Source organism: Oncorhynchus nerka, linkage group LG1 (genome assembly GCF_034236695.1).
Source record: "Oncorhynchus nerka isolate Pitt River linkage group LG1, Oner_Uvic_2.0, whole genome shotgun sequence".
In the NCBI taxonomy this organism is placed as follows: Eukaryota; Metazoa; Chordata; class Actinopteri; order Salmoniformes; family Salmonidae; genus Oncorhynchus; species Oncorhynchus nerka.
Window position 1 is genome coordinate 10,532,074 of NC_088396.1, and position 72,089 is coordinate 10,604,162.

The window sequence follows — 72,089 nt, forward strand, 5'->3', positions numbered from 1 at the left end:
CATACTTCAAGTTATCCGTCTGAAACTTTATGTCACGCCCTGGCCATAGAGAGGCTTTTATTCTCTATTTTGGTTAGGACAGGGTGTGACTAGGGTGGGCATTCTAGTTTCTTTATTTCTATGTTTTCTGTTTCTATGTTTTGGCCAGGTATGGTTCTCAATCAGAGACAGCTGTCTATCGTTGTCTCTGATTGGGAATCATACTTAGGCAGCCTGTTTTTCCACCTTAGTGGTGGGTAGTTGACTTTGTTAGTGGCCTGTATAGCCCTAGTAAACTTCACGTTCGTTTTGTTGTTTGTTGTTTTTGTTGGCGACATTCAAAATAAATAAAAAATGTACGCTCACCACGCTGCACCATGGTCCGGTCATTTCCCTGACAACGTTCGTGACACTTTGTGCATACACTGCTGCCATCTTGTGGACACCATCGGAATTACAACCAGAGTGATGGCTAGAACTGGGACTTTTCTCTTGCATTTCAAAGATGGTGGTAGAAAAAAAACGGTTGTTTTTTTCTTTGTATTTTCTTCATCCACTTCAAGCAGTGTATATATATAAACATTTTGCTTAAAGTAGAATTTGTAGAGAATACTAAGGTTACTGTCCCCATTACAACAAATACATACTTAATTAAATACATCTAATTTTGTCTTTGAAACAATTTATTGAAATACTGTAGAATTCCATGAATTCCTATAGAGGACTGCTCCTTCCGAGGAGTACCAATATGGCTTTAAAGCCTCTCATTGGCCAATACATAGCATCAGTAATCCAGAGTGTATGCATCATCATATAGGAAACAGCATAAACCAAAACATGCCCAAATCCCAAGTATTTCTTCTTCTTCCAGGAACATCTCCTAATAGGCCAACCACATAAATCACAATTATTGAGTTTTTTAAATATTTTTTTTTACATTGATCACTTTCTGAAATGTATATACAGTACAACTTTATTAAGGCCCTGGCTGGGAAATACACTTGGCCTGTTGCTGGCTCCTACACACATACAAAGAAGCTCAAAGGCAAAATAATCGATCAAGTAAGAGATCATGATTAGAAAAGTTAAATGGCAAGATTATGGTACAATACAGACAGTCAATCAAGTACAACGTGCTGGAATGTTCCAATTTGGAGGACTTGTTTTTTTTGTACGGTGCATAGGTACGTGCATAACCACCTGTGCCACAAATTATGTGGGTAGAGGCAGTATAACATTCACAGTCCATTATTACTGCATGGGGGGGGGAATCCCAAATGCATTTCTAGTGTTTAATCAGTAATACTGTACCTTTGCACCAGAAAAAAATAATATTCCAAGGAGGTGACCTTTATTCAAGGAGAGAAAATCTGATGACTTTTATTGCTTTGTCCAGTGCAGTATTTTAAACATCCACTGTGAGTGTTGACCATGGACCATTACTATCATGTAGAGTTGAATATGTTCCCGGTACTTTAGAAATGTTCCATCCCGAGAATAAAATCACTTTTCTCCTGGGTAATACGGTATTTCCCGTATCATTCAAAACCATTATAAAGCATATAAAAGTCTGAATTTGATTAGAGCTTTGATCCGCATGAAAATCCAAACCTGATGCTACCTGAGCCTGATAAGAAATAGTCTACATTTTATGAGCCCCACATGAACGACATTTAATGAGCCCAAGCCCAAAAAATATCAAATTATTGTGCCGTTATCCAACACATATACGATATAGGCTAAAGCACATTACGCACAACAGAAAAAAAGCCCATAGATGTAGCCAGCTATATGCTCTCTTGGGTAAATAAATGAAACTAGCTCCTGTAGGTAAAATCTTTTTGAGTGTGAACTGTAGTACTGTACTGTATTGTATTATACTGTATTATATGGGCTGGAATTACGCACATCATTCAAGCCATGATAAAGCAGAAGAGAACATGCAATTCTGATGAACCACATACGGGCTACAAAGTTACAAGTATAGGCTAGTGAATTTGATTTTAATTTTGAAATATGATTGGGCCTATTTGTATAATTAGTTGGCTGATGCATATACAGTATATACCTTTGATAATATTTTCCCTAATGCTATTAGCCTACCTCCTCTTCCTCTCTCTAATGTTGCTTCCTTCCTTCCTTCCTCGCTTTCAACAGTTAAATGAAATATGTTTAGTTGTCCTTATCTTATCATTCTAATGTCATCCTTGAATAATATAGGACTAGCATTAGATACAGAAGGCCTTCACTTGTCTTCACAAAGATTGAATGGTTATGGGTCTGAATAAATAACTCCTATAGCCTACTGCCATCGTGCGTTCACTCTTCTTTAAAACTACCCGTGAGTTCTATTGGCTGCTGTATTTAACATTCAGAAAAAAAAGCTTGCTAGCCTTTTAGAATAGTCTATTGGTATAAGAAATGCTAAAAATAAAATATGGTCCAGCAAGCTATTCTAGCTTTCCTGCATGGGACTCCAAGAGCAAAGGAGAGTTTTTTAAGGAGAGGCCAGCTGAGCGCACAGGTACTCACGTATTGCGCAAGAGACAGAGGCCATAAGTTAGAAGCTTATTATGCATAACCATCATTAATTAGCTAAATATAAGGCTAATACTGCATTGAATTCATTACCTAAAAGAGGTAGGCTAGGACATCTATATATAGGGCTATATATCAATATTGAACAGGATTGTCTGTTTTGGATGCAATTTGAATGGAGTTGATGGAGAGAAAGTAAGATAGAGAGCTTCTGGGGCATGCACTGATTTAAAGCAAGATATTTGAGTGACAGGCTGCTTTAAAACTCTGCAGCTGCAATTAAACACATAATAATCTTTACAATTAAAAAACAAGGTGACCCCTGAAAGCCAGATGGAGATGGGTAAATTTGAGGCAAATTCGGCCTTTATATTACTGTGTCATAGACTACGCTGCGGCAAATGTAGGCCTACCTTTGACAAGAAAAAAAGTGAAGGTGATGAGATGATTAGGTCTACATGCATTGTGAACTGTGCTCCATACTGAGATGTACTTTCTGCCATCACATATCATTCAACAGTTCCATTTCACACCATGCTGTTCATATAAAACTGTATAAAAATGTACTGGTTTCTTGCAGTTATTTATCCCGGGAAAGGGAGTGGATTTGGGAGATAAATCTCGGTAACCGGGTTCCTACTATTCAACCCTACTATCATGTAATGAATAGCACTTTAAACGTTTCATGAATTATTATTTATTATTATTACCTACAGTATTACTATTACTCAGTGGTAAAGACAGTTGAAAGGGGGAAATCATATTTTGTTTAACCTTTTTGCTGGTGGAAAGGCGTGTCAATGAAAATGGGACCATTACACCTTGGGCTCTAAGTGCAAAAATATCCAATTGGTAAACTAATGAAAACACAAAAAGTGATTAAAGCGATAATAAACATGTATTATTTGTACAAAACTTGGTTCTTGATAGCGGGGCATAAGACACTATGTATATATATATATAATAACATACTAACATTACTTGTGCACACAGACACAAACAGAAAGCAATAGTGTGCTTGCACAGAAGTAATAAAGATGTCAATTTATGAGAAGAGACATAACAAGCTGGATGTATTCTGGACACATTCAATACCGCCTTGCATGTAATATCTACTTTATGCTCAAAACATAATATTATATCTTTGTTTTCATGACAAAGGGCTCAAAGACAATACTAACAGTTGGGTAGAAGAGCAATGTATTGTGATCAGATGTAAGAGAAAATTACACTTGTGCAGGAATTCAGTAGAGACTGTGTACTTGGCATACTCTGCAGGTCATCTTGTGTTACTCGGAGTACGGAGAACTCATCTGTAAAAGTCAAACAATATACATAATAGCAGACGCCAATGCAACTAGAATATAAAGATTGTTTCAGCAGGTTCAGTCCAATCACCACAGAGGATTACTACAAGGAGTCTTCATGATGACTCGTTTATTTTACAAAGGAACATCATCTTAAAAGTCGTATCTAACATCAAAGCCAGAGCAGAGATAAAGTCACCCGAGGCTTCTGAACCTAGTTCATCTCCAGAGTGTTTTAATACCTTGCTGCGGTGTAGCCTAGTCCCAACCTTCTAAATGATGTGTTTCTATAGCCAACTCTTCTATCATTACTATACACCATACACCAAGTCAGTTGTGGTCAGTGCTGTTTAAGTTTTCTTATGCGCATGGCCTTATTTCTATTACAGCATATTGGATGACTGTCATTCATATTCCATTCACCCAGCTCAATGTAACATCAATAGGCTTAGGCTACTACATGATGCTCAAATTTCCCTATACCCATCATGAGGTTGCTGCAACCTAGCCTATTAATTAAAGTTTAAAACGTCGGTGCACAGGTCGAAAGACAAAATTGGAGTATTCAAGGTGGTAGACAGTGACACAATAAATACCGCCTTGCACACTCTAGCTGATCTAGGGTGTAAACACTAGTCCAAAACAGTTGCAGACAAGAGTTTGTATTGGGCAAACTCAGGTAGGTTTTAGCCCCGTTTTGTTCGGGCCTTCCTCCTCTGAGGAGCCTCCACTCATACAAGTGTAACAGAGTTGAAAATGCATTTCTTGTATTATCACCAAAATTGAGACGAAGGTTATTGTATACCAGCACCTACTGGCTTAGAGAGGCAACTGTGTATCTGCAATGATGGAAGAGTTGGCTACATTAGATGGGCCTACAGTTTGGGACAAGGCTAGCTGCAGTGTGTCTGTTTACGATAGGGTGGTTACTGTACTCACGGCAGTCTCAATCTCCAAGGGGCTGAGGTGCTGGGTGAGCATGTCAAACATCCCAGGGGACATGGGGGTTCTGGGGAGGAGCAGGGGGGAGGTGTGGTTCTAAGGGCGGGGGCGGCAGCAGTGGAGAGAAAGAGAGAGAAATATAAGTCAAGGGAATGGTTTAGACTATAGAAACAAAGGATATCTAACTTAGCCTAATATTTCGGATACACATCTTCGGCGCAGGTCTGCATTCAACTCCTGGCATGCACAGATTATAAGATCTTAACAAACTTAAACTTAAGTACTCACTGCAAAGTTGAGATGGGGATCAGCATAGATGGTATGTACGGAAAGACTGCAAGAAGATTAAAAAAATAATAGGAGATTATGGGCATGTTAGTAAACAACCATTCAAATTGTTGGCAATATCAATCCTGCTTCCCAGTTCCAGAACATTTGATTGTCCAGTTGTGCTGATGATTATACAATGTTTGTATAAAACATTCACACCTGGACTCCATTACCTCACGTATTACCTCCCCTATATCTGGCACTCCCTTAGGTTCTTTCCCCAGTCAGTATTGTTTATGTGTTTCATGTCTATACATTACTCATAATTGTTATATTGTTCAATGTTCCGATTATTATTAAAGTCACCACCTGCACTTGCTTTCTGACTCCCGGCATATACGTTACACCATGGAGGTTTCTTTCATGTGTTCGTGTTATCTTACTGTTGAGGAAATTAGTGGTACAACTCATGTGGAAGCACATATGGAAATTATTCGGAATCACATGACAATCCATCAACATTAACTGAATATTCCAGGAATGTTTCTTTGAACAACTTCTATTGCGGCAACATTTTATTTGCCGAAGTATGTTCAGGGAAAGTTAGTAGAACCAACATGTCATAATGTCACACTATAACTTTATGAGACCATTGTAGGAATATTCCCTGCTTGTTGGTGTTTTGAATAACATATCCATCAACATTAGCAGAACGTTCCTGTAATGTTTCTTCAGAACCAATTTACTGCTCCCACATTTTGTTGCGGTAGTATATTCTATGAATATGACCGGAACATTGGGTTATATTCCCTGGCAACCTAATGAGAATCTTAGGGGAATGTTCTGTGGTAGTTTCTACAGATATTGTAAAGAACATTTTAGAGAATGTTAGGAGAACATTTCAAGGATTTCAAAACGTTTTTAGAAAAAAATATTTGGTGATCAAAAACATTCTTTCAATGTTTGTGGGACATTATCATCCTAATGTTAGCTCAAACCCTAACTATAATTTAATGGGAATGTTAGCTGATGTTGTGGGAATGTTCCCAGTTTGCTGGGCTGCTGGTTGTTATCAATACACATAATTGGTTGTTAGGCCTATACAGGATCTTAATTTGACCACCCAGTTGCTGGATAAATGTCCCTGTGCCACAGGAAATGAAAACTTGAAATGTATTTGAGGTTTAAAAATGCTTCCAAAGTTTGTAATTTCAACTTTAAAATGCCAGACTTGATTTGCCAAAACGAAAAAATGTATCAATCCATACTAAAATGTATTAATTATAATCCACAAAGTAATTCACATTTCGTTTTGCTGCAGGATTATTTTCCTGCTGTGAGAAACTGGTCAATTTAAGATCCTATACCTGGGAAGGTGTCTCGGATGACATCTCCATTAATATTAGCGAAACATTCCAGTAATGTTGTTTTTTCAGAAGCAATTTCATTGAATCCAGACACGTTTGCAGAAGAGCGTTTAGGGAACATTATTGGAACAATCATGCCATAACGTGAAACTATAACTATGAGAGCATTGTGGGAATATTCCCTGCTTGTTGTTATGGGTGTTCATAATAACATCTCCAACATTAGCAGAACGTTTCCATAATGTTTTTTGAGAACCAATTCTATTGTTCTCACATTTTGCTGCGACAGTATGTTCTAAAAACATTACTGGTACATTGTGTTATTACATTACCTGGAAACCGAATGATAACATTTGGGGAATGTTCTGATGTGGTTGTTAAAGATGTTGTGCGCAACATTTTATTGAACGTTAGGAGAACATTCCAAGGATAGTTCAATTAAAAAATAAGAAAAAATACATTTTCTCATCAAAAACAATCTTAGAATACTTTTGGGTTGTTATTATCCTAATGTTAGATAACACCTGAATTAGAACTTAATGTGAATCTTAGCTAATGTTCTGGGAATGTTCCTGGTTTGCTGGGTTGGTTATGAGCGATAATTGCATGTTGCGCACCAACTCCCAACTCCCAGTACAGGTAAAAACACATCACCAACAAACAAACAATGAGTAGAAAATGATGCAATCCCATAACATACTTACTCTCACTCACAGAGAAGTTGCTGGAACCTAGGTGGTCAGAATTATTTTATATACAGTACAAACCAAAACCCTCTCCATCATAAACATGTCTTGGCAGACATCTTGCCTTTGCTCTGCTGGCTGTTGTAAAGTCGTCCGAAGGCCTCGTCTTTGGGGATGTCTGGGTAGAGGAACTTTAGTGGGTTCTCAGGGACCTCTCCGTCTGCGATGACCTTGTAGTCCCGGATAATGTCGGCAAACGGGAGAGCGCTGAGGCGGTATTTGGTGTACGGCTCCACCGAGATGAACTTGGCCTCTCCTGTTGACACAGACACAACCAAAGCGCCAATCAGAGTTAAATGTTTACAGAATCAATGTTAAAGACACTGTGGAAGTTTAGATGCTAATTGTTTTGTGGATTTCAATGTTGACCTCATGGTTTAGATAAAATATGAATTTATTATCTTATGAAACCAAACAAATCACTAGTTTTGGGCAAACAATATGATTTTAATGGGTGTGGGGAGGTGTGACCCTTTATGTCTAATCAGGTCATTTCTGGATAATTTTTCTCTCCATGTAGGGGTCCCCCTTTGCCTCAAGAGCAGATGCAAAAATTCCAAATAGTGAAGATAATTATTTTTATTTTACCTTTATTTAACTAGGCAAGTCAGTTAAGAACAAATTCTTATTTTCAATGACAGCCTAGGAACAGTGGGTTAACTGCTTGTTCAGGGGCAGAACGACAGATTTGTACCTTGTCAGCTCGGGGGTTTGAACTTGCAACCTTCCGGTTGCTAGTCCAACGCTCTAACCACTAGGCTACGCTGCCGCCCCTCTTTCATGACACCACGACACCACAGTAATCGACAGCCGATCAGGCCTCACCACTATCGGACTGCTCCACCCAGGTGAAGGTGATCCCGCCCAGGTGGCTCTCGCTGAAGCGCAGCAGGAAAGTCCCAGGCTCCTTGTCCTTCAGACGGGCCCTCTCAGTCTCCTTACTGACAAAACCCATGATGCAGCTGAAGGAAGCACACCCAAAACACACCATCAGTTACAGCACCGTTACATTACTTATTTTACACCCACTGATTTAACAGTACACTGTGGTCTAAAGCCCTGAGCAGTGAATAGATCAATCCAGTCCATTAAATCCATTCAAAATGGAACTGAACCTAATGATTCACAAATTACATTAAATTGTACTGAACCCAACACTGTAGTTTAGCAAAAGGTAGCTTAGGGATCAGCAGTGGGGTACACAAAGCAGAGGAGTGTCCAAGACAACTTGTAGCCCCTAGCATCTATCGCCTAAGCATTTATGTAGATCTGAGAATATTGTAGATGCAACATGGCAATAATTCCATCTGTCCCCCTAATAATTGTCCACACATGGCATAGTGCCTAGGGGAAAGGGGATAGGGGTTGTTTCTGACCGGCCCTAAATCTCACTTGTCATTCCAGATGGGAAGTAGGTGCTTCTTGATGAGCTCCAGGATGGAATCCAGCCACATCCAGAAACTGAAATTCTTCCCATTAATATTCTCCTGGAAAAAGCAGACAGAATGGGAAAGAGATGAGAATTACCCTTCAAAGTTTTTATGGCATCTTTCAATAAAAAGACAGCCTCAAGTTATTCATTTAATATGACCACTGGAAAAATTCCTCAGGGGAACTGGTGCAATTATGAATTGTTGATGAAGAATGACTCCACTAGGAGCTGAAGAGAATAAGTCAAGTCAAGATGGAGAATGACAGTACAGTAGGTCTGTGAAAGATTCTACATGAAGTGGGAAGGGAGAGTATTTGTTACTAAGATATGACATCCTTCATTTTGTGTTTAAGACTTGTAGTCGTAGGACTATAAAGAAGCAATAGCACCGACCTTGCAGAATTTGGACCAGGATACCTGACATTCGTTTTGGGAGGCTTGCTGACCTACAGTGAAGATGATTCATAGATTTACGATTATCAACAACAACAAAAACATTACAATTTCATACACTAAGAATGAATATTCAATTATTCTTGAACAGAAATAACACCACCTTAGATAATATAGGGGGAGTCCATACTATTGTGGTGGTTGGAAGCCAAAGACCGATGTTGAACAATCTCATGACAATTCACATTCCTGTTCTCTCATAATTGAAAATACTTGTAAAGGGACAGGAGTGCTTTTCCTCATGACCTGTGCAAATAAATGGTGTATGTATGCTGTTCCAACACTGTTATGCCCCCATGAAAAGTGTTCCACTAGGCCACCGTACCCAAGAGTTTCTCTCCTAGCATGCACAGCTGTTCCCTGTTGAGGCCCCGTCCAGCGAAGGTGGAGAACTGCCAACTCAGTACCTCAGAGAGCTGGCCCCAACTGGCCCGCTGAGGACTGGCAAAGAAGCCCAGGTTCTAAAAAAGGGAGCGGCACAGAGGAAAGAGAGTGAGATAAAATATAAAACACCTAAAAGAATGGTAGAGTATGTGTGTGTGTGTGTGTGTTCAGCTCACCCTGGGTTCGTCAGTCAGCAGGTTGTACCACATGACAGATGCCCAACCTCCAGGCAGTTGGCTAACATTGGAGATGACCACCAGAGGAAAGGAGCAGGTCTGCAGAGAGAGAGACATATATGCACGCACACATACCACGCACGCACGCACGCACGCACGCACGCACACACACACACACACACACACACACACACACACACACACACACACACACACACACACACACACACACACACACACACACACACACACACACACACACAGTATTTGCTTACACAAAGACTGCAGTGGCTTGCAAAAGTATTCACCCCCTTTGGCATTTTTCCTATTTTGTTCCCTTACAACCTGGAATTAAAATTGATTTACAGGTTGTAATGCAACAAAATAGGAAAAACACCAAGGGGGATGAATACTTCTACAAGGCACTGTAATAATGACTGACAATGTATGCTAGGAAGACTGTGTGGAGGTTATTTGAGGTGTGGGATGGTGTGGATTATTGTCAGAATGTGTGTGTGGGAGAGTGTGTGTCTTATATAGGAGATATGAAGGAGTGTGTAGAAATTGACTGACCTCCAGGTCGATGTTAATGCCCTGTATGTTGAACTGGGCCTCAAAGCTGAGGGAGTGGAGCTCCTCCGTCACAGAGACAGGACCCTGGAACCAGCAGAATACAAATACACACACACACAAATACACACACACACACACACACACACACACACACACACACACACACACACACACACACACACACACACACACACACACACACACACTTTACTAAACGCCTTCCTCTTCCTCTTACAAACATTCTACTACACCACATTTCACAAACCCTTTTTCTCAGAACACATTAAATACAGTAGCAGAGGGAAAAAAAACATTTTTTGTGCAGTGAGGGACACACCAAAAAGTTGAACACATCTCAATGAAAAACACGGGGAAGTTTGATAGCAGTATTCATCAGTCATTTTCTGTAATAAGATAAGGATCCTGTATCCTAGTGTTTAAATTATGTGAATGAAGCTTTGTCTTGACTTTTGTTGAGCCACATGAATAAAAAGGCTAAATAAAATTCAAAAGTCAATCTATGATAAAACTTTCTCAGAAAGAGCACATGTTTTTTCAATTAAGAGTTTACTAGGGAGTTAACAAGGTTTTCCATCTGTGATAAGTTATGGAGCCATCTGAAAACGTACGCAAGCAAAAGCACCATTGTCCTGAAAAGGAGTTAAAACTTCAAATTAAGGGGAACATTTTGCAAATCCTTGGCAATGTTGCCTTCTACTGTTTTAAGAAAGCAACTACCTCTTTCTTAACGGAAGTGTTTTTGAGTTATTATAGATATTATATATTTAACTAGGCAAGTCAGTTAAGAACAAATTCTTATTTACAATGACGGCCTACTGGGGAACCATGGGTTGTTCAGGGGGAGAACGACAGATTTTTACCTTGTCAGCCTAGGGATTTGAGCCAGCAACTGTTCAGTTACTGACCCACTACTCTAACCACTAGGCTACCTGCCGCCCCAACCTCAGACAAAGTAAAACAAAAGATTTACCTCTAAATAAATCATAAGTTTTAAACTCTTAATTCACTTCTGTGTCCAATGACTTCTAATCAAATGATCTCTGGTTGACCAGAATATATCTCTTGAAGTTGTTACAAAGATACAGAAGAAGAAGTGAGACATCCTACTCCCTAATCTTTTCTGCTTACATTACAGTCAATAAACTAAGCAGATCAGACCCAGCTGCTAAAGCATTGGGAGAGCCACCCCGTTAAGCAGACCGGAACTGACCATTTTTTTCAATGGTAAAAGGCCTGAGTGGGACATCTTCATTTATCTACCATCTTTGGCTCGACAAAGCAGTTCTACCATAGCAAACAAATCTGAAGGCCATGTTCCAAAGGTCAAGCTTTTCTAAAGGTCACTTTACTAGAGTGTAATCTTAGATAGGCCTGCGTCACTGACCCTTAACCATCATTCATGGAAAAACTAAAAGTCTTGTTCAACTTCCATATCACTCCTCTCACCTCGTTCACCTTGGTTCCATTAACGTATTTCTTCTCTTTCAGCTGCTGAAGAAGATACAAATATGATATCAATGCATAATAAATGTACTTACATTAATATCAAATGAACTGTTCACACAATGTCATGTACAGCTAGGCCAGGGCGATCTTAATAAAACATGTTTACTATATAACAGGGTCTTTGCAAACAGTTGTCTGTTATTTCCAGTATGACCGTTGCCAGCCAGCCCCATTGAACCAAATTAGTTGGAGTCCACTAAAATGTTTCACTAAACCGGTGAATGAACAGATTGAGGTTGAATTATTATTAAAATGTCAGTGTGTTAGTGGGGACAGTGAAAGTCAGAGGTTACCAAGTGTCGAAACTCTACAGACAGGCAGCCATTGGATGATTCCTCCACGTCCATTACTTTGGTGGTGGTAGTCAGGATGAAGAACTGACGATTTCTGAATGGAGAGGGACGGGGCAAAGCCGTAGTTACTAGTCTGAACTAAGCATACACACGCGCAAACATATACAAACACAGAACAGCAACAACAACAAAATGAGCTAAGATACTGTACATGGCAAACACATGCAGTGGTTAGAAACAACTCAAATTCAAGTTGGATTTCAGGCAGCTAAAAAGGGGATTACTCTGCTTACTTAAACTGTGTCAACTGATAAGTAATCAAACACATCTCATATTTCTCTCTTTGTCACTGTTCTCACTACGCACTAAAAACAAAGTATAGTACGCACTATACAAAGTACGCACTATACAAAGTATAGTTCTATATAGCGCCAAATAAAGGTTATTTGGCTTGTAAGCATAGAGGAACCCTTTTTGGTGCTATATGGAACCCTTTTTTTGAAGGTTCTATGAAAATAACCATACTCATAAGGTTCTAAATGGAACATGTAATGTGCTATAAAGAACGATTTCCGAAGATTCTATAAAGAACCATTAATAAAGATTTGATATAGCACCAAAAAAGGGTTCCGCTATGGTTACAACCCTTTTTGGGGCTATATAGAACCCTTTTTCATGGTTCTTTATATAACCTTTATGGAGAATGGTTCTATAAAAAAACTTTCTCAATCTCAAAGGTTCTTTGTAGAACCAACATTTTTTTTAAATTCTGGTTTAATTAGCCACATTATATTGTTAAAATTCCATAGTTTTATTATTGTGTTTATTAGCAAGTTTAATCAGGTGTGCTAGCTCTGGAACAGCTGGGGGTCCCTGAGAAGAGAATTGAGAACTACTGTCTTAGTCGACAATTCTCAATTGACGCACGGCCATATGTGAGCCTTTCACAAGACACCGTCACTGGCCATAGTCATATACAGTGCTGTGAAAAAGTAATTGCCCCCTTACACTCAATAACTGGTTGTCCCACCTTTAGCTACAATGACTACAACCAAACGCTTCCTGTAGTTTTTTATCAGTCTCTCACGGCGCCGTGGAGGAATCTTGGCCCACTCTTCTATGCAGAATTGCTTTAAACTCACTCTTCCAAAAAGTTATACATTCTTCCAAAATCCTTGATGATCATCCAGGTGCTTCCAGTTGCTTTTTGGCAAACTTGAGTAAACGTTTTTGGATGAGATGGTGAAAACCAAACACTGCATTCCACAGTAAGAACCTTATGCCAACAGTCAAGCGTGGCGCTGATAATAAGATTGCTTGGGGATGCTTTGCTGCCTCAGGACCTGGATGACTTGCCTTAATAGAAGGAACCATGAATTCTGCTCTGTATCAGAGAATTTTACTGGAGAATGTCAGGCCATCCGTCTGTGAGCTGAAGCTGAAGCACAGCTGGGTTATGCAGCAAGAAAATGATCCAAAACACACAAACAAGTACAGTTGAAGTCGGAAGTTTACATACACCTTAGCCAAATACATCTTAGCCAAATTCCCTGTCTTAGGTCAGTTAGGATCACCACTTTATTTTAAGAATGTGAAATGTCAGAATAACAGTAGAGAGAATGACTTATTTCAGCTTTTATTTATTTCATCACATTCCCAGTGGGTCAGAAGTTGGTAGCATTGCCTTTAAATTGTTTAACTTGAGTCAAACGTTTCAGGTAGCCTTCCACAAGCTTCCCACAAAAAGTTGGTTGAATTTTGGCCCATTCCTCCTGACAGAGCTGGTGTAACTGAGTCAGATTTGTAGGCCTCCTTGCTCGCACATGCTGTTTCATTTCTGCCCACAAACTTTCTATGGGATTGAGGTCAGGGCTGTGATGGCCACTCCAATACCTTGTCTTTGCTGTCCTTAAGCCATTTTGCCACAACTTTGGAAGTATGCTTGGGGTCATTGTCCATTTGGAAGACCCATTTGTGTCTTGAGATGTTGCTTCAATATATCCACAACATTTTCTTTCCTCATGATGCCATCTAGTTTGTGAAGTGCACCAGTCCCTCCTACAGCAAAGCACCCCCACAACATGATGCTGCCACCCCCGTGCTTCACGGTTGGGATGGTGTTCTTCGGCTTGCAAGCCACCCCCTTTTTCCTCCAAACATAACGATGGTCATTACGGCCAAACAGCTCTATTTTTGTTTCATCAGACCATAGGACATTTCTCCAAAAAGTACGATCTTTGTCCCCATGTGCAGTTGCAAACCGTAGTCTGTCTTTTTTATGGCGGTTTTGGAGCAGTGGCTTCTTCCTTGCTGAGCGGCCTTTCAGGTTATGTCGGTATAGGACTCGTTTAACTGTGGATATACTTTTGTACCTGTTTCCTCCAGCATCTTCACAAGGTCCTTTGCTGTTGTTCTGGGATTGATTAGCACTTTTCGCACAAAAGTACATTTATCTCTAGGAGACAGAACGCATCTCCTTCCTAAGCGGTATGACGGCTGCGTGGTCACATGGTGTTTATACTTGCGTACTATTGTTTGTACAGATCAACGTGGTACCTTCAGGCATTTGGAAATTGCTCCCAAGGAGGAACCAGACTTGTGGAGATCTACAATTTGTTTTCTGAGGTATTGGCTGATTTATTTAGATTTTCCCATGATGTCAAGGAAAGAGGCACTGAGTTTGAAGGTAGGCCTTGAAATACATCCACAGGTACACCTCCAATTGACTCAAATGATGTCAATTAGTCTATCAGAAGCTTCTAAACCATGACATCATTTTCTGGAATTTTCCAAGCTGTTTAAAGGCACAGTCAACTTAGTGTATGTAAACTTCTAACCCACTGGAATTGTGATACAGTGAAATATTGTGATAAATAATCTGTCTGTAAACAATTGTTGGAAAAATTACTTGTGTCATTCACAATGTAGATGTCCTAACCGACTTGCCAAAACTAAAGTTTGTTAACAAGAAATTTGTGGAGTGGTGGAAAAACGAGTTATAATGACTCCAACCTAAGTGTATGTAAACTTCTGACTTCAACTGTATACATCAAAATTGTTAAAAAGCAACACATTTGACGTTTTGAAATGACCTACTCCAAGTCCAGACCTAATCCCAATTGAGATGTTGTGTCAGGACTTGAAACAATCAGTTCATGTTTGAAAACCCACAAAAAATTCCCCCACAGCGACGTGAGACTGATCAACAACTACAGGAAGCATTTGGTTGCAATTATTGCAGCGAAAGGTGAACCAATCAGTTATTGAGTGTAATTGTTAATTAAATCAATAAAATAAGCATGCATTTTTTTGTTATTTGTAACCTCAGATTCCCTTTATCTAATATTAGATTTTGGTTGAAGATCTGATAACATTCAGTATAAAAAATATCAGAAATACTTTTTTACACCACTGTATAACATGTAACAGCATAACATAACATATTAGATCAACTAGAATGACACTCTCACTCATTGTTGCGCAAAAAAAGCTGTGCAAAAACCACGCCCCAAAATATTATATTGAGCCATGACCCTACATTTTAATTATCACTAAAAGAGGAAAGAAACCTTATTTGAACTACAAAGAACTACTGAAGGGCTCAAAAGGTTATTGGGGTCAGTATGGTTCCACATAGAACAATCACCCTTCCCAAAGAACAATGTTCACACATGCCACATGAGAAGGTTCAATATTGGCCTAAATAACAAGAACAGGAAATCCCCACAGAACATCCCACATGGAGGTTGCATGGATATACTCACACTCTGCCAGGGGGGAGGTCCCTACACACAGGGAAGATAATACAGTACATAAATTACTCAGTAATGTAGTGCTAGCTTGCTTATAAACGTCAATGAAGAATATCTTGATGTCTATGAAACATTCCGTTTCTGAAATATATTCATGTTCACACAGTGTTGTTAGTTTGTTTAACAGAGCTTGCAAAGCGAGATCACTTTGAAGAAAATGCGCCACATATTGCTGTGTTACATTACACTAATACTCACTTGTCAAATATTGTCTTCACTTTTAGTTGGTAATCCACCTCTGGAAGTTTGACCAGCAATCTAGACAGAAAAGTGTCAAAACATAAATATTTAGCGAAAACATACACTCACCTGACAGTGTATTAGGTACCGACAGTGAGTTACTTGGCCGTGGCTAGCTATATGAAGCAGGCAGACAGGCATTGAGGCATTCAGTTACTGTTCTATTTAACGTTAGAATGGGGAAATCGAGTGACCTAAGGGACCTCGAGCGTGGTATGATCATCGGTGCCAGAAACCAACAAATTGTTGGATTACCAACAAATAGAAGATGGGGCAGACGGAGAGGACAGCATCGCCACTAGCTCTTAGAAAACTTTGCAGTATTTTGTTTTATTATGTAATATTTTTTACATCATTAGCTCAGGAAATGTTATACAGGAAGGTTGGAGCGAGCGGTCGCACCCGCGCTTCGGTCTGCTTCGGTCTGCAGGTTGTATAACTTTTCATTACATTTCATTATAGTACAACGGTTTGATTTGTCTAATCTTAGCAATTTCTTCTTAGCTAGCTACATAGCCGTCTTTGTATCAAAGATAATTGCGTAATTATCGTATTTCGTCGTCCTCCTATCTGCCCAGCAGCTAGCCAGCTAGCAAACGTTCACCGTCTACCGTAGCACTGTAGTAACTATCACACTCAACTGAACGACTTGATTAGTGTAGTGTTAGCTAGCTACATAGTTGTCTTTGCTGTCTTCGTATCCAAGATAATTGTGTAGTTTAGAGTGTGTAGTCTTAGAGTGATTATCTTAATTTACCGAGGTTAGCTAGCCAGCTATTTGTCGTCCTTAACGTAGGAGTCACTCCTAGCTAGCCAACAGCTAGCCAACGTCTACTGAATAGAATTTTCGCATTCCGGTCGCATTCCGCTTCGCTCCACAGGTAGTATCACATTTTCATTTCATTTCATTACAGTCCCAACGGTGTGATTTGTTTGATCGTAGCTAGCTACATAGCTAGCTACATAGCCGTCTTTGTTTCAAAGATAATTGTGTAGTCTAGAGCGATTTCCTAGGTTAGCTAGCCAGCTATTGTCGTTCTTTTAACGCAACGTAACGTAATCAACACTGCTAGCTAGCCCCCGAATAGCAGCATTGTAGAAACTTTACACTCAACGGAACGACTTGATTAGTGTAGTGTCAACAACGCAGCCACTGCCAGCTAGCCTACAAAGTCAACAACGCAGCCACTGCCAGCTAGCCTACCTCAGCAGTACTGTATCATTTTAATCATTTTAGTCAATTAGATTCTTGCTACGTAAGCTTAACTTTCTGAACATTCGAGACGTGTAGTCCACTTGTCATTCCAATCTCCTTTGCATTAGCGTAGCCTCTTCTCTAGCCTGTCAACTATGTGTCTGTCTATCCCTGTTCTCTCCTCTCTGCACAGACCATACAAACGCTCCACACCGCGTGGCCGCGGCCACCCTAATCTGGTGGTCCCAGCGCGCACGACCCACGTGGAGTTCCAGGTCTCCGGTAGCCTCTTGTAGAGTTCATCTCAGCCTATGCCTCCCTCCAGTCCCTCGACTTCTTGGCACTGACGGAAACATGGATCACCACAGACAACACCGCTACTCCTACTGCTCTCTCTTCGTCCGCCCACGTGTTCTCACACACCCCGAGAGCTTCTGGTCAGCGGGGTGGTGGCACCGGGATCCTCATCTCTCCCAAGTGGTCATTCTCTCTTTCTCCCCTTACCCATCTGTCTATCGCCTCCTTTGAATTCCATGCTGTCACAGTTACCAGCCCTTTCAAGCTTAACATCCTTATCATTTATCGCCCTCCAGGTTCCCTCGGAGAGTTCATCAATGAGCTTGATGCCTTGATAAGCTCCTTTCCTGAGGACGGCTCACCTCTCACAGTTCTGGGCGACTTTAACCTCCCCACGTCTACCTTTGACTCATTCCTCTCTGCCTCCTTCTTTCCACTCCTCTCCTCTTTGACCTCACCCTCTCACCTTCCCCCCTACTCACAAGGCAGGCAATACGCTCAACCTCATCTTTACTAGATGCTGTTCTTCCACTAACCTCATTGCAACTCCCCTTCAAGTCTCCGACCACTACCTTGTATCCTTTTCCCTCTCGCTCTCATCCAACACTTCCCACACTGCCCCTACTCGGATGGTATCGCGCCGTCCCAACCTTCGCTCTCTCTCCCCCGCTACTCTCTCCTCTTCCATCCTATCATCTCTTCCCTCTGCTCAAACCTTCTCCAACCTATCTCCTGATTCTGCCTCCTCAACCCTCCTCTCCTCCCTTTCTGCATCCTTTGACTCTCTATGTCCCCTATCCTCCAGGCCGGCTCGGTCCTCCCCTCCCGCTCCGTGGCTCGACGACTCATTGCGAGCTCAACGAACAAGGCTCCGGGCGGCCGAGCGGAAATGGAGGAAAACTCGCCTCCCTGCGGACCTGACATCCTTTCACTCCCTCCTCTCTACATTTTCCTCTTCTCTCTCTGCTGCTAAAGCCACTTTCTACCACTCTAAATTCCAAGCATCTGCCTCTAACCCTAGGAAGCTCTTTGCCACCTTCTCCTCCCTCCTGAATCCCCCTCCCCCCCCCCTCCCTCTCTGCAGATGACTTCGTCAACCATTTTGAAAAGAAGGTCGACGACATCCGATCCTCGTTTGCTAAGTCAAACGACACCGCTGGTTCTGCTCACACTGCCCTACCCTGTGCTCTGACCTCTTTCTCCCCTCTCTCTCCAGATGAAATCTCGCGTCTTGTGACGGCCGGCCGCCCAACAACCTGCCCGCTTGACCCTATCCCCTCCTCTCTTCTCCAGACCATTTCCGGAGACCTTCTCCCTTACCTCACCTCGCTCATCAACTCATCCCTGACCACTGGCTACGTCCCTTCCGTCTTCAAGAGAGCGAGAGTTGCACCCCTTCTGAAAAAACCTACACTCGATCCCTCCGATGTCAACAACTACAGACCAGTATCCCTTCTTTCTTTTCTCTCCAAAACTCTTGAACGTGCCGTCCTTGGCCAGCTCTCCCGCTATCTCTCTCAGAATGACCTTCTTGATCCAAATCAGTCAGGTTTCAAGACTAGTCATTCAACTGAGACTGCTCTTCTCTGTATCACGGAGGCGCTCCGCACTGCTAAAGCTAACTCTCTCTCCTCTGCTCTCATCCTTCTAGACCTATCGGCTGCCTTCGATACTGTGAACCATCAGATCCTCCTCTCCACCCTCTCCGAGTTGGGCATCTCCGGCGCGGCCCACGCTTGATTGCGTCCTACCTGACAGGTCGCTCCTACCAGGTGGCGTGGCGAGAATCCGTCTCCACACCACGTGCTCTCACCACTGGTGTCCCCAGGGCTCTGTTCTAGGCCCTCTCCTATTCTCGCTATACACCAAGTCACTTGGCTCTGTCATAACCTCACATGGTCTCTCCTATCATTGCTATGCAGACGACACACAATTAATCTTCTCCTTTCCCCCTTCTGATGACCAGGTGGCGAATCGCATCTCTGCATGTCTGGCAGACATATCAGTGTGGATGACGGATCACCACCTCAAGCTGAACCTCGGCAAGACGGAGCTGCTCTTCCTCCCGGGGAAGGACTGCCCGTTCCATGATCTCGCCATCACGGTTGACAACTCCATTGTGTCCTCCTCCCAGAGCGCTAAGAACCTTGGCGTGATCCTGGACAACACCCTGTCGTTCTCAACTAACATCAAGGCGGTGGCCCGTTCCTGTAGGTTCATGCTCTACAACATCCGCAGAGTACGACCCTGCCTCACACAGGAAGCGGCGCAGGTCCTAATCCAGGCACTTGTCATCTCCCGTCTGGATTACTGCAACTCGCTGTTGGCTGGGCTCCCTGCCTGTGCCATTAAACCCCTACAACTCATCCAGAACGCAGCAGCCCGTCTGGTGTTCAACCTTCCCAAGTTCTCTCACGTCACCCCGCTCCTCCGCTCCCTCCACTGGCTTCCAGTTGAAGCTCGCATCCGCTACAAGACCATGGTGCTTGCCTACGGAGCTGTGAGGGGAACGGCACCTCAGTACCTCCAGGCTCTGATCAGGCCCTACACCCAAACAAGGGCACTGCGTTCATCCACCTCTGGCCTGCTCGCCTCCCTACCACTGAGGAAGTACAGTTCCCGCTCAGCCCAGTCAAAACTGTTCGCTGCTCTGGCCCCCCAATGGTGGAACAAACTCCCTCACGACGCCAGGACAGCGGAGTCAATCACCACCTTCCGGAGACACCTGAAACCCCACCTCTTTAAGGAATACCTAGGAGAGGATAAAGTAATCCCTATCACCCCCCCTCCCCCTTAAAAGATTTAGATGCACTACTGTTCCACTGGATGTCATAAGGTGAATGCACCAGTTTGTAAGTCGCTCTGGATAAGAGCGTCTGCTAAATGACTTAAATGTAAATGTAAACAACTACAGACCAGTATCCCTTCTTTCTTTTCTCTCCAAAACTCTTGAACGTGCCGTCCTTGGCCAGCTCTCCCGCTATCTCTCTCAGAATGACCTTCTTGATCCAAATCAGTCAGGTTTCAAGACTAGTCATTCAACTGAGACTGCTCTTCTCTGTATCACGGAGGCACTCCGCACTGCTAAAGCTAACTCTCTCTCCTCTGCTCTCATCCTTCTAGACCTATCGGCTGCCTTCGATACTGTGAACCATCAGATCCTCCTCTCCACCCTCTCCGAGTTGGGCATCTCCGGCGCGGCCCATGCTTGGATTGCGTCCTACCTGACAGGTCGCTCCTACCAGGTGGCGTGGCGAGAATCTGTCTCCTCACCACGCGCTCTCACCACTGGTGTCCCCAGGGCTCTGTTCTAGGCCCTCTCCTATTCTCGCTATACACCAAGTCACTTGGCTCTGTCATAACCTCACATGGTCTCTCCTATCATTGCTATGCAGACGACACACAATTAATCTTCTCCTTTCCCCCTCTGATGACCAGGTGGCGAATCGCATCTCTGCATGTCTGGCAGACATATCAGTGTGGATGACGGATCACCACCTCAAGCTGAACCTCGGCAAGACGGAGCTGCTCTTCCTCCCGGGGAAGGACTGCCCGTTCCATGATCTCGCCATCACGGTTGACAACTCCATCGTGTCCTCCTCCCAGAGCGCTAAGAACCTTGGCGTGATCCTGGACAACACCCTGTCGTTCTCAACTAACATCAAGGCGGTGGCCCGTTCCTGTAGGTTCATGCTCTACAACATCCGCAGAGTACGACCCTGCCTCACACAGGAAGCGGCGCAGGTCCTAATCCAGGCACTTGTCATCTCCCGTCTGGATTACTGCAACTCGCTGTTGGCTGGGCTCCCTGCCTGTGCCATTAAACCCCTACAGATCATCCAGAACGCCGCAGCCCGTCTGGTGTTCAACCTTCCCAAGTTCTCTCACGTCACCCCGCTCCTCCGCTCTCTCCACTGGCTTCCAGTTGAAGCTCGCATCCGCTACAAGACCATGGTGCTTGCCTACGGAGCTGTGAGGGGAACGGCACCACAGTACCTCCAGGCTCTGATCAGGCCCTACACCCAAACAAGGGCATTGCGTTCATCCACCTCTGGCCTGCTCGCCTCCCTACCACTGAGGAAGTACAGTTCCCGCTCAGCCCAGTCAAAACTGTTCGCTGCTCTGGCCCCCCAATGGTGGAACAAACTCCCTCACGACGCCAGGACAGCGGAGTCAATCACCACCTTCCGGAGACACCTGAAACCCCACCTCTTTAAGGAATACCTAGGATAGGATAAAGTAATCCTTCTCACCCCCTCCCCCTTAAAAGACTTAGATGCACTATTGTAAAGTGGCTGTTCCACTGGATGTCATAAGGTGAAAGCACCAATTTGTAAGTCGCTCTGGATAAGAGCGTCTGCTAAATGACTTAAATGTAAATGTAAATGTAAATGTTTTGTGTCATTACATACAGCCGGAAGAACTATTGGATATTAGAGCAGCGGTAACTCCCCAGAACTACCAGCATTACAACCAGGAACATAACTTCCCTGGAGCAGATCCTTTGTTCACTCTCCCCAGAGCAATTGAACTTATTCCAGAGGCCGACCCAAAACATCACCGGTGGAGGAGAGGCACGGTGGCCTGCTGGTTCGACTTAGGAGGCGCACACCACCCACCGCTTCTGAGTATATTACTCGCTAACGTTGAGTCTATGGATAACAAAGCTGATGAGCTCAGAGTAAGGATTTCTTTCCAGAGAAACATCGGGCCTGTAAAAAAACTTTGTTTCACAGAAACATGGCTCTCTCGGGATACTCTGTCTACCAAGAGAATCCTCCTCCGTCATCACCACGGCCGTTTAATCTCACCTCAATCCGAAACCTCGATGGCCCGTGAAGAACTTTACTGGACTATATGCAAACTGGAAACCACATATCCTGAGGCTGCATTTATTTTATCTGGGGATTTTAACAAAGCAAATCTGAGGACTAGGCTACAGAAGTTCTATCAAAATATTGACTGTCCTACTCGCGCTACTAAGACTCTCGACCATTGCTATTCAAACTTCCGGAATGCTTACAAGGCCCTCCCCCGCCCTCCTTTCGGCAAATCTGACCACGACGCCAACTTGCTCCTCCCGTTATAGGCCGAAACTCAAACAGGAAGTGCCCGTGCTTCATACTATTCAACACTGGTCTGACCAATCAAAATCCATGCTTCAGGATTGTTTTGATCATGAGGACTGGGATATGTTCCGGGTAGCTTGCGAAAATAATCTAGACGCAAACACGGATATGTGCCTGAGTTCATAAGGAAGTGTATAGGAGATGTAGTACGCACTGTGACTATTAAAACGTAACCAGAAACCGTGGATAGATGGAAGCATTCGTGCGAAACTGAAAGCGCGCACCACTGCATTTAACCATTTACCAGCCACGTCACTGAGACCGACGTCTTGCTTCGGACAGGCTAAACACATTCTGTGCACGCTTTGAGGATAACACAGTGCCACCGATGAGGCCCAATCACCTGAATTCTGATCACACACCTGTATGTCAATATCACAACCTATTTAGTTCAGTTATTTGCACCCCATCATTGTGAGGTATTGTTTGTTTTGTGACACACTTCTATTCGGAGCTCTGGTTTTCCGTAATTTACTCCCCCCGTGTATGATAGTTTGACTGCCTCACTAACGACGCCTTTTGCCTATTCCCTTTCTGTACATTAGCCTATCAGATTTCCTGTTACCTATCTATTGCCTGATCTCCTGGACGACATGACCTTTTCCCTGCCTGTACTGTTGCCTTTTTGGACCCCCTGTGTATGACCTTCTGCCTGCCTCTGAAACCCAGCAACCTGCCTCCTCCTGTGGTCCTTTACAATAAACACCTGCTGCGCCCTGCGCTTGAAACCAGCTCTCTGTCTCCCATTGTGTTCTTTACAATACCTATGTTAGAATGCTGTTTATGGACTATTACTCAGCATTCAACACCATAGTACCCTCCAAGATTATCATAAAGCTCGAGGCCCTGGGTCTGAACCCCGCCCTGTGCAACTGGGTCCTGGACTTCCTGACGGGCCGCCCCCAGGTGGTGAAGGTAGGAAACATCTCCTCCACTCTGCTGATCCTCAACACTGGGGCCCCACAAGGGTTAGTGCACAGCCCCCTCCTGTACTGTTCACCCATGGCTGCGTGGTCAAGCACGCCTCAAACTCAATCATCAAGTTTGCAGATGACACAACAGTAGTAGGCTTGATTACCAACGATGACAAGACAGCCTACAGGGAGGAAGTGAGGGCTCTGGGAGTGTGGTGCCTGGGAAACAAACTCTCACACAACGTAAAGAAAACAAAGGAGATGTTCGTAGACTTCAGGAAACAGCATATGGTGCACCCCCCTATCAACATCGACGGGGCATCAGTGGAGAAGGCGGAAAGCTTCAAGTTCCTTGGCGTACACATCACTGACAAACTGAAATGGACCACCCACACAGACAGTGAGGTGAAGAAGGCGCAACAGAATCTCTTCAACCTCAGGAGGAAATTTGGCTTGTCACCTAAACCCCTCACACATTTTTACAGATGCACAATTGAAAACATCCTGATGGGCTGTATCACCGCCTGGTACGGCAACTGCGCCACCCACAACCGCATGGCTCTCCAGAGGGTGGTGTGGTCTGCTCAACGCATTACCGGCGGCAAACTACCTGCCCTCCAGGAAACCTACAGCACTCGATGTCACAGGAAGTCCAAAAAGATGATCAAGGACATCAACCACCCAAGCCACTGCCTGTTCACCCCACTATCATCCTGAAGGCGAGGTCAGTACAGGTGCATCAAAGCTGGGACCGAGAGACTGAAAAAGAGCTTCTATCTCAAGGCCATCAGACTGTTAAATACCCATCACTAGCACATTAGAGGCTGCTGTCTATAGGCATAGACTAGGAATCACTGGCCACTTTAAGGAATGGAACACTAGTCACTTTAATAATGTTTACATATCTGGCATTACTCATCTCATATGTATATACTGTATTCTATACTATTCTACAGTATCTCATTCACTTAATAATGTTTACATATCTTGCATTACTCATCTCATATGTATATACTGTGTTCTATACTATTCTACAGTATCTCATTCACTTAATAATGTTTACATATCTTGCATTACTCATCTCATATGTATATACTGTGTTCTATACTATTCTACAGTATCTCATTCACTTAATAATGTTTACATATCTTGCATTACTCATCTCATATGTATATACTGTGTTCTATACTATTCTACAGTATCTCATTCACTTAATAATGTTTACATATCTTGCATTACTCATCTCATATGTATATACTGTGTTCTATACTATTCTACTGTATCTTAGCCCGTTCCGCTCTGACATCGCTCGTCCATATGTATATAGTCTTAAGTATATGTTGTGTAATTTGTTAGATATTACTTGTTCGATATTAATGCACTGTTGGAGCTAGAGGCACAAGCAATAACATCCGCTAATCACGTGTATGTGACCAATAAAATTGGATTTGATTTGAAACGGCCGCCATCCTGGGCTTTTCACACACAACAGTGTCTAGGGTTTACCGATAAGGTTCGTGCAAGCTAACAGGCTGGCCACAAAGAGACAGATAACGGTGCAGTACAACAGTGGTGTGCAGAATGGCATCTTGGAAGGCACAACTCGTTGGTCCTTGTCACGGATAGGCTGTTGCAGCAGATGACCACACCAGGTTCACTCCTATCAGCTAAAAACAAAAAGAAGCGGCTCCAGTGGGCACACGATCACCAACACTTGACAATTCAGGAGTGGAAAAACATTGCCTGGAACATGACAGCGAGTTCAGTTTACTTGAGTGGCTTGCACAGTCCCAGACCTCAACCCAATAGAACATATTTGGAATGAGTTGGAACTGGCTGTTCGCAACATGAATGTACGGCCATCCAATCTGCAGCAACTGCATGATGCCATCACGTCAGCATGGACCAACATCCTTATGGAACGTTTCCGAACATTGTAAAATACCCCGAAGAATGCAGGCTGTTCTGGAGGCAAAAGTACTAGACCCCGGTACTAGATGGGTGTACCTAATAAACTCTCTGGTGAGTGTATATTTAAGATGTACACACACAATGGATTGATAAGCACCAAGTATTGAGTTGTGTTACATCTTAATACACATACAGTACCTGACTTTGGTGGTGAACTGCACCCCGGTCTTGATGATGAGAGGTTTCTGGGGGTGGGTTGGCATACATGGCTGCTTCTCCACCACAAAGGAGCTGTGGACATTGTACAAAGGATGACACAACGATGGCCTACAAGAGAACTACAATAGCATAATAGCAGTTGTGTATGCCACCTAGATTTGGATGGCGGCAACATAACAGCCACAAGTTCATTTCCCTGTTATCTAGACTTCCCATTACTTCCCACTCATGGTTCCATATGCTTCCAGTTCTTTGGAAAATCACTTTGTGATATGGATATTTCATGCACTTGGTTAGAGTAGGTGTTCGGCTTTGTTGAGGTCAGTACCTTTTGATGAGGTGGTAGATGAGGTATTTGACCTGCTCCTCCATCTGCGGTCTCTGCAGTGGGATGGGGTCACTCTCATACGTCACCTTTAATATAAGCTCCCCCAGTTTGTCCAGCTGACGCTTCATCTGGAACAGACTTTGGGCTGTCAGAGTAAACCTATGAGAGAGAGAGGGTGATGGGGTGTGCATGAATTGAGGTTGACCTAAAATCCTACGTTATATTGGAATATAGTTATAAGATTGAGTAATGTGTGTGTGTGTGTATGTGTGTAAGCAAGCTTGGTTACAATACCAGTTCTGGAGCTGGTCCAGTCCAGTGAGCAGTGGGCCACCTATACAGTTGACCTGCTGCCTGCGTTTCCACTCCATCAGCTCTGGGTTCAGCTGGGAGACTATCAGAGCATCAATCTCTTTTATCACGTCACTCATCTTAGATAGGTTCTCCTATGGGGGAACAATAACAAGATCTCACTGCTGGTCCTGTGTTGCTCAGTTGGTAAGAGCATGATCCTAGCAACACCAAGGTTGTGGGTTCAATTCCCCCAGTATGATTGACTTGGAAAAAAATTATGTTTTAAGTTAATTTCATGCAATTATATGTGGATTAACAAGACTCATGACATCTTTTAGGAAGGATATTTAATGATAATCCCATCAATAATGGATAGGGAAAATAGTCTAGACCCGATTTCCCCAAATGCTATTCCGCTACCAAATATGTTTTATTAGGATCATTTATATGAACCCTCAATGTAGTTATACTGTATATATTCTCTTTTACAGAAAGTGATTGGAGCAATTGATAGCGACAGAGTCACACATCATATGAGATTTATTTCCAAGCAAAGTCCAATTTCTTTGACTCCTCGACTTTAGGTCGTAGTTCATTTTCTGAATGTCATAGAGAAAAACCAAAGAAATTCCCCTTTGCATCAGAGTTGCATCTTCCTCTGGCATGTACTGCTTGTTTATAGCCTGAAGCTTCACAGATGTATGCATCGTTTTTGATTGGTATAAACAATCACGAATTAATTTTTTTTAAATTAAACGTTTTTTTTACCCCTCAAATCAAGGAAGTTCCCACACTTCCCCACAAAACGTTGGCGCCTAGGTTGGGAACCCATGTACTTTTTATGTAAGTTACATTGAATAAAAGTGTCTGTTAAATGCCATATATTATAATATTATGCATAAACGTGTGTTTTGTTGAATAGTCCCCGAAGCTAATTCAATAAATATCCTCAAGATTTCAATATCTAAAACTCACTCAGCTGTCCTGCAGTGCCAGACGAAAATCTAACTAGCAATATCGTGCTGGATGCAACAGTGCTCTCCACACTTTGCAGCCCAACAAAATGTTTTCTTTTTAACCATTGTATCTATATAGTAAATATTCATATAGAATTGTATAGACTAAAAGTGTGTAAGACAGCAACTGCATGACAGAAACGGTGGCCCCAATTCAAATAAATGCATATTACTCAAAGATAAGGCATTGCTGATGTTCAACTGTTTACACGCTAAACACAAAGCTTAGGCCTATAGTAACAACCATAGCTGATTGCTGGTTTATCTAATCTATGTAGTGTTCCCACACCTTCCTCTTAAAGTCCAGGTTGTTGAGCATCTCCTGCAGTCGGGTCACTTCCTGTTTCATCGCCGCTGTGTTCCTGTCCACTGGATCTAAGGGACAAAAATACATCCAGCGTGACAGAGGATAAAACACAGTGGGAACCCATGTACTATTGATGTAAGTTACATTGAATAAAAGTGTGGCACTTCTTTGCACCACTTTATTGGCGCAACCTGGGATTGGTACATGGGTCGTTCCACGAAATGAGTCCCTTTTGCATCACTTTGAAACTGTAAGTAGAAATTGTACACCCTTATTGGATTTTGGATGTTATATTAAATGTGGTGCCCTTTAATAGACCACATGGACAATTCAATAAATTCAATAAAAGTAAATAACATTTTATTTGAATATAGACTTGCTAAATAAGTCCACTTTCTGTGACTTCTCAGAAGATTTGAACCCCTTTAATCCCAAAAGTTTTCACCATTATTGTAAAGTCTTAGTTATTTTGTTGCTTCGACAAAGTCATTTCTGGCGATTTGTATTTATTTAATGTGATTAGTGATTCATTTAAAAACACACCTGTCCCTGATTTTAAGGTCAACCCTGTTTTGTGAACTAAACTCTAGTTTTAATATGGTGAAACTATTCCTTCTCAAATGTTTTTCTCAAAAGAAAGACTGGATATCTGATATTCAAATCATAGCGTAAAAGCAGGTGAGCTAGTTCGACTCTTTTTGGCCATTTTCTTGTGTTTTGTGGTGGAAAATGAGTGGGTCGAGCATAACACATCAACCCTCATAGATAGACAGGCTAGAAATATTTTAACAATAAAAACAATTATTGTGAAGCTTCTATGAGCTGCCTCTCCCTGTGGCACACATCAAGCTTCCGTCCCCCTTATCACACCGGGTGGCAGGGCAGCCTAGTTGTTACAGCACTGTGCTAGTAACCGAAAGGTTGCAGGTTTGAATCCCCTAGCTGCCTAGGTACAAATCTGTCGTTCTGCCCTGAACAAGGCAGTTAACCCACTGCCATCAATGAAAATAAGAACTTGTTCTTAAATTACTTCCCTAGTCAAATAAAGAAAAAATAAAATATTTTGGCTGATTTAAGATTAAATCGTCAACCCTCTTATGGTCAATTACTATTGTAATTTTTGTATTTAACCTCTTGAAATGGGAAAACATGTTTTTAATTAAAAGTCCAGTGCAATCAAAAACTAGATTTTCCTGTGTTTTAAATGTATTTCCACACTATGAGGTTGGAATAATACTGTGTTGTGAAAATTATGATTGTTTGAGCTGTTTGAAAAGACCGCCTGAAATTTCAGCCCGTTTTGGTGGGATGGAGTTTTGGTCTGCCTGGTGACATCACCAGTCGGTAAATTGGTTAATATACCAACAAGAAAGAGCATTCCAAACCTCTCTGCCAATAAAAGCTAGTTTTCAGTTTTCCCCTCCCCACTCAGACCACTCCCAAAAGGTCCTAGCAAAATTCCTTCTTGAGAAATTGCTCTTGCTAAGAAGCCATTTTTGCTTCTTTTGACCATTTTAATTGAACACAATCACTATTACCCAGAAATTATTTGATATTAAGATAAAAATGGCTGAATTGGACCTTTAAGTTGAACATGTGCTCATCATGACAGAACGTTACAATTTGGTGAAATCAAACGTGTTTTTTTTATTGCCCCTTTAAAACCTATAGTTGTCATTCAGTCAGGATCATAATGAGATGATAAGAATATACATTAAAAGGGGGTCAAACATGCTTATGACAAGTCTTACAATGCATTATAACCACATCATATTGCATTATTGTTAGGAATTTTATGAATAAATGACTAAACAATATCCCCATTTTAAATAGAACTCTAACTAAGTAAACTTATACTCTGTTTTATTATATCTGATTAACAATATGAGTTCATAAGTGAGGGATTGTGGAGCCTGAAACAGGGGGTAATTACATTTAAATAAATACCATTCCAGCCAGGTTGGAGGAGATTAGGAGTGTTTTTTTAAAAGTAAGCAGAAAAGGTCTTTAACCTAGTGTTGAACTGACGAAACTTAGCTCTGGGGTGTTTTAGATAAGGCAGTGAGTGCATTCCTAGGTTTTCTGTTAACTAGAACTGTCAGCTAAGTGGTGATCAATAATGGTGAGGGATCAAGAGTTAATTCAGTTATGTTGTGTGTCCTGTGTGTGTGTGCTAGTGGGTCGGAATGAACTTTTAAACTTGCTCTGTCTTGGTCGAGAGGAGGAGATTCATTCACCAATGACGTCATATTTTGTATATAAACTGTTGTTCGTGGTTAAATGGGAGCGCGCTCCGAGAATAAATACTATTATCCATTATTGATAAGACGGGTCTCTGTCTATTTTATGCAAATAAGAATCTTACACATTCTCATAAAATAGACTAAGTTAATTAAATTAATGAAAACATATTGGAAATAATGAAATTACAGTAACAATTATACCTGCTGGGTTTAAGCAAAGATACTAAAAACGAAGATATCCAGAAACTGCCTCTCCAATAAAATACCTCGATCACGCTTGTAGTTGATGTCATGGCAATGTTGGCTAGCTAAGCTGATGCACAGGAACGTCATCGGGTCTAACGGTTGTCTCGAGCCGAACTGCGGATGTGCAGGCCATCTAATCAAAGGCATTCCTTTGATATGAAGTTGTTTTTGATGAAAATGAAAACGTGTCAGTTTGTCACCTTAACCAGGTTTCAGCTAATTAAGACATACCGCGCAAATCTAGGTTTTGCATTTATATTTTACACTTCTTTTCACTTCTATTGACTTGCTAAACCCCATACCCGATTGGGGCAGCGGTCTAAGGCACTGCATCTCAGTGCTCGAGGTGTCACTACAGACCCTGGTTCGATCCCGGGCTGTATCACAACCGGCTGTGATCGGGAGTCCCATAGGGCGGCGCACAATTGGGACAGGGTTTTTTCAGATTAGGGGAGGGTTTGCCCGGAGTAGGCCGTCACTGTAAAATAAGAATTTGCTGTTAACTGTCTTGCCTAGTTAAATAAAGGTAAATAAATACCCCGGCCTAGTCTGCTTCGCAAGCGTTCCTGGAAGTATTGCGATATTGGGCCTCTGGGTTTAAAAACTATGCGGTTTAAGTCAAGTGTTGCCCATAGTTAGTCAATAATTTCACCACATCAGGCCATCAGAGGGCAAGGTACAGATATTGCCATTTTACTTACAGCTATCCAATATTATACGACAGCTGTAAAATCACATCCAGTCCATAAATAAGGGCATGGATTGGGTGTATGGCTGACCTCGAGACTGGAGAGTTTTATAGCGGAAGTCAAAGTCGTCTTGCATGTCTTCTAGGTATTTCACTGCCTGGTCCATCATCTGCACACTACTCCTGATCACAGCCACCCTGTTGTCCATGTTCTTCTGTCTCTCGAAGGCCACCGAATTCTGCATTGACTTCTCCAATGGGCCCTATCAAGATGATGATGAGGTGAAGCAAACCACACACACATATGCAGACCCCCCCCACCACACACACACACACAGATACCTTCCTATTGCAATTAGTCTTTACTCTTCCTGTTACTGCCTCTGTCTTTCCAGGTGTTTCGAGGAAGAAGATATAAAAAAGGATACGTGGGAAACACAAGGGACTTTCCTGATGACGTCAAAGAGTCAAAGAGACTCACCTGTTCCTGAATGCTGGCTGTGGAGATGATACGACGCTCCTCTCTGAGGCAAGTGGAAATGACCCCGGCCATCAGCAGAGGGTTGGCTTTGCATTTAGTCTGAAAAAGAACATGGACATACTTACAAAATATATTTAAAAAACAACAACATTTCAACTGACTTGTCTATATGAGTGTCTGTCTCCTGAATTGTGCGAATTGTGTGAGTTTCTAAGAGCTCTTTGAAAGATTGCTCTCTCAACTGAGATTCTTCCTCGGAAATACAAAAGAGTGTGAGTAAAATAGGGAGGTTTAGGTTTGCTCTACTTTCTCCTTATAATGTATAGTGTAAATAGGCTAATAAGGAAGTATTGAAAGGTGTTTTTCAGACACGGTAACTTCTCTCCAACCTCTCCACCGACACACCACACATAAAGTATGCCATCATGTGTGTGAAGAAACAAGATAAATCATTCCATAGGAAAGAATGCGACTGAACCAGGTACAGACTCAGTATGAAACCAAAACCAAAAGTAATGTACTATGACAGTCTAAACAAGGAGACATTTAGTGTAAAAAGGCCTACAGACATGGGACAAGTTTATTAGGCCAGAAAAATGAAGAAAACAGAATGAAACGGGGTGGTACTACCTGAACCCCAACAAGAAGTACTTGTTTGCTACGATGATCCCTAAGGAATACAACCATGGATGGCCCATAATTTGTCCTTTTAGTTTGCGTTTTGTCTGTCTCTGGGATCTGAACCCAGTTCTGTGCAAAACATGTCTCAAACACCATGTGCATCTTGACATCTTTGTCTGTTTTTGACAAAATTCCACAAATTCTGTCTAGGCCTCTGAGACACAAGGGAAAGTTCTGATGTGAACATGTGAAACCTGATTTGTCTTTCAGTCATTGTCTGTGACTACTGATTTGAGTGTGCAACGAAAGACAGAAGGGGGATTCAATCTTGAAAACCTACGCAATACCCTTTACCATCATCACAATGACGACGACATCACAAACAAACAGTGTCAGTTCAGCAGTCTTCAGCAGCGTCATACGGCCCACAGTATTCAGATCCTCCCTCAGACTGAGAAATCCCCTTAGAGCCAACCACTCAGCCTTTCCTAGCTTTAGATGAGACATAAGAACTGCAATATTTATTTCCAGTACTAAAAGTCCTAATGTATATGCATAGTGGGTTGACCGTTTTCTTCACTCAGTGACATATTTAGGTTAGGGTCAAAATGCAATTCAGGTATGAACCAGTGGAGGGGGGTTCATTCAATTCATGAAATGCATTTCCATTGAATTCCCTAAATTGACTGAGTTCAAAAGAATGGATCATAAATAATGCTTGTATGTATACCTTCAAGGTAGACTCAGCACAAATTATTGCATAGAAAGAGACACTTTCCATCTGTCATCTGTGCGTAATAGACAGCACAGCTAAACAATAACAAAATGCACATCTCCAAGCGCGACACCAAACCAAACCTCTTGTGTCCTCTTGTGTTTGAGCTACTACTTCCTCTGAGAAACATCACACCATCTGTACACACAAACAAACAGTCAAATACACACACAGACAAAATGGAAGTTCTGGAAACCACAAGGTTCTGATGAGGTATGTGTCTTATACAGAAATATGGCCTCACCGGCCTCAGCCATCAGCCTCAAACAGCTATTTCCTGTTCCTGTTACAGTGTTTTAAGGTACAATTCTCAGAGATTCTAAGAAATATACTGCCAGTCGATGTCCTGAGACCTCAGAGAGCATAATAGAATTTGGATTCCCCTGAATAGGGTAAGAGGTGAAATTATCTGGAACAAAAATGACATACAACGCACATACAACATTACAAGTGAAAGGAAGCTCAGTTTGAGGAATGCCACTAAACCATAAGCCAATCCCTAAAGGTGACAAAAAAAAACAAATGAACAGTTCTCATCTTTCACTTCCTTTTCCACACTGAACACATACACACACATACATACATACTGTCATAACATACTACACAGTGCAACTCCCTATTTACGGGAAGTTGTTGGTTGTTTGTACTAAATCCCCTCAATGCTTAAATGCATCAATGACAAGGAGAGACTGTTTAATGTTATCAATGTTGGATCTGCAAGGTATATGGTTGCCTGGCAAACGGATTTAGCGCAGAGTTCAGTCTGGTTGTAACCAGGTTAGGTGTATGATATTGTAAGGGAGGTTATTGTGGCACCTGTAACTGCTGGTAGATGAACTTCAAGTTGTGTCTTTGTAGGAAGTTCTGTTCCTGAGAACACTGCCTGTCCAGCTGAGACAGGAGATTGCTGAGGAGAACTGTCGCCATGGACTCATGGTTTGCGGCAGTATCCCTGTGAAGAAAACACATACATGTTGTCTTAGCTTTGTATCTAATTTAACAGTTTTCAGTGCTCAATAAAAAAAGTTACTAATAACAGCATGTAGAACATACTGTACATATCATGTTATAATCGACAAGGGAAAAGGGGGAAAATCACTCATTTTCCTTTTTCAGCATGTCATATCATCAAATGATTTCTTCTGCTGTTTTGTACAAGCGCAATAGGGTGGTTCCACGAAATGAGTCCCGTTTGGGTAGTGTAACTTGGTGGGGGAAAAAATCATTTTATTTCACCTAATTTGTACATTCTGTAATAATGAATCATGAATCCCTAATCACATGTAATAAATAATCATCTTCCGTCAAAGCAACAAAATAAATAGGACTTTACAATGATGGTGAAAACACTTAGTGGTTAACTGGGTTAACTGGGTTAAAATCTTCAGAGAAGTCACAGAGACGGACATATCAACATGCGTAATACTTTTTTTCATATTAAAAATCAGATTCATTGAATCTCTTGTCCATGTGGTCTATATTAAAGGGTACTTCATTTAATATAACAGGCTTTTAAAATCCAATATTGATTCACAATTTCTTCTAAAAATATCAAAGTGACTCATTTCATGGAACGACCCAATACATGAAAAGGCTACATGTCAGTCACAGCTGGATTACCATGATGTGTTAATGCAGTAAAACACTTCAACACTCAGTAAAGTGTCATGGCTGGTCTCATAAAGGTGTTATGGATGCCTTATTGCCCCTTCAAGTAAAGTGTTATCAACTATGGTATCCACATGCTGTGTTTTAGTTCCTGAACATGCTCGCTGGAAACCCAACTTGATATCTATTATATATATTATTACTGTACAGTAACACAGGCACCAACACACATACAGACATACACACAGACATGCATACAGACAGACACACACAGACCAAGACACTCTCTCTCTCTCTCACACACACACACACACACACACACACACACAAACAAACAAATGCATGCACGCACGCTCACACATACTCACACATACACACACACACACTCACCAGTCCTGGCTCTCAATATAGCTGGAGAGCACCTGCCGTATGTCCATAGGGAAGTTGTCATCATAAAGGTAGCCCACCTGCTCCTGGTATTTGATCTGGAGCTGTTGAATTTCTTTCCATTGACTCATGCTGAGGAACAATTCCGACAGCCCAGAGCAAATTAAAACAGCCAAATCAATTACACTTCTGTGAAAATGATTGAAGGATCGGTGCTTGTAGAGTTTTTGTCCAGGTACAGTAACATAATAGTTTAGGATAAAGTAGACTATTCAAAAATAGCATACTCTAGGGCCGAGGCCTACCTATTCTAAAAATGTCACGCATGTTGCGTTTCAAATGCGTATCATACTGCATATATATATATATATTATTATTTTTTGTATTATTAAACTGTTTATGTCTGTCGTTATCCAATAACACAATATATTCGGAGTAATGAATAATATAGATCGATCAATTACTGATGCTTGTCGACTGGTAACTGTCTGTCAAGTAAGCCTACCACACGAGATTTCTTGTAAATCCCATTTTACAGCAGCATAAACTTTGCGTACCTTAATTTCTGTAGCGGAGCTAGATCAAATCGTTCTGGTTAATGACTATCAAAAAGTTTATAAAACGTCATCCTTTGTGAAAGCCTACCTGTGTCTTTGGACTGGTGCGCGCTATCACAGAAATATCCACGTTCGGCGACACAAGTCATGTGAATGCTTGTCAATTGCTCCTCTCTCTCTCTCTCTCTCGTTTCCTCTTTTAGTCTATTATATGTTTCAAACCTTATCGTTTTATGTTGTTCGTCATGTCATAGGGCTGTTCTATAGGTTTTGTCACTTCCCTCCCTCGATACGCCCCCTGTGGCTCATTCATAATGTACTATATAAATGTATCATTTGATGTTTAGAGTGAGGGACATCTAATTTCTCAACAACATTTGAACTGTACAAAATAAACAGACTGGTTAAAAAATATATAATTCATAAACAATAGTAGGCCTCCCTACTTACTATTTGCAATGCATATATGTAATAGGAAATACAAATGGTATTTAATAAGCGCATAATTTTGTTGAACTATGCAACACATGGATTGATGAATTCAGGTATTTCAGTTTGATTAAAAAATGTTTAGCCTTGGTGCAATTTTCACAAGTATGTGCTACATTTTTACACAAAAAAGATACTCAAGAAGGCAGTTGTTTCAAAACTCTAAGCACATTTTCAATTGACTAAGTACAACACACAAAATCACACTGTCACCTTTTCACCAAACTTAGTGTTTCATCTAGAAATACATGTTTCACATTGCGATACATGATCATATGAAGGAATTGCTTTTCACAACGCAATGCTCAAATTCCTTTTGATATGATTGTCTTCTCATTTGACTATTACTTAACCCGACTGCTCTTAATTGTTAATCACTTAACCGTTTGTTAAACCTATAGATTTTACATGTAAACTTTTGTCTACTGCAGATTTTGAGAACTACATAATGAAATGTATGTATGTGTCACGATTTCTGCCGTGGTCGGTCCCTCTCCTTGTACGGGCGGCGTTCGGCGACCGATCTTCTAGCCATCGCTGATCCATCTTTCATTCTCCATTGGTTTTGTCTTTATTTTCTACACACCTGGTTTTCATTATCCAATTACATGTTCATGTAATTGCTCCATTGCTCGTGTTTCTTGGCCCAAGCAAGTCTCTTCTTATTGTTGTCCTTTAGTAGTGGTTTCTTTGCAGCAATTCAACCAATTCGACTACTGATTCACGCAGCCTCCTCTGAACAGTTGATGTTGAGATGTGTCTGAACTCTGTGAAGCATTTATTTGATCTGCATTTTCTGGGTCTGGTAACTCTAATGAACTTATCCTCTGCAGCAGAGGTAACTCTGGGTCTTCCTTGCCTATGGCAGTCCTCATGACAGCCAGTTTCATCATAGCACTTGATGGTTTTTGCAACTGCACTTGAAGAAACTTTCAAAGTTCTTGAAATTGTCCATATTGACTGACCTTCATGTCTTAAAGTAATGATGGACTGTCATTTCTCTTTGCTTATTTGAGCTGTTCTTGACACAATAGGGACTTGGTCTTTTACCAAATAGGGCTATCTTCTGTAAACCAACCCTACATTGTCACAACACAACTGATTGGTTCAAATGCATTAAGAAGGAAATAAATTCCACAAATTAACTTTTGACAAGTGGAATGAAATGCATTCCAGGTGACTACCTCATGAAGCTGGTTGAGAGAATGCCAAGAGTGTGCAAAGCTGTCATCAAGGCAACGGGTGGCTACTTCAGAGAATCTCAAATATATTTTCCTTTTTTTAACACTTTTTTGGTTACTTCATGATTCCATATGTGTTATTTCATGGTTTTGTTGTTTTCACTATTATTCTACAATGTAGAAAAGAGGAGACAGTTGCAGGTTTAGAACTACTGAATTTATTAAAGCACCATACATAAAAGCTGGACGAAATCCAAAGTGCAAAATAATAAAGTACTCAGGAAATAGTAGGCGAGATTCCTCTCAGGAAAACAAGCAGCATCTACAATGACCGACAAAGACAAATGACAGAGGGAATATATATACACTGATAGGGATTGGAACCAGGTGTGTGTAATGATGACCAGACAAGTCTGGGGTTGATGAGTGAAGGGCGTTTGCCGGCTACAGGTTCGGCAGCAGCTAGAAGGCAGGCGACGCTGAACGCCTGAGCTGGACAGGAGGGGGAGCCAAAGCAAAGGCTGATTTGACAGTGTGTCCAAACTGTTGACTGGCACTGTACATACCCGAATGTACAGCGATGATGATGACTATTATGATTTTAGTTCACAGTAAATAAAAATGAATCTGATATTGACATGACCAGAGACGTACTATATGTAACAAATCAAATCAGTTGTGTACACAGATTAGCAGATATTACAGCAGGTGCAGCAAAATGTTTCTGTTTCTAGCTCCTACAGTGCAGTACTACAATATCATACAATACCAATATGCAAATTATTCAGGAAGTCCAAAACAAGAAATAAACGAATCCCCAATACCCTTCAAACTCAACCACATCTTTTTTTCCATTGTCCCCCTCTAATCAGGGACTGAGTTAGACCTGGGACACCAGGTATGTGCAATACATTATCAGGTAGAATAGAAAACCAGCAGGCCCAATACCTCGCAGTTGAATACATACCCCTTCCCTATTCAGTAAGCATGTATGCAAAAAATAAAGTTGTTGGGGTCTCGTTGATGGGGGGAGGGGTCTGCTTTACTAAAATTGTATTGGTCAATACAGTACTGTAATAGCGTAATATATTACATTTACATAGAAGACACTTTTTTATCCAAAGTGACAACAGCGAACACATTTTGGTACATGTGGGAGTCGAACCTACAATTCTGGTGTTGCTAGTGCCATGCTCTTATGATCTGAACCATGTACAGGACCACTACAATACATAAAGTGTATTACAATACTTTCAAATACAATACATTTGGGAGATGTAAAATTGCTATCCCCATGAGCGTACCACCCTGCTTAAGTCTATGGATGAGGCATGCACTGATTTCAATCCAGTCTTACTGTATGTCAGGCTTGGATTCGCCATGCCAAAAGGTTTTTCACCAGGTACATGAAAAATGGATATTTACTGCAATCTATGGCCAAATGCTCAAGACTTGCTTGATGCAAACTAGTACCTGCTAAACATTGTCTCTTCAATTTCTTTAATTTAACTACACTGTGAAAGATGTCTTCAATGATCACACCTTTGATCACACATGGGATTTTTTAGAAGGTAGTGCAATTGTATTGCCTAATGTGAAAAGAATGTGATGTACTGTAATTTACAGTACTGTAGCATACTACATTCAAAGGGCAAATTTCAAACATATATATGAAATGTTTTGCTATTGGATTAACTGGTTGTTAAAATAACTAAATTGAAAATATTTAAATATGTTGTGTTTTGGTGATTAAACCAATGTATCATATTTCAGAGTAAACTTATATTTTGGATCAATGGTTGTGTGATGAAAGATGTCTAAAAATAAAATAAATACACAATGAAAGGTTTTGAATACCAGTACCAAAGCAATAAAATACACTTTAGTAAAGCAGTGTAAAACTTACTGTGAAGTCAAATCATAATAGTCATTATCATCATCTTAGTACATTTGAGTTTACAGTGCATTTGGAAAGCATTCAGAACCCTTCCTTTTTACACATTTTGTTACGTTACAGCCTTATTCTAAAATTGATCAAATATTTTTGTTCCCCTCATCAGTCTACACACAATACCCCATAAGGACAACGTGAAAACAGGTTTTGAGATTTTTTTGCAAATCTATTAAAAATGTAAAACAGACCCTTTGCTGTAAGACTCGAAATTGAGCTCAGGTGTATTCTGTTTCCATGGATTATCCTTGAGATGTTCCTACAACTTGATTGGAGTGCACCTGTGGTAAATTCAATTGATTGGACATGATTTGGAAAGGCACACATCTGTCTATATAAATCAAATCAAAGTTTATTTGTCACGTGCGCCGAATACAACAGTGAAATGCTTACTTACAGGCTCTAACCAATAGTGCAAAAAAAGGTATTAGGTGAACAACAGGTAAGTAAAGAAATAAATACAACAGTAAAAAGACAGTGAAAAACAGTAGCGAGGCTAGACAGTATAGAGGCTATATACAGTAGCGGGGCTATATACAGTAGCGAGGCTACATAGAGACACCGGTGAGTCAGACTGATTGAGGTAGTATGTACATGTAGATATGGTTAAAGTGACTATGCCTATAAGATGAACAGAGAGTAGCAGTATCGTAAAGAGGGGTTGGCGGGTGGTGGGTGGCGCGACACAATGCAAATAGCCCGGTTAGCCAATGTGTGGGAGCACTGGTTGGTGGGGCCAATTGAGGTAGTATGTACATGAATGTATAGTTAAAGTGACTGTGCATATATGATAAACAAAGAGTAGCAGAAGCGTAGAAGAGGGGTTGGGGGTGGTTGATTACCTGTTCATGAGTCTTATGACTTGGGGGTAAAAAACTGTTGAGAAGCCTTTTTGTCCTAGACTTGGCACTTCGGTACCGCTTGCCATGCGGTAGTAGAGAGAACAGTCTATGGCTGGGGTCTTTGACAATTTTTATGGCCTTCCTCTGACACCGCCTGGTGTAGAGGTCCTGGATGGCAGGCAGCTTAGCCCCAGTGATGTACTGGGCCGTACGCACTACCCTCTGTAGTGCCTTGTTGTCGGAGGCCGAGCAATTGCTGTACCAGGCCGTGATGCAACCGGTCACAATGTTCTTGATGTTGCAGCTGTAGAACCTTTTGAGGATCTCAGGACCCATGCCAAATCTTTTTAGTCTCCTGAGGGGGAATAGGTTTGTTGTGCCATCTTCACAACTGTCTTGGTGTGTTTGGACCATTCTAGTTTGTTGGTGATGTGGACACCAAGGAACTTAAAGCTCTCAACCTGCTCCACTACAGCCCCGTCAATGAGACTGGGGGCGTACTCAGTCCTCCGTTTTCTGTAGTCCACAATCATCTCCTTAGTCTTGGTTATGTCTTGGTTAGGGATCAGTTGTTATTCTGGCAACATCCGGCCAGGCCTCTGATCTCCTCCCTATAGGCTGTCTCGCCGTTGTCGGTGATCAGGCCTACCACTGCAAACGTAATGACGGTGTTGGAGTCGTGCCTGGCCATGCAGTTTTGGGTGAACAGGGAGCACAGGAGGGGACTGAGCACGCACCCCTGGGGGGCTCCAGTGTGGCGGATCAGCGTGGCAGATGTGTTGCTACCTACCCTCACCACCTGGGGGCGGCCCATCAGGAAGTACAGGATCCAGTTGCAGAGGGAGGTGTTTAGTCCCAGGATCCTTAGCTTAGTGATGAGCTTTGAGGGTACTATGGTGTTGAACGCTGAGCTGTAGTCAATGAATAGCATTCTCACATAAGTGTTGCTTTTGTCCATGTAGGAAAGAGCAGTGTGGAGTGCAATAGAGATTACATCATCCGTGGATCTGTTTGGGCGGTATGCAAATTTTAGTGGGTCTAGGGTTTCTGGGATAATGGTGTTGATGTAAGCATTTAGCAGCCTTTCAAAGCACTTAATGGCTACAGACGTGAGGTCCCACAGTTGACAGTGCATGTCAGAGCAAAAACTAAGCCATGATGTTGAAGGAATTGTCCGTAGAGGTGCCGAGACAGGAGGCACAGATCTGGGGAAGGGTACCACAAAATGTCTGCAACATCTAAGGTCCCCAAGAACACAGTGACCTCCATCATTCTTCAATAGAAGAAGTTTAGACCCACCGAGTCTCTTTCTAGAACTGGCCTCCGGGCCAAATTGAGCAATCTGAGGAGAAGGACACTATTCAGGGAGGTGACCAAGAACCTAATAATCACTCTGACAGAGCTCCAGACTTTCTTTGTGGAGAATGGAGAACCTTCCAGAAGGCCAACCATCTCTGCAACACTCCACCAATCAGGCTTTTATGGTATAGTGGCCAGACGGAATCCACTCCTCAGTAAAAGGCACATGACCGCCCACTTGGCGTTTGGCACAAGGCACCTAAAGGACTCTCAGACCATGAGAAACAAGATTATCTGGTCTGATGAACCCAAAATTGAACTCTTTGGCCTGAATGCCATGTGTCACGTCTGGAGGAAACCTGGCACCATCCCTACGGTGAAGCATGGTGGTGGCAGCAGCATGCTGTGGGGCTGTTTTTCAGAGGCAGGGACTGGGTGACTAGTCAGGATCGAGGGAAAGATGAACAGAGTACAGAGATCCTTGATGAAAACCTGCTCCAGAGTGCTAAGGACCTCCGACTGGGGTGAAGGTGGTTGAGAGGATCTGTAAAGAACAATGGGAGAATCTCACAAAATATAGGTGTGCCAAGCTTGTAGCATCATACTCAAGAAGACTCAAGGTTGTAATCGCTGCCAAAGGTGCTTCAACAAAGTACTGAGTAAAGGGTCTGAATACTTATCTAAGTGTGATATTTAAGAATATTTTTATATGAATTAGCAAAAAACTGTTTTTGCTTTGTCATTATCGGTTATTGTGTGTAGATTGAGGAAAATAAGCAATTTTAATGTAACAAAATTTGGAAAAAGTCAATGGGTTTGAATACTTTCAAAACGCACTTAATATTATACTTTTTGTTTCTACTTTACAGACATACATTTTCATTATGTAGTTCTCAAAACTAGTAGACAAACCAGTTTACATGTAAAATCTATAGGTTTACCAAACATTTAAGTGATTATCAATTAAGAGCAGTCGGATTAAGTAATAGTAAATTGTATTTTAACAAATGAGAAGAGAATCATATTAAAAGTATTGTGAGCATTGTATTGTGAAAGCAATTACTTGATATGAACATGTATTGCATGAGTATGTTGTACTTAGTCAATTTAAAATGTGCTTAGAGTTGAAACAACTGCCTTTTTAGTCTGTTTTGTACTGAGAGTTGTGAGAATGTACCACATAACTGTGAAAATTACACTAATGCGTTAAAACAACCGTTAAAGCTTTTGAATGCCCGTTCCACATTTTGTGTTAGACTGAATTTAAAATGGATTAAATTGAGATTTGTTGGTCACTGGTCACAATACCCCATAATGTCAAAGTGGAATAATTTTTTTAGAAATTCTTACAAATTACTTTTAAATAAAAATCTGAAATGTATTCAACCCCTTTGTTATGGTAAGTCTAAATATTTTCAGGAGTAAAAATGTGCTTAACAAGTCACAATTGTCATGTATACTCCTTCTCTGGCGCTCTAGGTCACCAGGCTGCTCATTAATACGCACACCTGTCACCATCGCCTCATCAGACTCACCTGGAGTTCATCACCTTCTTGATTACCTTCCCTATATCTGTCACTCTCTTTGGTTCCTTCCCCATGCGTTTCTGTACTTTGCTCGTGTTTCTTGTTTTGACCGTGTTTGTTTATTTATGAAATTATTCACTCCCTTTACTTGCTTCCTAACTCTCAGCGTACACGTTACATATAACGCCTCACCTAAGTGGAGCATCAGGGAGGGTTTTCTGTGTTGGTAGGTAAGGTCGGGTCTGGATGCCACTGCCGGAGCAACCAAGGATGCCTCAGCCAGCACTTCAGGTTCACAAGAATTGGTTGGCCGGTCAAGCGTCTGTTGCTGAGTCTACCGAGGATACCTCAGCTAGCTCGTCACACAGAGTTACACATAAACAAATGTACAGTCAACACAATAGAAAAGTCTATGGCCAGTGTGTGCAAATGTAGAAGAATAGGGAGGCAAGGCAATAAATAAGCCATAGAGGTGAAATAATTACAATTTAGCATTAAAACTGGAGTGATAGATGTGCAGATGATGATGTGCAAGTAAAGATACTGGGGTGCAAAAGAGCAAGAAGAAAAAACAACAACATGGGGATGAGGTAGTTTGGTGTGCTATTTACAGATTGGCTGTGTACAGGTACAGGGATCGGTAAGCTGCTCTGACAGCTGATGTTTAAAGTTAGAGAGGGAGATATAAGTCTCCAGCTTTAGTGATTTTTGCAATTCGTTCCAGTCATTGGCAGCAAAGAACTGGAAGGAAAGGCAGCCAAAGGAAGTGTTGGCTTTGGGGATGACCAGTGAAATACACCTGCTGGAGCGTGTGCTATGGGTGGGTGCTGCTATGGTGACCAGTGAGCTGATATAAGGTGGGGTTTTACGTAGAAAATACTTATAGAATGACCTGGAGCCAGTGGGTTTGGCGACGAATACGTAGCGAGGGCCAGCCAACGAGAGCATATAGGTCGCAGTGGTGGGTAGTATATGGGATTTTCATGACAAAACGGATGGCACTGTGATAGACTACATCCAGTTTGTTGAGTAGAGTGTTGGATGCTATTTTATAAATGATATCGCCGAAGTCGAGGATCGGTAGGATAGTCAGTTTTACGAGGGTATGTTTGGCAGCATGAGTGAAGGAGGCTTTGTTGTGAAATAGGAAGCTGATTCAAGATTTAATTTTGGATTGGAGATACTTAATTTGAGTCTGGAAGGAGAGTTTACAGTCTTGCCAGACACCTAGGTATTTGTAGTTGTCCACATATTCTAAGTCAGAACCGTCCAGAGCAGTGATGTTAATCAAGCATGTATTTAGTTTGACTAGATTTAAGAGCAGTTGGAGGCCACGGAAGGAGTTTTGTATGGCATTGAAGATGTATACAGAATGGTGTCGTATGCATAGAGGTGGATCAGAGAAACATCAGCAGCAAGAGTCATCATTGTTATATACAGAGAAAAGAGTCGGCCCGAGAATTGAACCCAGTGACACCCCATAGAGACTGCCAGAGGTTCGGACAACAGGCCCTCTGATTTGACACACTGAACTCTATTTGAGTAGTTGGTGAACCTGGCGAGGCAGTCATTTGAGAGACCAAGGCTATTGAGTCTGCCGATAAGAATGCGGTGATTGACAGAGTCGAAAGCCTTGGCCAGGTCGATGAAGATGGCTGCACAGTAGTGTCTTTTGTCGATGGCAGTTATGATATCATTTAGGACCTTGAGCGTGGCTGAGGTGCACCCGTAACCAGCTCGGAAACCAGATTGCATAGTGGAGAAGGTACGGTGGGATTCGAAATGGTCAGTGATCTGTTTGTTAACTTGGCTACTGAAGATTTTAGAAGGGCAGGGCAGGATGGATATAGGTCTATAAGTTTGGGTCTAGAGTGTCACCCCCCTGAAGAGGAGGATGACCGCGGCAGCTTTCCAATCTTTGGGGATCTCAGACGATACGAAATAAACTATTATCGTGGATTTATCGGTGGTGACAGTGTTTCCTAGCCTCAGTGCAGTGGGCAGTTGGGAGGAGGAGCTCTTATTCTCCATGGACTTTACAGTGTCTCAAAACTTTTTGGAATTAGTGCTACAGGATGCAAATTTCTGTTTGAAAAAGCTAGCCTTTGCTTTCCTAACTGACTGTGTATATTGGCTCCTGACTTCCATGAAAAGTTGCATATCGCTGGGGCTATTCGATGCTAATGCAGAACTCTACAGGCAGGATGTTTTTGTGCTGGTCAAGAGCAGTTAAGTCTGGAGTGAACCAAGGGCTATATCTGTTCTTAGTTCTACATTTTTTGAATGGGGCATGCTTATTTAAGGAAATTACTTTTAAAGAGCAATCAGGCATCCTCTACCGACAGGATGAGGTCAATATCCTTCCAGGATACCCGGGCCAGGTTGATTAGAAAGGCCTGCTGGCAGAAGTGTTTTAGGGAGGGTTTGACAGTGATGATGGGTGGTTGTTTGACCGCAGACCCATTACGGACGCAGGCAATGAGGCAATGATTGCTGAGATCCTGGTTGAAGACAGCAGAGGTGTATTTAGAGGGCAGGTTGGTCAGGATGATATCTAAGAGGATGCCCATGGTTATGGATTTAGGGATTACCTGGTAGATTCCTTGATAATTTGTGTGAGATTGAGGGCACTTAGTTTAGATTGTAGGACAGCTGGGGTGTTAAGCATATCCCAGTTTAGGTCACCTAACAGAACAAACTGTGAAGATAGATGGGGGGCAATCAATTCACATATGGTGTCCAGTGCACAGCTGGGGGCTGAGGAGGGTTTATAACAAGTGGCAACGGTGAGAGACTTGAGGATCTGAGGTCCCATGCCAAATCCTGAGGGGGAATAGGCTTTGTCGTGCCCTCTTCATGACTGTCTTGGTGTGTTTGGACCATGATAGGTGATGTGGACACCAAGGAGCTTGAAGCTCTCAACCTGCTCCACTACAGCCCTGTCGATGAGAATGGGGCGTGCTCGGTCCTCCTTTTCCTGTAGTCGACAATCACTTAGTTGGGCAGGATATCAAACCTGATAACATGGTTTTTAACCCATTAGATATTAATGAAGCAAATTATAAATATAATGATTGTGTTTGATCCAGATTCAAATTTCTTGACATTTACCAGAAGTAAGTAATTTATTGTTAAGCAATTTATCAACCTGTATAGCAGTTTATCTAATTCCAAGACAAGCTTATTTTCTACCTTTCGTTTGAACGTTCAGTCTTCTTAAAAATCATGACCACTTTGTTCATAATCTGTCTTCTCTCCGTCATGAACTTTCCATTGTTGCCCTTCCAGAAACATGGTTGACAACCATGCTTTATGACATGTCTCCTTATAATGCTGTTCACCACTGTATAACATCAAGAGTGAGAGGAGTGTCCATTTTTGTTCATCACCTGATTCTGACATTGGTAGTTTCATTGATATCCTTGCATCAACCTTGGATTTGATTAATAATGAAAATACATATTGTTTTCTATTGGATAATTTCAACAAACATTTTTATAAAGTGAGAATCATATGCCACCTTTATTGATAATATTTTTTACAAATTCTTTGAATAATGTGTCTAATACAGCTATACTTTATACTGACATTTCGGACCACTTTCCAACTTCTCTTTGGCAGCTGGAAATGAACAGATGGGAATGATTAATAGCACATGGAAACCAAACGAGGGTGGTCTATGCTGATAGGTGGGATGGACTGAGAGTGGTTGAGGGGTGGGATTAAAGAGTTTATGTTTGGTAATGTATTATTGTTATGGGACTGATTTATATAAAGTACTATGTATGTAAAATGTGTATGTGAAATGTATATATAAAGTGGATGTATATGTAGCAGAAAAGCTGTAAAAAATATATATATATATTTTTTTAAAGACGCTGATTTAACAGCATGATCAGTTTTGTCATACAACAAAATGCCACAGATGTTTTGAGGGATTGTGCAATTGGCATGCAGGAATGTCCACAAGAGCTGTTTCCAGATAATTGAATGCTCATTTCTCTACCATAAGCCGCCTCCAACATAATTTTAGAGAATTTGTCAGTACGTCCAACCGGCCTCACAACCGCAGACCACATGTAACCATGCCAGCCCCGGACATCCACAACCAGCTTCTTTACTTGCAGGATAGTCTGAGACCAACCACCCTGGTCAGCTGATGAAACTATGGGTTTGCACAACCGAAGAATTGCTGCACAAACTGTCAGAAACGGTCTCAAGGAAGCTCCTCTGCGTGCTCGTCATCTTCACCAGGGTCTTAACCTGACTGCAGTTCAGCTTTGTAACAGACTTCAGAAGGCAAATGCTCACCTTCGATGGCCATAGACACGCTGGAGAAGTGTGCTCTTCACGGATTAATCCTAGTTTCAACTGTACTGGGCAGATGGCAGACAGCGTGTATGGCATCGTGTGGGCGAGCGGTTTTCTGATGCCAACATCGTGAACAGAGAGCCCCATGGTGCGGTGGGGTTATGGAATGGGCAGGCATAAGCTACAGACAGGGAACACAATTGCATTTTATCGATGGCAATTTGAATGCACAGAGATACCACAACGAGATCCTGAGGCCCATTGTCGTGCCATTCATCGTGCCATTCGTGCCACCAGGACGTCATGTTTCAGAATGATAATGGCCCCATGTTGCAAGGATCCGTACACAATTCCTGGAAGATGAAATGTCCCAGTTCTTTCATTGGCTGCATACTCACCAGACATGTCACCCATTGAGCATGTTTGGGATGCTCTGGATCGACGTGTAGGACAGCATGTTCCAGTTCCCGCCAATATCCAGCAACTTCGCACAGCCATTGCAGAGGTGTGGGACAACATTCCACAGGGCACAATAAACACCCTGATCAACTCTATGCAAAGGAGATGTTGCGCTGCATGAGGAAAATGGTGGTCACACAGATACTGACTGGTATCTGTGACAGGTATCTGTGACCAACAGATGCATATCTGTATTTCCAGTCATGTGCAATCCATAGATTAGCCTAATGAATTGATGTAGCTCAGTAAAATCTTAGAAATTGTTGGATGCTGCGTTTGTATTTTTGTTCTGTGTACATTTATGTCTGTGTTAGCATGCCATCTAGAGGCCTTGTCTCAAACTACAGGAAAAAGGGAGAATATAAATGGCATTTTCTTGGTTCCTCTCTTCGCCACCTTCTCAAAGGTTCAGAGGTTCCTCCCCTGTGACCTTCTCATCCAATCCCACCCCCTGACCTTTTCATCCAGTGGGTTTTGAGTAGGCGACAAGGAGAGAAGGATTGAGGAATCAAGGAAATGCAATTGAGATTCTCCCAAACACTACTAGATTGTACATTTCACCACATTTACACACAACAAACAGTATTCAACAAACAACATTGGGCCTACATTTAGCCTGTTATTAATGATAACTACTTTAATTTTGGATCTGGTTACAGTTTGCACTCACATCACGTGATCACTGAAATACATCACTACACTTCACTTATATTATCATTCGGCATTTTCAGATAAAGTGCATAATTTACTCACAAATAGTAGTAAATCAATTACAATTTGATTTGTAATCTATCTACTGAGCTTTTGATCTGCTATTTAATCCAACCATGAGGGTCTAACTTTCTTCTCACAAACCTTTTCACTACTAGCCAATGTCCGTCTGTAACCTAATAGTATCACTTGATGACATCCTGTATTGAACTTAAGCTCTCTTATTCCTAAAAGGAGCTTACACATCATTAGGTGAGTCACAACAAGAGTCACAACAACGCTTTGTTTTCCCTGGGGATTTGATCTGGTTTGTTCTCAATTGTGCCAAGAAACATGAGACTGGACTGGACACATTTCAGACCATTCTGAGAAAATAAGTCAACCTTGTAGGGTGCACCCATTGTGTAATGACAGCAGTCTCTCCACTAGATGGCCCTTACACCAAGTAAAAACATTTATTGTTAATTGAACTCTGACACTTGATGCAATCCTCCCTATCCTCCCTAAAATACATTCATAAACATGTTCAACTTCATAGTTAAATATTTAATTAAAAATATTAAAGATTTGTTTTTGAATGTGTGCAGACTAGCTTTTCAGATTCTAACCTTGCTAGCATATTCCAACAGGAAATAGAAACAGATGCCAATTGATACAGTATTAGCCTTTGTATTGTACATAGTTTATGAGAAAATAATCTAGAATTTTATAAACGAGCAGATCCACCTGTGTATTAGATGTCAACTTCCTGAAGTAGAAAGTTGTTGTTTACATTGCATAGATAAAGTATTACGTAAAGTGAGACTAAAAATAGCTATCTTTTGGAAAATATATCACAACATGGCAAAGCACAATATGTTCCACCCAATTCAGGAAGTGGTTTGCTCAGCAGACTGTCACATGCTATCATCAGTGACGGTTTCATAGTGAAATCATTCCACAGCCTCTTCTCTAATATTCTTACTGTGGACTTCAGTGGAACTCTGCTCTCCCTTGCACAGTGGACCTCAATGAATGCTTGAATGTGACGTTCATTATTAAATACAATAAAATGTACAAAAAAAACAGTTTGTAAGAGAGAACATGTAATGTACTATTTAGTGTCAAGACATATTGCTCATCACTTTGATTGATTTGCCTCCCAAGGCATCTTTGGATGAAAGTTTCTCTTTTTCCTTACAAATTAGCCTTTGGGGCCTTGGTCACAACATTACAAGCCATCTTTTGTTTCTTTTGGCAGCACCGACCCTGGAATCCATACACAGATACACATGGGAATACTCTATGTCACTGGAGTGCAGAGCCCCTGTCATGGCTGCAGGGCAAAGTGGAGCTCTATGCTGGAGTTGGTACCATTCCTCTCTTGATTTATTGGGCAAAGAGGATGATAAACCAAGAGAGAGGTAAACTTATTAATCGCAAGGAAACAGGAGAAAACATGGTCAATGACCAAACAGAGTGGCTGGAGGGGTGGGTGTGGGAGAGAGCATGCAGGTGCTGTGTGGTGTGGCAGCCATCATTCATCCCTGGGTCAGTTAACTCTTTATTGTAATGCTCATTTGAACATCTCCCCCCTATTTTCTCTTTCAAATCTTGAGCTCCTCTCATTGGCTTTTACCTAAAAGTATGCAAATCTCTGATATATCCTTTCAGTTCAAGACATTCAAAGAAATGGAAAAATAAGTTAAAAACATTACAAAACCATAACCAGGCACTGCGTGTCCCCAGGCGTTCTCATTTGTTGACTTCTGTAACAATAAAAGCCTTGGTTTCATGCATGTTAACATCAGAAGCCTCCTCACTAAGTTTGTTTTACTCACTGCTTTAGCACACTCCGCCAACCCTGATGTCCTTGCCATGTCTGAATCCTGGCTTAGGAAGGCCACCAAAAATTTGGAGATTTCCATCCCCAACTACAACATTTTCCATCAAGATAGAACTGCCAAAGGGGGAGGAGTCGCAATCTACTGCAGAGATAGCCTGCAAAGTTCTGTCATACTTTCCAGGTCCATTCCCAAGCAGTTCGAGCTTCTAATTTTAAAAATGAATCTCTCCAGAAATAAGTCTCTCACTGTTGCCGACTGTTACAGATCCCCCTCAGCTCCCACCTGTGCCCTGGACACCATATGTGAATTGATTGCCCCCCATCTATCTTCAGAGTTCATTCTGTTAGGTGACCTAAACTGGGATATGCTTAACACCCCAGGCAGTTCTACAATCTAAGATAGATGCCCTCAATCTCACACAAATTATCAAGGAAGCCACCAGGTACAACCCTAAATCCGTAACCATGGGCATCCTCATAGATATTTTCCTGACCAACTTGCCCTCCAAATACACCTCTGCTGTTTTCAATCAGGATCTCAGCGATCACTGCCGCATTGCCTGCATCCACTATGGGTCCGTGGTCAAACAACCACCCCTCATCACTGTCAAACGCTCCCTAAAACACTTCTGCAAGCAGGCCTTTCTAATCGACCTGGCCTGGATATCCTGGAAGGATATTGACCTCATCCCGTCGGTAGAGGATGCCTGGTCGTTCTTTAAAAGTAATTTCCTCACCATCTTAAATAAGCATGCCCCATTAAAAAAATGTAGAACTAAGAACAGATATAGCCCTTGGTTCACTCCAGACCTGACTGCCCTTGACCAGCACAAAAACATCCTGTGGCAGACTACACTAGCATCGAATAGTCCCCGCGATATGCAACTTTTCAGGGAAGTCAGGAACCAATACACGCAGTCAGTTAGGAAAGCTAAGGCTAGCTTTTTCAAACAGAAATTTGCATCCTGTAGCTCTAACTCCAAAAAGTTTTGGGACACTGTAAAATCCATGGAGAATAAAAGCAACTCCTCCCAGCCGCCCACTGCACTGAGGTTAGGAAACACTGTCACCACCGATAAATCTATAAGTCTATGCTAGGTAAAGCTCCGCCTTATCTCAGCTCACTGGTCACCATTGCAACACCCTCTCGTAGCACGCACTCCAGCAGCTATATCACACTGGTCATCCCCAACGCCAACTCCTGCTTTGGCCGCCTTTCCTTCCAGTTCTCTGCTGCCCATGACTGGAACGAATTGCAAAAATTGCTGAAGTTGGAGACTTATATCTCCCTCACTAACTTTAAACATCAGCTATCTGAGCAGCTAAACAATCTCTGCAGCTGTACATATCCCATCTGTAAATATAGCCCATCCAATCTACCTACCTCATCCCCATAGTGTTTTTAATTACTTTTCTGCTTTTGCACACCAGTATTTCTACTTGCATATCATCATCTGCACATCTATCACTCCAGTGTTAATTTGCTAAATTGTAATTACTTCGCTACTATGGCCTATTTATTGCCTTACCTCCCTTATCTTACCTCATTTGCACACACTGTATATATACTTTTTCTATTGTGTTATTGACTGTACATTTGCTTATTCCATTTGTAACTCTGTGTTGTTGTTTGTGTCGCACTGCTTTGCTTTATCTTGGCTAGGTTGCAGTTGTAAATGAAAACTTGTTCTCAACTGGCCTACGTGGTTAAATAAAGGTGAAATCAATAAATAATATCTGATGTGAAACATTAAACTATGAGTGCCTGAACTCTTGGTAGTGACCCAGCTAACAAAAATGTTTTCCCTTAATAGTCGCATTAGGTAATTACTTAACGTTTTCATAGGATTGTTCCAGTGATGTGCAAGGACTGTTTCCAAGAGACCATTCCCTTATTGTCAAACAGAACATACCCAGAACTTGGTAACCATGTGTCCAGTTTTCTGAGGGTTAGGAGAATATTCCATCAATGTCACATTTCAAACATAAAACGAACATGGTTGTCATGATCTCAGAATATAAGATGTTAATGTTCCAGACACGTTTCATGGGAAAGTTGCAAGAACAAACCCTGCAGGTTTTTGTCTAGTTCCCAGCTTGTTCTGGGACATCCCTAAAGACGTTTTTAGGGAGTTGCTCGATGGTTCTCCAAAAAAAGAAAACCTTTCTTTACACGCCACGTCTTGTTACTGTTGCTGAGCCCATTAAGGCCCTGATTGGTGAACCACTGATCCATTCATAGCTCTTTGTATGTTGGCACGGTCAGGGACATCCACACAACCTTTTAACAACCTTTAAATCAGGGTCACACATAGGGTTTGTTGGTAGTCAAACAAATCTACTTTGAAACAAACGTATGAAATAACACATATGGAATCATGTAGTAAAATGCTGATTGTTTTCCTGAGAGGAAACTCTCCTACTATTTCCTGAGTATTTTATTATTTTGCAATTTGGGTTTCGGCCCGCTTTTATGTATGGTGTTTTAATAAATTCAGTAGTTATAAACCTGAGACTGTCTCCTGCCTCAAGGGTATTTTTACTATTTTTACTATCTACATTGTAGAATAATAGTGAAGACATCAAAACGATGAAATAACACATATAGAATCATGTAGTAAGTAAAAATAATGTTAAGCAAAATATATTTTACAATTGAGATTCTTCAAAATAGCCACCCTTTGCCTTGATGACAGCTTTGCACACTCTTAGCATTCTCTCAACCAGCTTTACCTGGAATGATTTTACAACAGTCTTGAAGGAGTTCCCACATATGCTCAGCACTTGTTGGCTACTTTTCCTTCACTCTGCGGTCCCACTCATCCCAAACCATCTGAATTGGGTTGAGGTCAGGTGATTGTGGAGGGCAGGTCCTTTGATGCAGCACTCCATCACTCTCCTTCTTGGTCAAATAGCTCTTACGCAGCCTGAAGGTGTGTCTTGGGTCATTGTCCTGTTGAAAAACAAATGATAGTCCCACTAAGCGCAGGCCAGATAGGATGGCGTATCGCTGCAGAATGCTGTGTTAGCAATGCTGGTTAAGTGTGCCTTGAATTCTAAATACATCACGACAGTGTCACCAGCAAAGCACCCCCACATCACACCTCCTACTCCATGCTTCACGGTAGGAACCACACATGTAAAGATCATCCGTTCAACTACTTTGCATCTCACAAAGAACCGGCGGTTGGAACCAAAAATCTCAAATTTGGATTCATCAGACAGACTTCCACCGGTCTAATGTCCATTGCTCTTCTTCTTATTGATGTCCTTTAGTAGTTGTTTATTTGCATCAATTCAACCATGAAGGCCTGATTCACGCAGTCTCCTCTGAACAGTTGATGTTGAGATGTGTCTGTTACTTGAACTCTGTGAAGCAATTATTTGGGCTGCAATCTGAGGTGCAATAAATTGATGATTTCTGAGGCTGGTAACTCGAATGAACTTGTCCTCTGTAGCAGAGGTAACTCTGGGTATTCCTTTCCTGTAGCGGTCCTCTTGAGAGCCATTTTCATCAAAGTTTTTGCGACTGCATTTGAAGAAATTAAAATTTTCCAAACCCATCAAGGCCCTGATTGGTGAACCACTGATCCATTCACAGCTCTTTGTCTGCTGGCAAGGTTAGGGACACCCACACACATGAACAGTGCTTTCAACTTACATATTTGACAAACAGGATTACATTGATTACATTCATTTGAATTCTTGGTTCACGGCATTCTGATCTTCCTGCTAAGCCACCATGTCTGTGTCAGTATCTTTAACAGAGCTAAGATTTACTTTGAAGTGCAAATTGTAGCAATACAGGTGAAGTCAGTCATTCACACAGATATGGTGGCGTAGTAGGAAGATCGGAATGTGGTGAACTAAGAGGTTGTAAGTTCAAATCCCAAGTGAGGACATGTTGAATAATAATTACTGTATAAATGAAAATGCCCAAGGTAATTGCGTGCCAAATATGCTCTATGTTGAAAGCACTGTGTAGGTGTCCCTAACCTTGCCAACAGACAAAGAGCTTGGAATGAATCAGTGGTTCACCAATCAGAGACTTGAAGTTCTTGACAACAGTAACAAAAACAAAACAAATTTGGGGGGACCAAAAGGTGATGTCCTAAAAATGTATTTAGGGTATGTCCCCGGTGAAAACTCTGGACCATCTTTACTCCACACACATAGATGCATACAAAGCTCTCCCCCGTCCTCCATTTGTTAAAACTGACCATAATTATATCCTCCTGATCCCTGCTTACAAGCAAAAACTAAAGCAGGAAGTACCCGTGACTTGCTCAATACGGAAGTGGTCAGATGCACCCCCACGCGGATGCTACGCTACAGGACTGCTTTGCTAGCACAGACTGGAATGTGTTCTGGGATTCATCCAATGGCATTGAGGAGTATACCACCTCAGTCATCGGCTTCATCAATAAGTGCATCAACGACGTCATCCCCACAGGATTACAGGCAACATCCGCATCGAGGTAAAGGCTAGAGCTGCCGCTTTCAAGGAGCGGGTCACTAATCCGGACGCTTATAAGAAATCCCGCTATGCCCTCAGACGAACCATCAAACAAGCAAAGCGTCAATACAGGATTAAGGTTGAATCCTACTACACCGGCTCAGACACTCGTCAAATGTGGCAGGGCTTGAAAACTATTACGGACTACAAAGGGAAACCCAGACGCAAGCTGCCCAGTTACACAAGCCTAAAAACAAGCTAAATAACTTTTTTGCTCGCTTCGAGGCAAGCAACACTGAAGCATGCACGAGAGCACCAGCTGTTCTGGATGACTATGTGATAACGATCTCGGTAGTGAGCAAGACTTTTAAACAGGTCAACATTCACAAAGTCGAGTGGCCAGATGGATTACCAGGACGTGCACTCAAAGCATGCGCGGACCAACTGGCAAGTGTCTTCACTGACATTTTCAATCTCTCCCTGACTGAGTCTGTAATACCTACATGTTACAAGCAGACCACCATAGTCCCTGTGCCCAAGGACGCGAAGGTAACCTGCCTAAATGATTACCGCCCCGTAGCACTCATGTCTGTAGCCATTGAGTGCTTTGAAAGGTTGGTCATGGCTCACATCAACAGCATCCTCCCGGATACCCTAGACCCACTCCAATTTGTATACTGTCCCAACAGATCCACAGATGACGCAATCTCAATCACACTCCACACTGCCCTTTCCTACCTGGATAAAAGGAACACCTTGTGAGAATGCTGTTCATTGACTACAGCTCAGCGTTCAACACCATAGTGCCCACGAAGCTCATCGCTAAGCTAAGGACCCTGGGACTAAACACCTCCCACTGCAACTGGATCCTGAACTTCCTGACAGGCCACCCCCAGGTGGTAAGAGTAGGTAACAACACATCTGCATCACTGATCCTCAACACTGGGGCCACTCAGGGGGTTGTACTTAGTCGCCTCCTGTACTCCCTGTTCAATAATGACTGCGTGGCCAAACACGCCTCCAACACCATCATTAAGTTTGCTGATGACACAACAGTGGTAGGCCTGATCACCGACAACGATGAGACAGCCTATAGGGAGGAGGTCAGTGAACTGGCAGTGTGGTTCCAGGACAGCAACCTCTCCCTCTATGTGAGCAAGACAAAGGAGCTGATCGTGGACTACAGGAAAAGACAGGCCGAACAGGCCCCCATTAACATCAACGGGGCTGTAGTGGAGCGGGTCGAGAGTTTCAAGTTCCTTGGTGTCCACATCCCCACCGAACTATCATGGTCCAAACACACACACAGTCGTGAAGAGGGCACGACAACAACCTTTTCCCCCTCAGGAGACTGAAAATATTTGGCATGGGTCCCCAGATCCTCAAAGAGTTCTACAACTGCACCATCGAGAGCATCCTGGCCGGTTGCATCACCACCTGGTATGGCAACTGCTCGGCATCTTACCGTAAGGCGCTACAGAGGGTAATGCGTATGGCCTAGTACATCACCGGGGCAAAGCTTCCTGCAATCCAGGACCTATATTATAGGTGGTGTCAGAGGAAAGCCCATAAAATTGTCAGACTCCAGTCACCCAAGTCATAGACTGTTTTCTCTGCTACCGCATGGCAAGCGATACCGGAGCGCCAAGTCTAGGACCAAAAGGCTCCTTAACATCTTCTACCTCCAAGCCATAAGACTGCTGAACAATTAATCAAATGGCCACCGGACTATTACATTGACCGCCCCCCATTTGTTTTGTACACTGCTGCTACCTCCTGTTTATAGCCTCGTTATTGTTATGTTATTGTGTTACTTTTTATAGTTTTTTACTTTAGTTTATTTGGTAATATTTTATTAACTCTTCTTGAACTGCTCTTTTGGTTAAGGACTTGTAAGTAAGCATTTCACGGTAAAGTACTTGATACTTGTTGTATTCAGTGCATGTGACAAATAAAGTTTGATTTGATTTGAGCAAGCCAAACGCCTCCAGGGGACTATGGCAGAATGTCCTGTGTTTTAAAGTGGTTGGACAGAGGAATGTTAATGCAACATTCCAATGAAACATGTCTAGAACATAATTTTTATTTTATTTAACGAGAAATGTCTGTTCAAAACAAATTCTTATTTACCTTGGCTGCCTACACTGGACAAATGCTGGGCGAATTGTGTACTGCCCTGTGGGACTCCCACAGCCAGTTGTGATACAGCCTGGATTTGAACCAGGGTGTCTGTAGTGATGCCTCAGGCACTGAAATGCAGTGTCTTAGACTGCCGCGCCACTCGGGAGCAGCAGCTGTGATTGTGAGTTGGGAGTGGAACTCCAGTCTCATTTTCACCTTTTTTAACATTAGATTTACTTAACAAAAGGCAAATCTCAGTAGGTGGTCACGGTAAGTCATGGTATAGCACAAGTGGGTGGTGGGCTTTTCCTCTTTTGTTCTCTATTGCTTCTCTATTGTTCCATAACCAAGGGGGGAGGCCGATGACATCACGGATTACCATCAGACCAACTCCTTGAATGCCCTACTCTTTGAAGTTTGCACTATTTTGCTCAAAACTTATTTTTGTTACCCTTTAGTGTGTACTTTACTGTATTTATCCCTGGGATATCACTTTTCAACAGTAAAAGTAAAAAAATATTAGATATTCTGAGAACATGGCCACCACGTTCCGGGTAAGTTCTGTTTGACATTAACCTTTTACTGCAGTGGGCTAAATCAGTGTCACACAGAGTCTTTCTTGGTAGTCTTAAACAAATATACTTTGAAACAAAAGTATACACCTCACATACATGGTTATCGGCTTAAAAAAAATAATACACCTGCACCATGTCAGATATAGGGTTGAAATGTATTCAATGTTGAGTTTGCATCCTAATACTACACTTTATATACATTACGGAAGACTGAAATACTGTATAACAAAACCGTTTGACAAAGAAATAATAATGTTTTTGAATTATGAAATTATTAAAAATATTTATAATATTCCACCCATGAGGCCACTAGGCCATTTGACTGCAGGAAAGGGGAATGTTCTCCTAACTCTAACACTTGTGGTCCCTGCTTTTTTTGTGTACCATGTCATCAAATTGTGTACTTACATCATCAATTTTATATGATGTGTTATTTTCTGCCCTTTTTTTGGTTTTGCAATTCTTATGATATGTGTAACGAATCCAATTCGTACTATATGTTACGAATTAGTTGTTAATAAGATCCTAGATCAGTCGAAGTATGCATGAGTTATGTAAATACTAAATGATTATATAAATGAATAAATAAAGGAAAAGATTAGCCCCATCTATTGGCTTTTCTCTTCATGGCCTGAAACATAATTCATATCAGATACAATGGAGCATACAGGCAATTCCTCCAATGGCTTTCAGTCCTTCCACATAATATACAACAGACACATGTGAATAGAAGAGCACTCACTGCACAGACAGGATTCTCTTTTACAACAGAGGTCTAGGCGTCATAAAATACCACCCAAGGGTGATTCTCTACATAGTTTTCCCTGCCAGGGCTTGAATTAGTTGTCTCTGTGTTTTTGGTGCTTCTCTTTAGAAAGTGAAAAGTATACACAAACAAAAACACAACAGTGCACACATAATTATGCAATAGACAGTTGTCTAACTGGTAATGCACATGCTACTTGTGTGTTTCTGTGACTTGGAGCAGGGGGTGGGGAACCTCTAACAGGCAGAGTAATTTTATCACTGAAGTCAAAACAACCAGGTCTGACCCTGATCTGTCTTTGTTAACCAATCACAGGCATTAGAGAGTGACAAGGGGTCGCTGGGGCAGAGATTTATGGTCACTGTGTCATATGTCCAACCCTAGATGACCCAAGAGGGAGGCTTAGAACCTCACTTACTGCGTTATAAATTCAACTTAATAAGAATCTATAGTGACAGCTTTAGCTGAAACTGGGGAGAACATGTTTGAAACCCAGCATGAGAATAGTTCTTAAAAAATAAAACTCAAAAACAACATCGAACCTCATGTGACACCTTGTTTCCAGTGTTTGTGTTTTGAGTTGTGCTCTCTTAGAACCACTTCTCCCAACAATGTTAATAATTTTATTTGTATATATATACCCCTTTTAAAAAAAATGTTTTTTTTTTTTTAAAGAGGTGGATCAGCTTAATATTGCGGAAAGAATATTGGTTCCATCAATGTAATTGTCTGCATCATTTCCAATCCCCCATATATATTTTGGTAAATATATATATCCATACACACATGCATACATATACACATATATACATACACATACCTATATAGACATACATACTTTTTAAAAGAATATACCTTTATTATTATTCCCCGCAAACCCTACCACCGATCCCCCAATTGGAGTAAACTAATAAACACTTCGGCTTTTACCTTCAATTTATACATCTTATACACATTTGACATACACATTCTATTTTACAGTAGTTATTTTTGTTTTTGTTTTTAGTCCTTCCTCTATTTCTGATGTCCATCCAGTTTGATTTCTATTTGTAACTGTGCTATTTCACAAAAGTTCTGAACATATATTCATTTCACAGACCCCGTATGTTTTACATGGTTTATCTTGCTATTAGTCCCTCCCTTCAGCTCCATTCAACCCCTCCCATCTATCTCTCAACATCATCCATTTTGGATTTCTATTTGCCATATATTTCTCAACTGTGCTGTGATGCTTCACAAACGAATTGAACCTTTCTATTCTCATAGCTTCTACAGATTGTAAATGAAAAATAAACGTTTTTGCTAAAATAATTATTATATTATTGATTGATTGACTATGGCTTTTCAAACCCAGTATTGCTGTCTGCATCGTTAGTTCTAGGCAAATGTTGCAATTCTTCAGCCATTCCTGGACCTGTGACCAAAAACGAGCTACATATGGACAATACCAAAATAAATTATCTAATGACTCTGTCTCCTCACAGCAGAATCTGCAGAGCTGGGAAGATTGTATCCCCATATATATAACATTCTAAAAGTTGCAAGAATTTTGTATAGTAATTTGTATAGTAATATTTGTGTCAACCACAGTGGGGCCTAATGTCAAGATATATCTCTTATCATTTAGCAGTGGTGTAAAGTACTTAAGTAAAAATACTTAAAAGTATTACTTAAGTATTTTTTTTATGGTGTATGTACATTACTTTACTGTTGAAATTTTGGACAACTTTTACTTTAACTTTACTACATTCCTAAAGAAAATATTGTGCTTTTTACTACATACATTTCCCCTGACAACCAAAAGTACTCGTTACATTTTGATTGCTTAGCAGGACAGGAAAATAGTCAAATTCACGCACTTATCAAGACAACACGTGGTCATCCCTACTGCCTCTGGCTTGGCGAACTCACTAAGCACAAATGCATCTTTTGTATATAATCTGTGAGTGTTGGAGTGTGCCCCTGGCTATCCGTAAATTTTAAAAAGAAAACAAAATGGTGTAGTCTGCTTTGCTTAATATAAGGAATTTTAAGGTATTTATACTTTTACTTTTATACATAAGTATATTTTAGCAATTACATTTACTTTTGATACTTAAGTATATTTAAAACCAAATACTTTTAAACTTTTCCTCAAGTAGTATTTTACTTGCTGACTTTCACTTTGACTTGAGTAACTTTCTATTAAGGTACCTATACTTTTACTCAAGTATGACAATTGGGTACTTTTTTCACCACTGTCATTTAGAAATAGTAGACCTACTACATTTCACTGTGAGTGATGCTATTCCAACCACCTCTTTAATTATTATACACATTCCAGTGGTGTTATATAATACTTTAAAACCAAAACCAGAGGTCTAACATTGTGTCATCTTTACAAATTAGATGTTGATATAATCTGTAAATGACTGATGACCTTAAAATGTCTACTGTTTTAACTTGCCCAAGCTTTAAATCTTATCAGAGTTTGGATGGATGAACCACGGTGACAGTGTAAAAGAGCATCTACTCACATTTGCAACTCTTTTATGTACGTTATTTGCGGGTCACTTGAAGGGTTAAAGTTAGACACCTGTGAGAGCTTAGGCACCTGTAAGAGCTTGTTAGTTACACTAATAACTTGACACACACTGAGTAAACACATAATCTCTGAAAGGGTCAGCCAGGGTACTCTTTCCCTTACCATCACATAGACAGTTTTCAGTTGACCAGTCCAAAACAAATGATTGTACTATGTATTTTCTGAATGTCTCATTTCTGTAGTCCCTCGAATGTGTGGCTAAACTGAGTATTCCTAATTGCAGTTGAACAAATATAAACAATGCACACCAATCGTCTGGAAGTAACACAACCCATGGATATGTCCTTTTCTGCTCAATGAACAGCTGGTGTAAAGCCTCTCAGTAGGAGGGTTGCCACACTGAGCTGTGTATGGCCCTGCTCCATATATGCCGTCCTGCATTGTCCAGAGCCACAAAGCACACTGACCGTGCTTCACTCGTAGGCTTTCACAGTGGCCTGGGGATGTCCCTGCCTTAATGCCTTTGGCCTTTGTGTCTATGGCCTGTTGAGCTAAGCACTGGCCATTGACTACAGACCAGGCACACTTCACCCCCCTCCTCCCCCATCCTCAACTGAGAGAACAGGCCATCTGCCTTATAGAGGGTACTATACAAGCACAATGACCAAATCAGAGGAACGCACTAATGAGGAAGTGTCACGTTCTGACCTTTATTTCCTGTGTTTTGTAAGTAGTTAGTATGGTCAGGGCGTGAGTTGGGTGGGCAGTCTATGTTTGTTTTTCTATGATTTGAGTATTTCTATGTTTCGGCCTAGTATGGTTCTCAATCAGAGGCAGTTGTCATTAGTTGTCTCTGATTGAGAATCATACTTAGGTAGCCTGGGTTTCACTGTGTGTTTGTGGGTGATTGTTCCTGTCTCTGTGTTTGCACCAGATAGGACTGTTTTGAGTTTTCACATTTCTTGTTTTTTGTAGTCAGTTGTTCATGTGTACCTTAACGTATTAAAAAGAACCATGGACACTTACCACGACGCATATTGGTCCTCTGATCTGTTTCACCTCTCCTCTTCGGAAGAAGAGGAGGAAATTCATTACAGGAAGACTTCAGAGCCATTAAATATTTATCCAGTGTCTCTTTCTATAAGGGTTAATGCCGTCGGTACAGAGATTGTTTGGTTTAGTTCATTCGTGGGAGGTGAAACTCACCACTTGTTTCCACAGGATTAGTTCCACAGTATTGTAAGGAGACTTTCACTTGGTAAACTATTACCTTCTTACAGACTACTGATTTTAGCCTGATAAGACAGGTCCTTCATTTCCAAACGGTCTCTAACAATTAATGATGGTGTAAACAGGAAGAGTATTTTGACACAATCTGTCATCAGTTCGACAGTGTGCATGCAGCAGAGACAAAAACAAGTACACTCACTTCCCAACTAACAATTATAGGGAGAGAGAGAACGTTTTTGTAACGTTACCTGTATGTTCCCCTGGTGTTTGAGTGTCCCGTTTTCCTTAGTTACTATGTTCCCTAGTTACGGGAACATTCTATGTATGTTAGCTAAAAACCGCCTGAGAATCTATTTAGCATGTTTTGCATTTTGAGTTAGGAGAATTTTCACTTAAGGTACAACCACTCAAAAACTATATAATGATGATGTGGCAAGTGACAGATATTATCTTGAAAACTTGACTGCTGACATGCAAAACCTTTTGGCACTGTATAAACCGTGGATTAATGAAGAAAATACCAAAACATAGTTGGACACAGGAATGTTTTTGCAACATTCCCATGAAACCTTTCTAGAACATTAATATCTTATATTCTGAGAACATGGCAACCATGTTCTGTGTATGTTTGTTGGGACGTTGTTGGAATATTCTCCTAATCCACAAAAAACTGGACACGTTACTTTTTTGCCACATTCCCATGAAACGTGTCTAGAACATTAATATCTTATATTCTGAGAACATGGAAACCATGTTCTGTGTATGTTAGGTGTGACGTTGATGGAATATTATCCTAACCCTCAGAAAACACGTTCCAATGAAACATTAATATGGAATATTCTGAGAACACGGTAACCACGTTTTGGGTAAGTTCTGTTTGAATGGTCTCTTGGAAACATCACTGGAACATTCCTATGAAAACGTTAGGTAATGAATGAGACTCTTAAGGGAACATTCTCTCTTGTTGTGGGAACGTTTGTTGTTAGCTGGGTTCGTCTTTCTTGTTCTTCTAGCTCTCACACAAACCAAGATCAGGGAAGTGCAAAGGGGTGGGGTAGATGAGTCTGTGTGATAGTGACTCATCAATCTGTGAGGCCTATTGATTTCACAGCAGCCCCTTCGGCTCTCAGCATCTGGCTCATCTATCAGAGGACACAACATTCAGCAGACAGACAGAAGTAAAGTTGTGGTGTGATCAGTAATGAGTAAGCAGACAGAGAACAACAACAAGCCGTGGGACACCACTGTCGTTCGAGGTAACAGCTGCTGACTGTTTAGTAGGAGTTTTGTCAGGAGAGACAGTAAAAAATAGAACAGAGAACAATTTGTGCAAACTGGCTGCTTTTCCATCAGTCCCAAACAAAACTAAAGGTGTAATCGTAATGATACATAAGAAACTCAAAATTACCATCTTGGGTAAAGGCGAAGAACAAGAAGGAAGAATCACTTTCCTTACATGTATCCATAATGGAAAGAAAATGTATGTATATGATCCAAATTCATATTAATTATGAACTAACCAAATTCTATCAGGTTATTGGGACAGGCATACATAAAAATAAAAAAATACACGCTGGACAAATGTAATAAGATCAACTACAATCCACATGCAACCAAGGCTTTCCAGCATATACTCTGATTACAACCTTATTGATGCTTAGCGAGCACATAATCCTAAAGCAAGAGTACACTTTCTACTAAAACAGGCATAAATCGTTCTCACGAATTGATATCATACTATTATCTACACATCTATTTTCTTTGATCCAAAAAATTGAAATCCCACATATGAGCTTTGTCTGACCACCACGCTTACTACTGCCAACTTCAAATTTCAGAATCCCACCTAAAAGAGACCCAACAGGGCATTTCAGCATTTCATTATCACAAAATATCATTACTGCAAAATTCTACATTCTGTCATTCAGTCGATGACCCCCCCGGATTCTATGGGATGCCACCAAAGATTTTATACAAAATAATGCAACTGCATTTGGATATGGGTTGAATAAATCACAATTAAAGAAAATATAAGAATTGGAAATATTGTTAGCTGTGTTAGAGCAAACACTCTTTTTAGACAAGGTAGCTATTACTCTTACCAAAGTCAAGACATAGATTCATTTATTGATAAGACAGAGAACAGAATTTGCCATCCATCGAGTAAGACTCCACCATTACTTCCATGGTAATCTGAACAGAGGAAGCCACCTCGCTGGGAACCCAAATCTCTCTCAATTAACTCAAAAAGGCATTGGATAGCATGAATAAAGGCAAATCACCTGGATGGGACAGTATTCCTCCTGAGGTCTATTTAAAATGTTGGATTCAATTAGGTCCACTATTGATTGACATTATTAATAGAGCCATTCACAAAGATTAGTTTGAGAGAGATGTGAATACAGCACTAATTTCACTTTTATAAAAAAAAAAATTTGAAAGGTAAGGATGCCACCCAGTGTTGCCACTGTCGCCCACTATCTTTGATAAACACAGATTTTCCAAAATGTTGTCCCGTCTTGAGACTTACTTGGCAACAGCTCCTTGGCTGTATTATCTCTCGTTGCAGAAAAAGCTTTTGATAAGCTTGAATGGTCATTTCTCTGGTCTGTCTTGGAACATGTGGGACTTGGCTCCAATTGTATTTATATGATTAAAGTACTATATGCCAATCCCTCAGACATAGTTATAACAGGCAATATCTGTTATGCTCCGTTCAGAATCACTAGGAGCAGCATACAAGGTGATCCAATTTCACCTCTACTATTCTTGTTATGCGTGGAACCCCTGGCCCAGGCAATTTGTTAATTGAAGGAAATAACACAAATTTCTCTCAAATCTACTGATCACTTCATGTCATTATACGCAGACAATATTTTGCTATATCTAGAAAATGTTTCTCAATTGCTCCCAAGCTCATTGAAGATCATAGATAAATTCAGCTTCCTCTCAAGTTATAAAATGTATCTAGCCAAATCAGCCCTACTCCCTCTCAAAACCCCAATGGTGGACTCGATCTCTACGTATGGAATCCCGCTTGTTTCCCATTTTAAATATTTGAGAGTATATATTTCCTTCTTTAGATAAAACCATTGCCAGAAACTTGAACAGAATGCTCAAATCAATTAAACCCGACCTCAGTAGCTGGAATAAAATCCCAGTTGCTTTACCCGGCATAATGTCTATTGTCAAAAAATATATATTGCTATGGCTGAATTTCTGTCGTTTAATGCTTCCCATGGCTCCACCTCCTTCTGGCTATTGGGAAAAAATTATGGTTTCAAAATATATATGGCAAGGTAAACGATCCCGGATACAATGAACACATTTACTAAGTGAGAATGACGTAGGAGGACTATTCGTACCTAACTTTAAATTGTATTTCCATGCACTAGCATTTTGCCCCATCTTAAATCTGTTTAAACATGATTCTTCTGCCCCTGGTTGAGTATAGAGAGAAATATGGTGTCTCCTATTGCCCTGGAAGAGGTGTTCTTCACTGATGTATCCCTTAAACAAAAATGGTGCCGTACTGGATGGCTGCCGTTTTGCAAGCTCCGACCCAACATTGATATTTTGTGATTATTTTGTGATTATTTTATTTTTACTTTATTTTCACAAAATGTATCCTCTATGATTTCTTACAACCGACAAGAAATTTTGAACATCAGATTGGCAGCAGATTGGCAGCTACCAGCCCTATTTTCAGGGGCTCCCCAAGAGGAAACGCTGACGTTACAGAGGCAAGGGGGGGGGTGCTGGTGATATTAAGTTGAAGGGAAACCGGTCACCTCTTCCCTCCATTCTACAGTCACTTGAAAATAAGATGGATGACCTCTGATCACGGATTTGCTACCAACAGGACTCTCGAAGCTGCAATATTCTTTGCTTTTCTGAAACATGGCTCTTGGACAGATACTATCCAACTTGATGGATTCTCCATTCACCAGGCGGACAGGAAAGTGATGTCAGGGAAATCAAGGGGGGGGTCCTCTACATCAACACCAGCTAGTGTGCTAACTCCAACGAGGTGGAAGGTATAAACTATGAGCTATAAACAAACAAGAAAACCTATATCCAGAGGCTGCTTTTCTGGTTTCCGGCTATTTTAATTCCGTGTCGCACTAAGAGACTTGATGCCCAACTTCCATCAAAACGTCTTCAACGCCACTAGGGGCAATAAAGTCCTAGAACACTGCTATTCTACCCACAAGCAAGCATACAAGGCCTTACCTCGTCCGCCTTCCGGCAAATCAGATCATAATTACGCACTCCTGCTTCCTGTTTACAAGCAGAAACTCAAACAGGAAGTACCTGTGACTCGCTTTGTTGAGAAATGGTCACCAGAATCAGAGATTATGCTACAGGACTGCTTTGCTAGCGCTGATTGGAATATGTTCCGAGACTCCACTGATAACATTGAGCTAAGCATCTCCGTCACTGGCTTCATTAGGAAATTCATTGGTGACGTTGCCCCACGGTGAGGGTTCGCTTCCCTGATCAAAAGCCCTGGATTAATACATTGCTACAGGGACTTGCTTCCATTCAGCCACAAGAGCATTAGTGATGTCGGGAACTGATGTTGGGCGATTATGCCTGGCTCGCAGTCGGTGTCCCAATTCAACCCAAAGGTATTCGATGGGGTTGAGGTCAGGGCTCTGTGCAAGCCAGTCATATTCTTCCACACCAATCTCCACAAAGCATTTCTGTATGGACCTTGCTTTGTGCACGGGAGCATTGTCTTGCTGAAACAGGAAAAGGCCTTCCCCAAACTGTTGCCACAAAGTTGGAAGCACAGAATGGTCTAGAATGTCATTGTATGCTGTAGCGTTAAGATTTCCCTTCACTGGAACTAAGGGGCCTAGCCCAAAGCATGAAAAACAGCCCCAGACCATTACTCCTCCTCCGCCAACCTTTACAGTTGGCACTATTCAAACCCAGATTTGTCCATCGGACTGCCAGATGGGGAGTGTGATTCATCACTCCGGAGAACATGTTTCCACTGCTCCAGAGTCAAAATGGCGATATTACACCTGTGTGCGTAATCATGATGGTATGATGGCCAGATTGGGAATTTAGCCAGGATAGCAGGGTTAACATCACTACTCTTACAATAAGTGCCATGGAATCTTTAGTGACTACAGAGAGTCAAGACACCCGTTTAACATCCCATCTGAAAGACGGCACCCTACAAAGGGAAATGCCCACAATCACTGCCCTGGGGAATTGGGATATTTTTTTAGACCAGAGGAAAGAGTGCCTCTTACTGGCCCTCCAACACCACCTCCAGCAGCATCTGGTTTCCCATCCAGGGACTGACCAGGACCAACCCTGCTAAGTTTCAGAAGCAAGCCAGCAGTGGGATGCAGGGTGGTATGCTGCTGATGATGTTGCAAACGAGGACAGACAATTATTATGCGCTACGTGCTTCAGCACCCGCTGGTCCCGTTCTGTGAGCTTGTGTGTCATACCACTTCACGGCTGAGCCGTTGTTGCTCCTGGACGTTTCCACTTCACAATAACAGCACTTACAGTTGACCGGGGAAGCTCTCTCAGGGCAGAAATGTAACAACCTGACTTGTTGGAAAGGTGGCATCCTAACAATGATACAACTGAATAAAAAGTTGGTCACAAAAAAAGAGACTAAACGAAAAGCTGCACGTCTGCACCCATCTTGAGGTATATCTCACTGTGTGTTTATGTGCTTGTTTGGGCCAAGATTAACTGGTGATGCCAACAACATAAACAGGTAGTGATTTGTATATTCTCCCACACAACCATATTTTGAACAGAACGTCTGTTTGCACCATTTGTTCAAATTGTTGATATTTGAAAAGGATAGATGTTCTTTCCTGGATTGGATTTTTTGGGATTATCTCCCTCTGAAATAAAGATGGGCCTTGTGCTTGGATGGAATGAGATATTGCCACACTGATCCTACATTAAACAACCAGAAGAGCATTTTTGCAGCAGTAGAACAAAGGAAATAGTTGTCTGAGACCCAACATTACAGTATATAACTGATTGCAAGTGTATTCATTTTATGATGTGATTTATTGTATTCATTTTACTCTCAGTTACAAAGGGAATATGCCATCACAATCCCTTTGGAGAGAATGCCCTGAAGTGGCCTGAGATAAATTATGATTTACTAAACAACTTTTCTTTTGCCTATTATGAAAACCTGCCCGTGGGCACGAAAAGTACTTCATTCAATGAATCATGATTAAGAGAATAGCTTGGAAATGGGAGACTGTTGTCTTGAGGGAGAGGCACAGGTGGTGAGTCTGTGGTTGAGTAACTCTTTTTGGACATTGTTAGGCGAGTAAGACTGATGTACTGACTGACACACTGGGGTGTAGGAGGTCACAGGAGAGGACAAAAGCAAGTTATTTGAAATACATAAAAGATCTCCTTTGGATCATAATCACAATAATTGAATAATGTCTAAGGACTACCTGATATGCACTGAGAATCTCCACTAAGACACAGAAGACAGTTCTGATATATACAATTAAATAACACAAAAATACTATTTCTCCTTTAATTAAATAGGCAAGTCAGTTAAGAACCTTAAGAACCAATTCTTATTTACGATGACAGCCTAGTGGGGAACAGTGGGTTAACTGCCTTGTTCAGGGGTAGACGGACAGAGTTTTACCATGTCAGCTCAGGGAGACGATCCAGCAACCTTTCAGTTACTGGCCCAACGCTCTAACCACTAGGGTACCTGTCACCCCATATATCTTTAAGTCACCTAATATTGTCAGATACATATGAAACCATATGGAAATATCCCAAGGGAGCGTACTACCCCTGATAATTCAATTAGTCTATAGACACACGTGCCTCAGTACCAGATATAAGCAGCTAGCTAGTGAACAGACATCATCCTGCAAGACAATACCCTGCAGATTGATCCTAACTAGCCCCTGAAGCAATGGGGCTCCATGATGGAACAGACATTGATTTGATTTGAAGGAAGAATGAAAGCCGACGTCTGTGCCCTCTGTTGGAGAGGTGAACGATGGTTGAATGATGAGTGTCCAGAGGTTTCACTGCAGTACTGTAAGTTGGCAGGCAGCCTGTTCTGAACAATCACCTTTGCTACAAATAAGTGTGAAATATAAAGGAATCTCTGCTTCATGAACATGGCTATAACTACATATGTACAATTCCTCTGCGATTACTGTCCAATCAGGACCCATTTGGATCATTGTGCTTAAAACAGGCACACAAATGTTTTTACATTATGTTGTGATACAAGATATTTCCACTATGGGAATGACACAGGTGTATAGCGTATGTGATAGCTGCAGTATATTAATGTATTATAAAACAACCAAATATAACAGGCTTATCTTGATACAGGACCGGAGTAAACACATGACCACTGTAGACAAATATAACTGAAGGACCCAACTCTTACAGCAATGTAGATGCAGCTGATAACCGAGAGTGTCTGCTGCTGACACTTGATAAGCCTGTGGTCTGCCTTAGATGCCAATAGCCCAAAACAAATATCAAAGGGTCCGGGTCCTTGGCAGATGACAATCAGTCAATACAGTATCAGTTTATACGTGGCTGCTAACAAGCTCTGTAAAATCCTTGATTATCTCAAGGTTGGAAGATAGATAAAAGATCATTTCATTCTTGCCGTAAGCTCCGGATTCTTATGAGAGAGTTCAACCAACATCTCTACAGAGACACATGGGACATTTCCAGACAGTCCTATTTTCTTTCTCAAAATACCTGCGCGTCACATCTAATGAGTAAAAACAGAAATACATTCAGAAATACATTTCACACAGATATTGCCAATATAACTGAGCTGAGTTTTCCACAAATTGCACCTCATGAAACAATTAACCAACCAAAGAAGAAGCTCTGACACATTAAAGGGCTATGTCTGTGTTCCATAAAAAGACATGTTGATGTTCAATGAGCAGTAAACCATCATTTACCTCCTGTTTTAAATGGCCTAACTTAACCCTATTAAATCATCAACAAGGTAGACAGGACACTGGTCAATGAGCAGTGAACCATCATTTACCTCCTGTTTTAAATGGCCTAACTTACCCCTATTAAATCATCAACAAGGTAGACAGGACACTGGTCAATGAGCAGTAAACCATCATTTACCTCCTGTTTTAAATGGCCTAACTTAACCCTATTAAATCATCAACAAGGTAGACAGGACACTGGTCAATGAGCAGTGAACCATCATTTACCTCCTGTTTTAAATGGCCTAACTTACCCCTATTAAATCATCAACAAGGTAGACAGGACACTGGTCAATGAGCAGTAAACCATAATTTACCTCCTGTTTTAAATGGCCTAACTTACCCCTATTAAATCATCAACAAGGTAGACAGGACACTGGTCAATGAGCAGTGAACCATCATTTACCTCCTGTTTTAAATGGCCTAACTTACCCCTATTAAATCATCAACAAAGTAGACAGGACACTGGTCAATGAGCAGTAAACCATCATTTACCTCCTGTTTTAAATGGCCTAACTTACCCCTATTAAATCATCAACAAGGTAGACAGGACACTGGTCAATGAGCAGTGAACCCAAATGTATTATTTACACCAGATCTATATTTAGTCAAAAACAATCCTCGAAGGATTCAGGGGAGCAAGCAAGGAAAAATAAACCCTCCATATCAGCAAAGGGATCTTAAGTATTTAGCAAGAAAATATTTCTATTGTGCCTCAAACTCTGGGAAAATAAACCAAAAGCCAGCAGATTACAAAGCCCTCGGGCCCAGAGTGAGATCCTTTAGGATCTGTCCACAGAGACTACAGAAGGAGGAAACTATACCACTGGGGGAGGGAGGGTTGTTTACTTTGCTTAAAAACCCACCAATTGTATTATTCCCAAGGGAAACTACCTTAATCTTCAAAAAAAGTGTTGTATCATCCCACTGTGCATTTCTGCTAGTTTGAGATCTAAAGAGGACGCCTAAAATCAACTGTCGCATTCACATCAAAAATGTTTTTGTGAAATAATGAACATTACCAATGATCAGTCTGAGGAACTGCTTTTGTTCCTACTCAAACACAAACCCCAGCTGGCAACCGATTCCTACTGGCTCCTTGGGAGCACCAGACGACTGAACGCACTATAATTAGGAGTACAGTTTCACTTGGGGGCTCATAATTATTGCTCACTTCCTGTGAAAGAGAGCAGAAACAAATCAGGTGCCTGTTTTACTTTCTATTACCCTTTCCTAGAGACAACAGGAAAATAAAAATAAAACAACTATTTGTTTTGTTCTCGATTCAGGCAAGAAGGACCGTCTGTGTTGTCTTTCAGACTTTCAAGGCACCAGAGCAGAAGTAAAAAGTGTCTCTCTAGCTGGGCTGATATCCATCCTTTGGTTCTTAGTTTTCTAGTATTTGGGACAGATCCATGCCTTAACATAGTATATTCCAACTATCTACTCATTGAAAGGGTCATGCCTTGACAGGAATTATCATAATGTATATGTTGCATTTCCATCAGAGTTAAATAGTTAATGGGAACAGTCCGACCGTGATGAGTGGAGCTATAAATCAGGCCTAAAAGCAAATGCCAGAGGTGACAGATCTGATGTAACGTTGTGTCTTTGCAGAGAGGATGTTAAAAATGCTCCATCTACGTAACATTTATAAAGCTAATGAAGATCTCATCTTCATGTGAAACAATTTGCTAATAGTCAGATGTATCCATGCTCACCACATGATTCCCATGTTTTAAAGCTAATTGTGTTCTCATCCGAGAGAAAGGAAAGTGACAAGCAATCTTAAATCAAAAAACTTTTTTTTTAATTAAAAATGTTCACTCTGCTATGCTGAAATACATCTATTCCCTTTTCAATTAATAAAGCATCATTTGATGTATTGTGTAACAATACACCAATTAATAATGAAGATATGAATGTGCTCAATAGTGAGCCTTATCCGCATGTTGATGTCTCACTGAGTGCTAATGCAGGGGATTTGAATTAAGTCTGGATTAACAGCAGCTTTATGACTTGATCTCCTCAGACTGTCTATAAACCTTATCTACTGTCATCTGGACTATTGTTCCTCTTATCTAAGTAGATCAGGGCAGTGCTGACCTGCCTATACATTGGATGGGGCCTTCCCTCTCTTCTAAAAGCTACCCGGGCCATATGGATATCTCAGACCAGTGAAAGCTTGAAGGGCAGCCTGTGGTGATCCCTTTCGTTGCCTTCTGTCACAAATAGGTGCTGCAAAGAGCTCTCCTGCTGCCCATGGAAAGAGGAGCACTGAAGGAGAATCACTCAGACTGATGGGGAGCTATTGAATTATATGCTAAATCACCTGTCCTTCATTGAACATTGAAGCAGAAAACAGTTATCTTCTAGAGCAGTGGTTCTCAATCCTGGTCCTGGGGACCCAGAGGGCTGCACATTTTTGTTTTTGCTCTAGCACCACAAGCCTGATTCAAATCATCCGTTTTTAATTTGAATCAGCTGTGTAGGGCTAGGGCAAAAACAAAAATGTGCAGCCCCAGGACCAGGTTTGAGAATCAGTGTTCTAGACAAAAATAACTC

At 41.5% G+C, this 72,089-nt stretch overlaps 1 protein-coding gene across 2 annotated transcripts; it reads right to left on the reverse strand.

Annotated features, from left to right (window-relative positions):
* Positions 1 to 3,198: 3,198 nt before the first annotated feature.
* stat4 (signal transducer and activator of transcription 4) lies at positions 3,199 to 35,474 on the reverse strand. 2 transcript variants are annotated; one of them, XM_029675730.2, is made up of 23 exons: positions 35,344 to 35,474; positions 34,702 to 34,830; positions 33,520 to 33,655; positions 31,308 to 31,406; positions 30,918 to 31,089; positions 27,632 to 27,717; positions 26,327 to 26,478; positions 26,033 to 26,191; positions 25,684 to 25,776; positions 15,998 to 16,057; positions 15,752 to 15,772; positions 11,988 to 12,081; positions 11,635 to 11,676; positions 10,168 to 10,251; positions 9,595 to 9,693; positions 9,360 to 9,495; positions 8,975 to 9,027; positions 8,542 to 8,636; positions 7,975 to 8,111; positions 7,214 to 7,405; positions 5,055 to 5,100; positions 4,764 to 4,862; positions 3,199 to 3,830 (listed from the first exon to the last, which is right to left on the reverse strand). In XM_029675730.2, the coding sequence occupies exons 2-23, from the start codon at positions 34,827 to 34,829 to the stop codon at positions 3,827 to 3,829; spliced, it is 2,187 nt and encodes a 728-aa protein (XP_029531590.2). In that variant the 5' UTR covers position 34,830; positions 35,344 to 35,474; the 3' UTR covers positions 3,199 to 3,826. The 2 variants fall into 2 exon arrangements, with proteins under 2 accessions (XP_029531590.2, XP_029531504.2); XM_029675644.2 differs by having other exon boundaries at positions 11,635 to 11,679.
* Positions 35,475 to 72,089: the final 36,615 nt, after the last annotated feature.

What these genes read in the sequence shown, in the direction of transcription:
- stat4 (XM_029675644.2), bottom strand. Translation starts at nt 34,829, where the DNA reads ATGAGTCAATGGAAAGAAATTCAACAGCTCCAGATCAAATACCAGGAG. An exon ending in CCTGGTCCAAATTCTGCAAG is followed by an intron (nt 8,637 to 8,974) that starts GTCGGTGCTATT and finishes TGCTTTTTCCAG; the next exon opens with GAGAATATTAATGGGAAGAA. An exon ending in CAACAGCCAGCAGAGCAAAG is followed by an intron (nt 5,101 to 7,213) that starts GCAAGATGTCTG and finishes ATCTTCTTGCAG; the next exon opens with TCTTTCCGTACATACCATCT.